The sequence below is a fragment of the Microtus pennsylvanicus genome, chromosome 5 (assembly GCF_037038515.1).
Source record: "Microtus pennsylvanicus isolate mMicPen1 chromosome 5, mMicPen1.hap1, whole genome shotgun sequence".
In the NCBI taxonomy this organism is placed as follows: domain Eukaryota; kingdom Metazoa; phylum Chordata; class Mammalia; order Rodentia; family Cricetidae; genus Microtus; species Microtus pennsylvanicus.
The window spans coordinates 44,660,415-44,732,503 of record NC_134583.1 but is presented as its reverse complement, the minus strand read 5'-3'; the positions used below and the strand labels follow the sequence as shown (position 1 = coordinate 44,732,503).

Genomic DNA, 72,089 nt, shown 5'->3' with positions numbered 1-72,089 from the left:
TGAGGCTCGTTGTGGATACCTGTGTGGCTTCTCCTGACCCCAGTGATTTCACAACTGTCAAGTGTGAACTGATTCAGGAAGGGTAAGGATCATGGAAACTCTCCCTAGTTGGTATTAAATGATCATAGTGTTTCTCTGGGGAACCTGTAGTGTCTGACCTGGAGTACTAACTCAGAAGGGTGTAGGATAGCTCTACCAGACACCCTACCTGTCTCTATCAGACATCCTGCATGTCTCTACCAGACACTGATCAAGATGGAGAGTACAGCAGCCTAGATCTCCTTTGACTCCTGCAAGACCTCATTCAGTACTTTGTTAGCCCACCCCATCTTTTCTAGCCTAATCCTCCCTTCCTTCCTAGATTCCCCTCCCAGGACAAATCTTCAGAACTTTGGCTCACACTGATGAGTCCATGTGTTTTCCCGAGCTAAGCTCTTAGTTAAACCAGCCAGATGTCTTCGAGCTCATTGGTTCAGCAGTGACTTGCCAAGTGAGAACCTTGGCAAGTTGTTTGCCTCTGTGGCTCCTACATATCTTATCAGGTGTTACTGCAAATCTTTCTCTGGGGACATTACACACGTGTCTATTTTCTCCAAATAACACAAAGGACAGCCGCCCTGTTTAATCAATGTCAACAAGATCTAGTAGATTAAGAGTGTTCCTCAGGTCCCTTCTGCCCTTACTGCATTCCTCCCCACTGGATCTATGGTTGAGAGAGGGAGAGTGAAGCGTCCAGTTACTACAGTGGGTTTGTCAGCATCTCACTTTGGTTCCCTTGCTTCCCATATTTAATGCTCTGTTTGCAGGTGCATTATTTTGACGATTATTATGTTGGGATAAAGATTTGTTCCTTACCTCGATTATCTTGGGTAAGGATCTGCTCGTAGAGGGTTGACCCTTTCTTTGGTTGTTACAAAGCACCCATCTTGGCCCTGACAGTTCTGCGCGCTCTGAAGTTTGTTCTGAACAAAGGAGCGGCTGCCATGCTTCTCTCCCTCCATCTCAGTGTTGGTGTCTGTGTACTGACAGCGCTGTCTTGTAAAGAGCACGTGGATGGGGGTTTTGTGGATTCTCCTGTAATCTATCTCTGTCTTCACATTGGTGTAAATATGAACCGTTCATACTTAACATTCTCATGCAAGCAGTTGGATTAGACTCTACCACCATTTGTTATATTTGTCTTATGTTCTTTCCCTGCCCTGTGCCTACCTTCTCTAACTTCTCTGATTCTTTTGAACTATACATTTACATAACAACACTTTATCTCCTCTTAATATACCACTTATGTCACCCTACAGTTTACAATCTACGTTCTTTGGGTAGTGCTGGGAATTGAAATCAGAACATTGTGGGTGATAGGTAACCAAGCCCTCATCCACTGCCCTGCATTACCAGGCCTATGATAAACTTTTTAAATAATCTAAGTGCATTTTTAAATATATCATCCACCTTATAATCTTCCCTCTAGGCAAAATAGGTTACAGCTAAAACCTTGACTTGTTTTTCCTGTATTTAATGGTTCCCTTCTGTTTATGACCAGGTATATGGTTTCCATGAACAATGGTGTTAAAATCATAGGTGGTGGTAGTAGTAGTAGCATAGTAGTATAGTAGTAGTTGTTGCTTCACAAGAGGGAGGGGAGTGGGAAGATCTCCTTTTGGCATTCAGAACTTTAGAAGCCAGCCTGGTTATGTGGGTTGAAGGAAATTTATGTCATGTGTTAGTTAACCTTTTTGGTTTGGGTTTTCCTCCCCATCAGGTGCATCAAAGACAAATCCTACTCTGACATGCATACCTCTGGGAAGAACGTGGCCCAGTTCAAGTTCAACGCCTTCAGCTTCCTCAAAAGCTACGATGTGGTCTACCTGCAGTGTAAGGTTGCTGTCTGCCGAATCGGAGACCACTCTTCCCGATGCTCACAAGGCTGTACAAGGCGGGGGAGGAGAGGCACAGGCTCTGCAGAGGCCAGAGAAGAACCAACTGAGTACTTCCAAACAGTGGGGCCACTAAAGATCCACAGAGCAGGTCATCAGAGCAAGGCCCTGGTGTGATCTCTCCCGCTGTTACAAGAGTGTGTTGGGAAACTGGAAGCAAGGTCTGTTTCTTACCAGGAAGCAATGTTTGGTCACCCAAAAGCCAGACATTGGCAGCACTGTCTACTCTATGCATTCAGATGGGCAGGAGAAGCCAAGGGATTTCTTCTCTGGGGTTTGTCACTTACCAATCCTGAGCACTAACTTCTAAGGCAGTTTGTCTGTTGTAGGCAATAAAGGAAAATAAAGAATGCTGATTCTGTTATTCTTCACTCTCAAGACCTTGATCATTGTCTTTAAATGTATGAAACATTAGAAAAAGCATGGTTGTCTCTCTTTCTCCTGTGGGCAACAAAGATTGTTTTTAAAAATATCTGTTACTATTTGGGTGCTGATAGGTGGGTGGACCTCTTTCTGTTCTTCTGGAAATATATTAATTCATTTCCAAATACTGCCAGCAATCTCATATAAAAATAAAATAAAGTGTTTTCTCGGAGCCACTGTTCATTTTCTTTAAACTCTTTTAGCAGAACCCTGAATGACTTGGCTTTGAGAGCAACCTTCAAAGGGGTTCATTCAATTGTTTTGTTTTGAAGGGAACAGACTTCCTTTCTCCCGATTTTTCTCTGAGTGTTGAACTCTGCTCTTAATGACCTGCCCTGAAGAGCCAGTGACTGAATTTGAAATGTGGCAACTACTGGGTCACAAAAAGCCAGGAGCTAATGAAAAAGTTCATGCTTTTAGCTACTTTGTTCTTTGTTCTGCCAGATAGAAAGCAGTGTGCAGAGGGAAATGCTTACAAAGCTCTGGCCTTGGGAGTCAGAAGATAATGGCTGATATCTACGCAGTATGTTCTGTCACATGCCAGGCACAGTGCCAACTCTACCTCTGTACTAGGAAAGTCATCCAATCCCAATATATCCTGAGGATGCACCCACATCATCCAGAGGAAGAAATGCAGACTTGAAATATTTCAGACATTTGCTAATTTAGTGATGATGAAGACAGGGTGTTAGGCCCCTAAACCACTATCCTACGTCCCAGTGTAACTTCACCAATGCACATGAGAGCCAGTCAATAAACATTACCTGAAATCATATCACTAACAAGAAATGACGGTACTGGGCCAGACAGAGAGACTACAAAAGACACAAGCAGAGTGAGGAATCACCAAACAACGTCTTTTCGTCCTTTCCGACCCCACAGGGAAACCTGCTAATTTGAATTATTTCTTTGGCGAGAAACCAAAACCAGATGTATTCCACCTGCACATCTAAGAGTGACTCCAAGTCACCACCTGAGATTCTGAATATCTAGGTCCATTGTCTGGATAATGGAGTCTAGAATCCAGGTTTCTTTTCTTTTTATACACTATGACCACAGGGAGAGTCACCTATATGATGTGTCTGTCTTGTTAGTTGGTTAGATTTTGTAATTCTTATTTTTAATGTATTAATCAGCTGACCAATTACAGAGAAGATTCCATGTATTCCAGATAGTGTAACTGTTGTGTGGGTACTGGGAACTGAACCTTATCCTCGAGAGAGCAGCTAGTGTTAAACACCTAGCTATATCTAGGTACTATGAAATTTTCAAAAACAAATTTCTGGTTCTGACAATGATTTCATTGTCACTGTTTGTGGTGAAAATGGTTCTCATAGGCTCATATGTTTGAAAGATTTGTTCCCTGCCGGTTGGACTGCTTTGTTGAAGGAGGTGTGTCCCTGGGGGCAGAATTTGAAGTTCGAAAAGCCTAAGAAAGGCCAGGCAGTGGTGGCACACGCCTTTAATCCCAGAACTTGGGAGGCAGACGCAGGAGGATCTCTGTGAATTCAAAGCCAGCCTGGTCTACAAGAGCTAGTTCCAGGACAGGCTCCAGAGCTACAGAAAAACCGTCTTGGAAAACCAAAAAAAAAAAAAAAGACAAAAAAGAAAAAAAGAGGAAAAAAAAGCCCAAGAAAACCCTAATTAACTCCATCTGCTTCTGTGTGGATCAAGATGTGAACTCTCAGCTACTGCACCAGCTCCATGCCTACCTGCCTGCTACCATGCTCCTCACCATACTGGTCATGGACTCTAGCCCCTGGAACTATGAGCCTCAAATAAATTGCTTTCTTTTATACGTTATTTTTGTCAGGGGTGTTTTATCATAGCAATAGAACAGTAACTAAGATACTGTATCTGTGTTTAAGTGTGGTCTATTTGTAGGATGTGGCCCTGGCTTTCTGTTTAAGCTGATGAAGTTTGAAGCTTCCTTGTAAAAGAAACTCGCATAGTAAAGATTCAGATTAAAGGAAATGATAATTAAAATTGTACCTTGACTAGCGGGGGGTGGGGAGGGGGTAGGCTATTTTCCAGGTGAGATTTTAAACAATTTACAGATGCTGGAATCTATGCTCACAAACTAACTCTTAAGTAAATTGACTTTAAAATCAGGTCAAATCCCAGAGCTCATTGCTGACAGCTTGCCTGCTGGTATTGACAGCTCCCTTCCCAATGGCTGGGGTTGGCAAAGCTCTGTCTCTGAGATGTGATGCAAGCCTTGCCACTCACCTGAGCAAACCACGCTGGCATCCTCATGGTGCCCACAGTTGTGGGAGAACCATCCGTGATGTGTGCATTGCCACACCTTGGCTTCATCCCCCATGCACTGCACATCATCCAGCATGATATGGCCCATGCCTCTCTCAAAGTAGCTCTCAGCTGGGGCTGACATGGCCACACCACAGCCAAGCTGCTGACACACCACCTTGGCATCTGTGAGGTCCCAGCTGTCATCACACACTGTGCCCCAGGCGCCATTGTAAGAGATCTCTACTCGGCCCTCACACCTGTGGCTACCATTCACCAGTCTCAAGGCCAGACCTAGGAATGGAAAATAGGTGCTTCTGAGCTGTGCCATTGTCCTCATATGCTAGGGTCATCTGCAGGTTGAAAAACATGTTCTCCATGTTAGACACTAGGAGTGACCCTGTGACCTGATCCCTAAAATTGTATTTCTTTATGAGTATTGAAGAGCTGTTAATGCCTGTTAAATTTTTTGTTGGCACATTACTCCTTCATTAGAAATTGTAAGTGAGAAATTATTTAACACCTGAAGACCAAATTATAACAGAAGATTCAATACGCTCAAGATTTTGAGACATTCTTGCAAGAATTCTATGTAGAGTATATTCTTTCCGTGACATGGCAACATCATTTTCCTTAAAAAGGTACCTGACAGACATCATTTCCACAATCTCCTATATAAACAATCCTGAATCTCACCCCATCTCTGTTTATCTATAAATTCTAGCAAAACTGCATTTTTACAAAGGTTCTTCAGACAGCTATTTGCAAGAACGAGTGTGGCAATTTTTAACTGTTGAGACGACCACTGTTCTCAAAAGCTGCTGGATTAGCAAACACGTTATCAAAGACATCATAAAAATCAGCAGCTTCTAAAACCCAACCTATGAAGACTGAGTTTGAATCTGAAATAATGATGCAATCAAATGTATCCTTATTCCTTTTAGAAAGCTGAAAAGCTCTACCGTCCCCGAAGTGAAAGGCATTGATGTCAACTCTTCTTATTTCGTCTTCTTTCACCCCTTTCTCTCCCAAATACTTAAAGACTCTGCCCATAAATTCTGTCCAGAACCCCTTCTGGTAAGAATCTTGCATTTCCATAGGATTTTTTTTTGGTCTGGAGCACACTGTACAATCCAGGTGTCACTATTGACATCTATGATTGTATCGTCAAAGTCACACACCAACAAAACTTTCATGGTTCCAATGACAGATTTGGGTTACCCTAAGATGGCACTTGCAGTCCAATTAATCTTATTTCAGCACTGAATTTAGGTCATTAAAAATCTTTAATTTGCCACCTGTTTTTTGGGGTTTTTTGTTGTTGTTGTTGTTTGTTTTTGGTTTTTCGAGATCAGCCTGTCTCTACCTCCACAACAGTGGGTTACAAATACTTATTACCATATTCAGCATTTTTTTTGGTTTTTTTTTTTTTTTTGAGACAGGGTTTCTCTGTAGCTTTGGAGCCTGTCCTAAAAGTAGCTCTTGTAGACCCAGTTGGACTCAAACTCACAAAGATCTGCTTGCCTCTGCCTCCTGAGTGCTGTGATTAAAGGCATACACCACCGCCTGGCTTCACTAATGCTTCAACATGTTACGCAGGCACCACCCAGAAGTCAACTCCTTTTTGTGACAACCCTGAAAGGCACCAGCAAAGGAAAATCTTCACAGCAGGCACAACTTTGGGCAGTACACATGGTCATATATTCATGGGTGCAGGGATCGAAGGGTAGAAAAAGGAATGGTTCCACTTACTGTTGCCCCTAGTGGCCCACTAGGAACCTTTTTGCTTCCAGTTCCCATGACCTTAATTTCTTATGGCCTAGAAGTTTTGGTTCCAGGTGGGGGAGCACTCCAACCAGGAAGATGACAACAAACATTCCCTTAGACTGAAACTCAGGGCTTCCCCCTGGCCACTTTGGGCTTCCGATGCCCTTGAACCAAAGGCATAACAGTGTTAGGAATAGTGACTGATGAAGATTACTGTGGAGAAATTGGATTGCTTCTCCACAATGGAGGTAAGAAAAATTATGTCTGAAATGTAAGAAATCCTTTAGGGTATCTCTTGGTGCTACTATGCCCTGCAATTAAAGTCAATGGGAAGCTACAGCCTAATCCAGGCAGGGAAACCGGGGACACAAACCCATCAGGAATGAAAATATGGATTATAATTGACATGAGTGTTTCTGTAATAGTGTTAAGAATGTGTCTATACAAGTATTTGTGTTTTCCTTCCTTAATTTCTTATCAGGTACTGTAACATCAATTAAGAGAATACCAGTGGTTATTATGTTTAAGTTTGAGATACTAAAAGAATGTCCTTCAAGTGGTATTGCCTCTTATTCAAAATGTATCGTGCATTTGCAGTTGTATGAGGAACGGTTATATCACATTTCATGTAATTATGACATGGTTAAATATAGAATGTGTTTGTACTTGTACGTGGGGTAGTTATATCAAGTTGGGTGTAATACTGACCTGGCTATTGTGTTCATTTGGGAATTAAGGATGACGTGAGGAGATACCATTGAGAAGGGGTTAGACCTGTGATGACTATTCTTGGTAGTCAACTTGACTACATCTGGAATTAATTCAAATTTAAGAAGGTGTGAGGGATTTTTTTCTTAAATCATCTGAAGTAGGAAGACTCACTTTTCATCTGGGCCCCACCATCTAATGGTAGCCATAAAAGGGCACGAAGGAAGGAATTTTTCCCTTTGCTCTTCACCCCCACCCCTGCTCCCCGCTGTTTCTGGCAAGTCCATTCCTTCACTGGCATTAGAACCTGCGTTTACTTGTGGGTGGCAGGGGGCCCAGACTGAGCACAGCTGTCATCTCCCTCTGCTTCCTGACTGCTGACATTGTGGCCTTCTTCTGTGTGACACATGCTTCTGCCACCATCTCATCCCAGGGGACTGTGCCCTGAGACTGTGAAGGCAGAAAAACCCTCGCTTCCCTTTTCAGTATCAGGAATTTGGTCTCACACGGAGAAAAGTAACCAGTGTGCATATGAATTTGGCAACTTTGAGACAGCCTTGCCAGCATGATACTCAGAATTCAGACTTAATCAACCCCAAAGTGTTTTATTTTCTGTTAGTAATACTTAGTGATAAGATTTTTATGGTACTTTTTTAACATTTAATAGATGGAATTTAGAAATAATATGTTCTCAATAGTAAAGTTTGGGTTAAGTAAATTATGACACATCCATGTAGAATTCTTAGGTTACTGTTAATATTTGTTGGGGATTGAAACACGGCTCATAGTTAAGCGTGCTTGCTATTCTTCCGGATGACTTAAGTTTGGTTCTCAGAACCCATGCCAAGTAGCTCACAACTGTAACTCCTGCTTTAGGAAATCTGCTACCTTCTTCTGGCCTCTCTGGGCACTTCATAGAGATGGGGTACATATAGACAATCAGGCACATATGTATACCATAAATAAAAGAAAGTTCAAAAAAGAAAGAGCTACAGAGAGCCAGAGCTAGACAGTGTACAGAGAGAACTTGGAACACTTGGCCCTAAATGGGATGTCTCTATGAATTCCCTCCCTTCACATGTGGCCCAGGGAAACCTGCAGAAGAGGGGCAGAAATATTGTAAGAGCCAGAGGAGATGGTGAACACCAAGGGAGCAAGGTCTTCTAAACACCATAGAAATCGACACACTTATGAACTCATAGAGACTGGCACCCTGCACAGGGATGCACAGGTTTGGGGTCTCAGTGCTAGGAGTGGAAGTGGAAACAGGCCCGTATCTCTAACCCAGAAGCTGTCTCCAACTGATAAAAACTTGCAAATGAAAAATTAGTTTACTCTAACGGAGTCTCACTGTGCATACAAACCACTCTTAAGGCCTGACCCCGTGTCCAATAGTAGATGATCAACACAAAACAAACACATTGGTATTTTAGGGTTTTTGACTCATAATCCCTTACCTGCGAATCTTTTCTTGTTTTTCTTACCCTATGGCTCTTACACATTTTGGTTCCCAATTTTCTGTATTTTTTAGAAATTTCTGTGAGTGCCAGTGTGTATTTCTCTATGTCTGAATGTGTTTCTTGTACATTTTCCCTGGCTATTCATTTTGTTTACTTGTTTGTTTTGTTCCATTTGATTTTCTTTGTACTTATTTTATTTTTTTCTTTAGATTCCTGTTTGTTTTCTAATGAAGGAGAGCAAGAAAGAGTATGGACTTCAGAGGGTGGGAATTTGGAGAGGATCTGGAGGAGCTGGGCAATTTGAAGCATAATCAGAATAGATTATATGGAAAAATCTATTTTCAAATTGAAAAGTAAAGTTTTAGCTACACCACAGTTTAAAAAAATGTAAGAAAAAATAAAAAGAATCTCATGTAACAAAATTCAATCAGAATTTACCCCTGAAAATGTCATCTCAGAAGAATCACTTTTCCCTTTGGGCTTAGGAAGTCTTCAACGTAATTTTAAAGTACTTTTAAAAATTTAGGCATTTCGCAAAATGATATCCCATCTTCAAAATTGCATACATGCCCCTTTTTATGGTCTACTGTAATTCTCCTGCTTACATCGCAACATAGTATATAGGCTCAAGCCTCAAAATGACTTAACACGTTAGAAAAAAAGGACCTTCATAACGATCAACACCACCATGTGAAGGTAAAAGATTATTTTTTATTATTGTGCATTATACAAAGAACATAAAAACCATTTACGGAGTAAATAAGAGTATAAACATAACAGAAATTAATTTGAAAATAAACTATTCTACTAAAAAAGAAATACTGATTGTGAAGCTTTGGGGCTCCTCCCCAGCCATGTCAGAGTTCTTTGTAGGTGCCACAAAAATAAGTTGGCAGGGTGCCAGAATCTGTATAGATGCTATCTTCATCATAGCCCTGGAGAATACAAGAAGACTCCGCAGTCATGGGTTTGACCCGGATGATCTTTTCTTGAGTGAACTTAGGAGAATTAATACAGCTTTCGTCGTCTCCCCAATTTGCGAATCTTAAGAAAAGACACACACACAAAATGAGCTTAGAATTGTCGTTTTCAGTGAGCTTCTACAATGATGAGGGCTGTATGTGAAGTCCAGGCCTGAAGCCCATCACACCTGTGACACCAGCCTTGGGGTGAAGCTCTCTGCTCCTTCCCTATCTTTTCCTCTCCTACAGTTGCTATGCATGTGAACCCAGGTTGCCAGTTCAAGCAAGCGAGAGGGACTTGCATCCCAGTATCTGCTACAGGTCCCTGAGATGTGGGAATGGTGAAGAAGGTGCTAGAGTTGGCTGGGCTCAGCTCTGGTCTCCACCATATATGTCCCGAGAAAGGGACACCATTACTGCTGACAGCCTGCCTCTCATACTCAAGGCTTCTCTCCCAATCTTCAAACATCTCTCATCTGACTTCCACCCCTGTCAGCTGTCCTCCATGGAGTCTCTATTCTCTTGACCCACTTCACTTTTCCCACAGCCATTGACAATGAATGAGGGGACATGTGAGCTCCCCAGTGAGTGGGAAGAGGTCATTATGGCCACACTCTGTGTGATTAGGAGACAGCTCGTGCCCAAGGCATCCACTGTGGACTCCCCAGTCTACAGTGCCAGAGAGGGAAAGGGTGCTCAGCCAGGGCTCTGCTAAATACTGAAGGCACACTCCCTGGTGACAGAAAGGAATGCCTGCACACACACACGCACGCACGCACACACACACACAGTCCAGCTGAGAACAGTGGACTCATAAGCTCTCAACTCCAAGCTTGAAGGAAAACCCTCAAGTTTCTGTCCCCATCTGTCCCCATTCTCTCAGACCTAACAGTGGTCCTTGACTTTCCCTACAAGAAGCCACTGTAGAGGGCCCAGTGTCCCATTACAGAAGTGTTCTTCATTCCTACTAGCATGACTTACTTGACTTCCTTGACTGCCTTCAAGAAAATAAAATAGGCAATGATTAACAGCATAATTGTACCAGTCACCATACCGCAAAAAACGGCAATGAGAATCTTCGTATTCACGTCTAACATCTTTCACACCTGAAAGAGAAGATCAGGCAGCAAAGGTGGCTTCACTCCCAAATTCAGCAGCCACTTGGCCACTGCTGCCCCATGTCCCATCCCCAAGTGAAGAAGAAAGAAACCAAACATGAATCCTCATGTGTGTAAGTAGAAGGAACTCTGTCCAGGGAGGTCCACGCTGACCTCAGGTGGGTAAGAGAGTTTATTTGTGGTTGAAAAGGGATTTGAGGGGCTGGAAAGATGGCTCAGAGGTTAAGAGCATTGCCTGCTCTTCCAAAGGTCCTGAGTTCAATTCCCAGCAAATACATGGTAGCTCACAACCATCTGGAATGGAGTCTGGTACCTTCTTCTGTATACATAATAAATAAAAAAGAAAGAATAAAAAAAGAAAAAAAGGGATTTGAGCCAGGCAGTAGTGGCACATGACTTTAATCCCAGCATCCAAGAGGCAGAGGCAGGCAGATCTCTGAAATTAAGGCCAGCCTTGTCTACAGAGCAAGTTCCAGGACAGGCTCGAAGCTACACAGAGAAACCCTGTCTCAAAAAAACAAAAAACAAAACAAAACAACAACAACAACAAAAAGACTTGATTGTAAAATCCAGTATCAGGAAATGAGGATGACAGAGAAAGTAATTGCTTTGCACAGGGAGTGAGAGACCCACAGCGAATGAGAAGCCTGCACTGGAGCTTCCCACACCTTCTAAACCATGCTTACTGAATCAGAAATCACTCCACCAATACATTAGGGAGACCGGTTTTAAGGACTGAGGGAATGACACAAATTTGTTATTGCCCAAATCTGCTGAGAAAAAAAAGTATTTTGAAGACAGTGTTTTTTTTTTGAGGGGTTGGGAGACCCCCACAAAGAAGCAAAGTAGGTTATGCTTTCTCAGGGTTAAAAAGATTCTGAAGGTATAGAGCCAACCCCTTGCTGAGGCTGAAACAGGCTTGCTCAGACCATGAGCCAGCTTTCTCAGGAGTTTCTTGTGCCTCATTCTGTCTTCCAGCAGACTATGTCTCCCTGCTAAACACTTAACCTTACCATCAAGTCCCATTTCCTGGACTTAGTCTAGTATCTGAAACCGAGAGCAGCAAACCCAGAGACAACAGAAAAGAGTCTGACTACAAAGTATACTTACCGAATCAAGCCGTCTAGCACTGAATTAACGACAATTATTTAAAACACGTGCGTGCACACACGCCTCAAAATACAAGAAAACAGTTTCTGAAATAGTATGCTTCAGAAACCTGCAGTTTCTCAAACCTGTGATTTGAGCACAGGATCTAAACAACTCTCTTAGAGCAGTTCAGAGACAGACCAATGTACTCCACCGAGGGAGAGATAAGGTCTGCCAGGGCTGCTAGAAATTACCACCAGCTCCAAGCCAACCTCTGTGACATCAGCTTACAGCCCCCTTCATCACAATGCCAAGTCCTATCCCACCTCTAGGCATATTTTAGCTTCAAGAAATAGAGACTATTTTGTACCATTTAAAGTCTAACAGTTGGGAGTCTGCTAATCAGAACCTGGTCAACTGTATCAATTACTTAAACAGAATGATAGATGAGGTTTTAAACACCCTTGACATTATAAGCTACAGGTGTTTGGCTGTGTTCAGTTGTACAGTGAAATGAGGTGAAGCTGTTCACTAGGATTCAAGCACACACTCAGCGACACCGGCAGTGTCTCACACCTCATGGTTAAATAACTGCAAAACAAGGAAGTTAAAGAGAATACCTACTTGAGTCAGGCTTCTATTGTTTGATTTTTTTTCTTGTAAGTTGTTTTTCAGGCTCCATCTTTTTATAGTTTAAAATATAAAGAAACTTAGGAGAAAGATCTATCCCTCCTACTGAGATTACTCTTGTTTGAGACTTTGTTCAGAAGCCAGAATTCTCACCAGGACCAAAAGTATTTCTCTGATGAGCAAGTTCAGTTTTCAGCTGAATCAAGTTACCTGAGTCCCTTCCTTTTGAGCCTAACGTTACACCTGTCACCTAGGATCATAGATATCCAAGTATGCATCTTGACTGGAAGTTAAAACTATATGTAGTTTAAAAATAATTTTAAAATTATGCTAAAAAATCTAAGACCATGTCTGAGACTCAAGGAAACCTTTTAATTTTCAACCCTGTAAAATTAAACATATATTAACACTTTCAACATACAATGGAAAAAAGAGTATACATCTTTCTCACTTTCAGACTGGGCATCCAGGAGGTCACAACTCTGCAGCTAGCCCGTCCCTATCTCCAGGACATATGGTAATGACCATTTTAGGGTCTCACTGTGGCTGGTGAGCTGTGGTTCTCTATTAAACTGTCTGTGTGGGTGGGCTGGCTCTCTGTCCTGACTTCAGCTCTCTAGCTGACCTCTGTAGAGTTGCTGATTTTCAGTTTGTTCAGCTTCTTGTTGTGAGCATGGGAATGGCTTACATTCTTCACACATGTGGAGGAAACACTGAAGCCCTGGATGCATTTCTTCCCACCCTTCCCCTTTTCGGGATAACTTCAGTAGGTCCATCGGCTGGTCTGTGGATTCTTTTTTCTGCCTGTTCACATTCAAATTGGAGCTGGCTGGTGACGTTTTCATTTTGTTTATTGTAGGTTCCAAATCTGTAATATCTACCCCCATCTTCACAGTAGCTTTCTCTTTATTAAAATTCTTTAGGATAACACTATATTTTCTCTTAGTTCCTTAGACATGGCTTTCTTTGAACATATTTTAAAATGACTGAATTAAATCTTTGTTTAAATAGGGCTAAAATCTGGGTCTTTTCAATTGGCATTTTGGTTGATTGCTCTGTCTTCTGTGTGTTCTACTTTATCATGCTATATTGTCATTTTGAAAACTAGACATTTTAAATGGTGTTTTTGAAAGCTAGTCTTCGGTCTCCCAAGTGTGCTGTTGCTGCTTGTCACTGTATTGTAGCTTCCTGAGTGACTTTTCCCCAACCGATTCTCTAACATCTGTGTCCTTTGTTGTATGTAGACACTGATTTGCCCAGATGCAGTTAATAATTAGGCAAAGGTTTCTTTAAATTCCTGGGAACAAGAACAACAATAAAATCTTCCAGTCTTTGCTGAGTGACTCTGGGTACCCGTGGGCTATGCCTGCAACACTGAGCCAAACAGCTGAGAACTATGTCTTGGGCCTCTCCTCCTTGGGAAGAGCCTCCAATCTCCTCCAGCAGCAGTACCGCAGGGCAAGCTCATACTCTTCTGAGTGTGTTTCTAGTCCTCTCAGGCACACAGCTTTAAATGGTGCACAGTCTTCTAGACTCCAGGAATAAATACGTCAGGGCTGTCCAAAACCATGTAGTTTGGGACTCTAGGTATCAGGTCAAAGGAAACTCCATTTTCCCAAATTTCCAAAAGACAGAATGGACAAATGGCCACCTGTGGTGCCTAGTAGCATATTAAAACCCTTGCTGGCCTCGAGGCTCCCTCAGTATCACAAGAACCTGTTACACATTTCAAAGTCAATGCTAGCATCCCAGCCCTCCTCACCCTCCCCTACCCTGAACTCCCCAGCCTACAGACTTCCCTCCCCACAGCTACTCATTGTCCTTATGACCCTGCTGTTCTGTCTATGCTCACTCTCTTTGTCTGCCTCTCTCTATCTTTCTCCTTTCCCTCCCTTCTTTCTCCCATGTTCTTCCTCTCTTCCTGGTTCTGTTCCTCTTTCAGTTCTGCTCTTCTGCTTCTCTCCTGCCCAGCTCCAGTCTGTTGGCCATGTTCAGTTGACTTTTTCTCCCCCTGCTCTGGACTCTTCCAGATGCTTCTGGCTGTTGTTTCTCTTACCTACAATAAAGCCTTCTCCTTAATCATAGCACACAGTGGTCATATCTTTAGTTTATACACTAGGAATAATTGTCACTCAGCTTTTCCTTTAGTTTTGCTTTGTCAACCAGCTAGAATCATCTGAGAAGAGGGAATGTCAGTGGAGAAAATGCCTCATCACATCGGCCTGTAGGCAAGTCTGTAGGGGCATATTCTCGGTTAATGATTGATGTGGGAAGACCCATCCCACTGTGGACTGTAGCACCAATGGACAAGTGGTTTTGGGTTTTATAAAAGAGCAGGCTGAATGAGCCATGGGAAACAAGTCAGGAAGAAGTGTTCTTTCATGACCTCTGCTTCAGTTTCTTCCTTGAGTTCCTTCCGTGGCTTCCCTTGATGGGTTCTAATCTATAAACTAAGGAAATGCTTTTCTCTCTCAAGTTCCCTTTAATCAATGTTTTATCACAGCAACAGAAAGCAAACTAGCACAGTAGCCAGGGTGTTTGTTGTTGTCAGGTTTAGAGCACCAGGCATGAATTCCCTCTTGTGCAAGAGATCTCAACTCCAATCAGAAAGCAGATGGTTACCTCCCTCCCTCCCCATCACGGTCATGCCACTATTGCTCCAGCAGACACGTCTTGCCTGTCAGGTTAGTACTGTAGTATGCAGAGGTCATTGATGTCTTTCCTACCCCACAGGCCTACAAATCACTTTCTGGCACTTGCAACCTAACCAACAGGAGAAAAGTTTCCCTGTCAGTTTTTTTTAATTTTTTTATTTTATTTATTTATTAAAGATTTCTGTCTCTTCCCCGCCACCGCCTCCCATTTCCCTCCCCCTCCCTCAATTAAGTCCCCCCCCTCCTCAGCCCGAAAAGCACTCAGGGTTCCCTGTCCCGTGGGAAGTCAGTTTTAACTTGGTTTCTCTATGTCCTACAACTAAAGCATGTTCTCTTTAGACGTAGAGTTTTCCATCCAGTTATTTTGGCCCACTAAGAATGTGTGTTTGACTAAATGTTCCATGCATGGCACTGAGGTTTTTCATTGAGTAAGTTATGTTTTCTACGAGCTGGATTATCTGCCTATGCTGAATACTTTTAGACGTCCCTTTCCCCCTAAGTTTTATATATTTAATATTTTGGATTTATTTATTTATCTGTTAATGTTTTTGTCTGTATGTGTTTATGTGCACCGTGTAACTCATTGATGCCCATGGAGGTTAGCTGAGGACTTAGGATCCCCTGGGACTGTAGTTGTAGATGCTTGTGAGCTGCCATATAGGGTCTGGGGGTAGAACTCAGATCCTCTGCAAAAGGAAAAGCAACAAGCAATCCTAACTGCTAAACCAATTAGCCCCTTTAAAATTATATTTTTTTAATTAGCTAAGTAGCAGGTTTCAATAAGGCCTTTTCAGGATCTTTAGTTTTCTTTGTTTTTCTTTTCAAATGAAGTCACTTTAATTAACTGGGAAATAAAAACATCACGTAGCTAATTAAAGGAAATCATTCAAACACTTTCTAGGCCTCAGTCTCTATATAACTCAGTTCTTCTTCTTCTTCTTCTTCTTCTTCTTCTTCTTCTTCTTCTTCTTCTTCTTCTTCTTCTTCTTCTTCTTCTTCCTTCTTGTTTTTTGATTTCTTTATTATTATTTTTTACTACACTCTTTTTTCATTTTACATAGGTAATCCAATTGCCACTCCCTCCCCTGCTCCAGTTTTATCCTCTGCCCTCCACTCCTCAGAATCAGTAGGGCCACCCAGGGGGAGTCAACAAAGTCAGACACTTCACTGGAGGCAAGGCCCTCCACCTATATCTAGACTGAGGAAGGTATCCCTTCAAATAGAATGTACTCAAGATGCCATTTCAAGCACTAGGGATAAATCTTGGTCCTGCTGCCAGTGGCCCCACAGACTACCCAAGCTTTACAAGTGTTCCTGACACTCAGTGGGCCCAGTTTGTTCCTATACTGTTTCCCTCGCTACCAGTCTAGAGTCAGTGAACTCTCACTAGCTCCGGTCAGCTGTTTTTATGGGTATCACCATCATGGTCTTGACCCCTTTGCTCATATTATCCTATCGCTCCTCCCTCTCTGGAACTGGTCTCTTCTACCTTGGCCCAGTGCTTTGCTGTAGATCTCTGTACCTGCATCAATCAGTTACTGTATGATGGTTCTTTGATTAATTAAGGTAGTTATCAATCTGATTTCAGGGGTAGGTCAGTTTAGACATCCTCTCTACTATTTGTTAGAGTCTTAGCTGGATTCCTTGGAATTTTCCTAGTGACATGTCTCTCACTAACCCTTTAATGGCTCCCTCAATCAAGATATCTATACTCTTTCTCTCCCTCTCTGTCCTTCCCCCTTCTTAAGAATCCCCTTCCCTCATGTTCTCCTCCTCCTTCCTCTTCCCCCCACAGAGAAACATCAGCGTTTACAATAGCCACAAATAACATAAAATATCTTGGGGTAAACACTAAGCAAAGAAGTGAAAGACCTGTATGACACGAACTTAAAGTCTTTGAAGAAAGAAACTCAAGAAGGTATCAGAAAATGGAAAAATCTCCTATGTTCTTGGATAGGTAGTATTAAAATAGAAAAATTAAGAGTTACAAATGCTCAGATGTATTTGGGAAATTGGTGCTGAGGTTTACTTGAGCATGGAATGGAATTCAGAACTCTGTGAAAGAAAGCTGTATCTAGAGAGCTGATATCACACAGATTCCCAGACTGGAGAGATGGAAGAGCTGACAGTGGCCGTCCATTCAAGCAGGCCACACTTCTGAAAATAAGTACTTCAAACATGGACTGCAGGAATTACAGTTTCCTGTTTTAAGTAAGAGTTTTATTCTTTGAAAATTTCACATGTCACATATGTGTACAGCATACCTCGATCCTACACACCTCCCTCTAAGTGTCCAGAAAGCTTCCTGACACCTCTTTCCTGCTCTTATCATCTCTTTAAATTTTAATTTCTATAACCTACCAAATCTAATAGGTTCTGACAATGTACACATGAGTGAGGTGCCGTCCACCATGGATGGACAAGTTCATAGTGGCCATATCCCAAAGCAAATGATGCCCGGCTATCCCAACAGCCCCCAGTAGGCTGCATAGGGCTTCAAGAGGCCATTTCTTTAATATGCTGACATTTTAATTGACTTGATCTTTTGTAGGCAATCACAGCTGCTATAAAGCCATAGCCACAGGACAGGAGGACATAGCACTCCTCACCACACACTCTTTGGCTCCCCCTCTTCTGCAGTGTTTCCTGGGCCCTAGTGTTAGAGGTTGATTGATAACACATGCGTCCTCTATGCCTCAGTACCCACAGTCACATATTCTTAGCGCTTTGACCAGTTATGGTGAGCATTAACTATTGCCCACTCCAAAAATGGAGCTTCTCTGACCAAAGCTGAGACCAGCATTGACCTATGGGCTTAAACATAAATATTAAAAGGCAGCTTGACCACATGACCATGTAGGAAAATATGAGTAGTGGGTTCCCATCTAAATCCCATGACCTCCCCAGCCAAGGTTTTTGACTAGGATTACATTACTAGACATGAATTTTCTCCTGTGGAGCAGGCCTCAAATCAATCAGAAAGTAATTTGTTACTCACCCCCCCCATCCCATGCACCAAACACTCATGGCTCTGCTGCCTCTTACATATATACCAGAGCATGCACTGCCTGGCAGGTTAGAGTCGTAGGAACAGAAACCAGCATTGAGTAAGACCTCGGGTCATTTTTCCCCTAGCAGCCTGCACATTACCTTCTGGCTCTTTGAAAATGAGTCATTAGGAGAGTTTTCTGGTCAGTTTGAGATCGATTTCTTTGTCCTGGCAACAAAGTGTAAGGAGTCTTCATCAATAAGGTCTAACCATCTAGTTATGGGGGGCAACAAAGAACATTGACAATACCTTGTTATTTCTTGGGTGTTTCTGGATCCTCCCTAACCAGTAACTCTTAGGAAGTTAACCTATGGTCAGCATTGTTTCCAAAGGTTTATTTTGGTTATCTAATGGTATTTTTACAAATGTTGGCTTTGAGCAATGAGAAGAAGAATCAGAAAGCGGCAGGTAGGCTCTGGGTGGCTGAAAAGTCTGTTTCCCTGGTTCACTTTTCACCTGAGAGTGTCAGAGTTAAGTGTAAAGAACTTCATTATTCCAAATGAGAAATGTTGAAGGCTCAGGTCTTAGAAGGACAGCGGCAACATTCGATACTTGACTCATCCATCCCACCCCATTCCTGCCTCCCATAATTCCCACTATTTACAAAATGGATTTTCAGGCTCTCTGACTGTTGGAGTTCTGGCTTAGAAGTTTTCTTTCCTGTACAAGAGCTCCAAAGCTCACACTCAGGCTAGGGTTGGCTGTGACTCTGATACAAACTGAATTCAGCAGGCCCGGGCACGTGGGAAGGAGGCAACTGCCAGCTCCAGGGTGGGCCTTTGATTTATTGAGAATCTATTTATTTCTGCTTGTCTGCCTTTTCCTATGCCCGTGTTTCTATGCTTGGTTTGTTCTTTTCCTTTTTAATCCAGGGTTTTACAGTTGAATCCTCTTTACATGAACAATTTCCCTCCTGTCCACCTTGGACCAGCTAAGGCCTCTCTGGAAAGAGTCCCTCTGGATTCCATGTAATCTGTGTTTGAGGCCCATTTCCCCTTCACTGAAGGAAGTGTGTGGGGCCTGCTAATGGCTGTATGGGAGGGAGGCCTCACTCACTGCTTGTCTGCTCTTTTCTCTGCCCAGGTATGTGGAAACGTTTTGACTACCAAACAATAATACTGATCGTCATTTGTGCTCTGATCCTGGCAGCCTTGGTTGTATTGATAGGAGTTGTCCTCCGTCTTTACTTCAAAGTAGTCAAGGCACTGGATGCAGCTAGGTAAGAATGCGGAATACCCCTTCTAATGGGACACTGGGCCCTCAGCTGGAGCAGAGTCATTTCTTACTACAGTGGCCACTAGTAGGGGAAAGTCAGGGCCATTTAGGAGGATGGTGGCAGATGGGCACAGAAGCTTGGAGGTTTTCCTTCTAGCTTGGAGCTGAGAGCTTACAAATTCACTGCTCTCGGCCTGGACTCTCTCTGTATGTGTGTGTGTGTAGGTGTGTTTGTGTCTGCGTGTGTGCGTGTGCGTGTACGAACATTGCTTTTTGTCACTTGGCCTCAACGGGTGTGCCTACATTATTTTACAGGGCCCTGGCTGAGCACCCTTTCCCTCTCTGGCACTGTAGACTGGGGAGTCCACAGTGGATGCCTTGGGGAGGACCTGTGTGGCCATAATGACCTCTTCCCACTCACTTGGGAGCTCACATGTCCCCTCATTCATTGTCAATGGCTGTGGGAAAAGTGAAGTGGGTCAAGAGAATAGAGACTCCATGGAGGACAGCTGACAGGGGTGGAAGTCAGATGAGAGATGTTTGAAGATTGGGAGAGAAGCCTTGAGTATGAGAGGCAGGCTGTCAGCAGTAATGGTGTCCCTTTCTCGGGACGTATATGGTGGAGACCAGAGCTGAGCCCAGCCAACTCTAGCACCTTCTTCACCATTCCCACATCAGGGACCTGTAGCAGATACTGGGATGCAAGTCCCTCTCGCTTGCTTGAACTGGCAACCTGGGTTCACATGCATAGCAACTGTAGGAGAGGAAAAGATAGGGAAGGAGCAGAGAGCTTCACCCCAAGGCTGGTGTCACAGGTGTGATGGGCTTCAGCCCTTGACTTCACATAGAACCCTCATGATTTTAGAAGCTCACTGAAAACGACAATTCTAAGCTCATTTTGTCTGTTTCTTTTAAGAATTGTAGAAGAAACAGACGGTCCTGTGAGCTGTGTTTATCCGTGCAAGGTCAGCCATAAGAACATCTTCCCGGCCAAACCCATCCCTATGGAGTCTTGTCGTACCCACCAGTGTTGTGATGACTGCAGTGTCTTTATAGACCTTGGTGCCCTCCCCCCTTGCATTCGTAGCGTAAAAGAAGGACCCTGACGTTGCAGTGGTGAATGAAAAGAAATCTTCATGATCAATATTTCAATTCCCTAGTGGAATATTTTCTTAATCAATCCACTTTCTATAGTGTTTCTGTTGTCGTGTATCACCTAAAATTATATTTATGTACTTTTGTATAAATGTACAATATTGAAAACAATGATTGTCTCAATTATGTTTCTTAGTTATACTTCTAATATCAATACTCATTATGAGATTTGGGCAGGAGGGCATATAATACATTTTAGAAAAAAAACAGGAAAATGAATAGAAAATATAAGTGCCCTGTACTTTTTCAGCCCCAGAAGGAACGGGTAGGTTGATTTAGGGGCATGTCTAATTTTAGTCGCAATAAAGTATGGGAGGTTATTCCTCTTCAGTCCAGCTTGTCAATTTCCCAACGTGGTGTCACTCACTGGGAGATAGTGGGTACATCCTGATGGAACATATCTCGATTTACATGGGCTGGGATTTAATGATGGGGCCATCTTAGTGGCTTCTAAAGAAAAGGAATGTGTAGCCTAATTATGCCCTATAATTCCACCTGGGAGGTGGAAGCAGGGGAATCCTAATGAAATCATTGCTTGGCCAATTACTTAAGTGTATTGCTAGCTAGCTCTTACATGCAAAAATAACCCATCTCCATTGTTTTATATTTTCTCACGAGGCTCATGGCCTACCAGCAAGATTTCAATGTGTCTGTCTCTGGCAGCAGCTCCGTGGCTTCTCCTGAATCTGCCTCCTTTATCCCAGCATTCAATTTAGTATTACCAACTTAGCTCTTTTCTACCCTAACACGGGCCCCAAACAGCTTCTTTATTAAACAATGGTATTCACAGCACACAGAGGGGAATCCCACATCAATTGGGTGTTCAAGGTCACCATCAACTACCCTGAGTTTGAGCTGATCTGAGTTAGAGTAGCCCCTTTTTCAGAAAAGACAGCGAGCGTGTGTGCTAAAAGGAGCAGGCAAACCTGTGACTGTCCCCCACCACTGACCACCCAGATTTCACATCTGTTCAGAACCAGGTGTCCTCTTTAGATCCTTTTCCCACTGGCCAGTGCTGATTCTGCTGATAAAATCAACTACACCATAAACCTGTAACCCAAGCCAGAAGCCCAGGTGCCCTTCATCACGGCACAGGTAAGAGGGTGCACCTTCAGCACTTCTGTTCTGTCTATGAGGCCCCTGCAGCCCCTTCCTAGAACAGATGCCTCACCTGCAATCACCATGAATTTCCTCTCCTTAGCTAGGCCTTTGGGCACCACAGAAAGAGTTCACAGACAGAGCTATTAACTAGTGATGGGCTGCCACCTACTGAGGGGAATTAAGAAGAAGGAACGGAACAGGAAATGGCAAGAGCAGCTGCCTCCTATGGATGGACAACATGTGGGGGATGCAGTAAGGGATGCAGGTGCTCTTCAGATACCATGCTTGCATGCCTGCCCCACTCCAGCCCCACCTCTGTACTAGGTGCTCCAGGGCACTGCCCCACGATTCTCTAGGGGAACCAATCTGTCTCTCATGAGTTTCCAGAACATTGCCTTCATCCCTTACTTGGCTTTGATTCTTTGTTCTAACAGCAAGTTCCTCATGGACAGAAAACACTTGAGCACCTTCTAACCTCAGCCAGTGGGGAGCTGAGTACCTGATATGGGGAGACCTGTTGCAGCTTGTCCTTACCCGACATCTAGTTTTGGTATTAGAAGGGACATGAGGCAGGTGGGACAAGGCAATTGTGGAACTTTCATCTTAAGCAGCAGGTCAGAACACACATAGGGCTTTTACAACTAATGGATTCATCTTGAAACTCAACTTGGCCTTCACTCAGGGAGCTCCATGACCTCCCCCAGCCACCCCTTACTTTACTTTAGAGTGGGACTTGTGTAGGGACCATCTGTGAGAGGAGGTCTTCCTGGCCCTTTCTAACCCTGACTCATGGCCATGACACAAAGCAGGTTTCTACCTACCTGGACCCGAGGTGTTCCTCCCCTCCCAGGTGGCTACAAAGACTTCTCACACACTGATGCCTAGGGACAGGGGAGAGAGGAGATTCCAGTCATGAGAAGAATGAGTGATTTAGGCCACACCCCGTACGGGGTGACTGTGCACAGATATAGCCAACTGTGGACAGTTCTTAGTAATGAGAAGGATGCCAGTGCAGGTATCCCACCCACTGCCCCACATAAACACTACGTCACTGACTCTTAGGTGAGTGCTTGTGTGGATAGGAATCCACAGAGCTGTGTAGGGATCTGGGAGTTCCCAAACTCCTTGTAAACACTACTCCTCAATGCAAGGGTCACTCCTTAGCGAGGCTCACCTTGCTGGGGCACAGTTGAGGACTTTCCCTTCCCAAAATCACAGTTCAGAACCAAATGAGGACTGAAAATCAGGGAATCTGGAGAAACACAGAAGAGTGGAGGGGTATAGGAAGGTTTCACTCTAGGTAACCATGCTTCATTTGACCCTCAACGGGCTTCTGGATGATTCTTAGTATCTTTTGACTTTTCTGTTGCTGTGATATGATACCATGACCAAGACAACTTAGAGAAGAAGGATTTGTTTGGGTTTATGGTTCCAGAGGGTGAGTGGATGACTATTATGGTAGGTAGCATGGCTGCAGGCAGGCAGGCAGACATGGCAATGAAGCAGTAACTGGGAGCTTGCATCTGATCCACAAGCATGAGGCAGAACAAGCTAACTGGGAATGGTGTGGGTGGGATTTTCACACCTCAAATCCCATTCCCACTGGCATACCTCCTTCAATAAGGCCGCCACATCGTCTCATCCTTCTAAACAATTCTACCAATTGGGGTCCAAGAATTCAAATACATTAGCCTTGTGGGGACGCTCTCATTTAAACCACCATTCCTAGAACTGGCCATTCACTGAAAATGTCCATGGGAAGTTAAACATGATTGAGGTTTTCCCTGCCCTACATGTCTGTCTCCATCAACTATTGCCTGGCCTTTCCTCCATCTCCCTTCCCCTCTCTTTCACACATGGATGAGAGAAGTTCCTGCCCCAGGGCCTTTACACATGCACTTTTATCTTAAATCTCTCAAGGTAGATCATAAATGACCGTTTTTATTATTTTGTGTTTTCTTCTGTTTTATTTTCTCAAGATACTTGACTTTGTCCTAATCTGCATCTTTTCCCTCCCGATATTTCCAAATTCTATCTAATCACCCTGTTTTAGCACCGGCAACCCACTTGCCCCTATATAGATTTTTCATTTGCTATCTATTTTCCACACTTAGAATGCAGTTCCACTAGAGTAAAATCTATGTGTCTTCTTCTCAGTTCTGCATTCCCAATTCCTAGAACAGTGAGCCATGAACGTGTTCTCAGTGACTGAGTGGAAAGCAAATGGGTGAAGGAATGGGCAACCTTTTCACATACACACCCTTCTTCCTAGTCTCCTGTTGGACACCAGGACTTCTGACTCTGAGTTACAAGCTCAGTACCTGAGGGACTCTCATCCACCCACTTTATCTGCTTCAGAGGGACAAGGCCAGAAATCCTTGCAGGGAGGCCTGACCTGCACTGTGCTACCCTCCCCATCCTCTGCTCCTCCTCCCCAGCCCTCAAGCCAGTGGTACCACCTCACTCATGATCTGCACAGATGGGGCCAAGGTCCAAGTACAGATCAAGGCCGGGGAAGCTGTGATGGAGCTGCTGAGCCCTGTGTAGATTGGGCTGCTGGCGCACAGCCCTTTGAGGAGTGACCTGGAAGAACGAGTGCAATATGGGAGACTGCTGGCCAGGATGCAGCCCCACAGCTGTGGCGTTCTCACCAGCACCACCGATGGCATGGCCAAACTGACACGTTTCCCGAGGTGCCAGAAAGCTTATGAAACTCAGAAATATAAAAGCCTGCGAGCCCTGAGGCATGCTGCAAAGATGGAGGTCACTGGAAGGCTGTTCATTTGGGCCGCTTTACTTGCCTCCTGTGGTGCACAGCTGACATCCACGGTGGCTGAAGCTAAGAAATGGAACCAGATTCTTCAGCTCAAACATGGAAGACCTGCTTTTACCAGTGGGCCTCTTCCAAAGCCTAGAAAGCTTTCCTATATGCTGCCCTCCGTACAGAGAATAACTCCCCTTGGTGCTCTCTGGAAGAGGGGTGCTTTAGTGGTCAGGTCCTTATTGCCCAAGCTGTGTTCCCTGAAATAGAAAAGGCACACATGATTTCTCTGTGTAACTTCATTTTAGCATCAGGTCTTAAGGCTGTACACCAAAGGGAATAGATATTGGCATAATTTTTAAGAGAGTGTGAATTTCAGTTGCTGAACTTTTGAGGGTAAATTCATACAGAGCCATACTCTGGCAGTTCTAACAGATACTATATACAAGAAAGGGTCTCTCTTAAAAGGGAAAGCGTCTAAAGTTTTCCAATATGATAGCACTTGTGACCAGAACTACACATGGAACATTTCTAAAATCAAAAAGAGAGGAGGAGAGGGAAGCACTGATAAATTCACAGCAGGTTTCAGTGAAGATGCTGATCCTGGGTGGGCGGAGCTGAGCTACCCTTCTCAATTATCTTTGCTTTCTCTTCCCTGACAAATGCAAAACTAATTATGGTTAGGGGAACACCAAAGTTTCATTCATCAGTCACAGGTGAAATAGAACACACGAAGATTTGTTTCTAAGTACATAGGGGTTTTGATCATCAGTCTTATTTGGAAAATGTATCTATTTTGTCTTTGCTGGAGTGTGTGTGTGAGTGTGTGTGTGTGTATTTATGAGGCGGGGACTTACAACAAATCCCAGGTGGCCTCTTGCATGGGAGACTCCTTCCTCAGACTTCTAATGCTGCCGTTACAAATATATGCTGCTTATCCTTGTTTTACCCATTTTCCACTGGGTTCTTTGTCTTTAATGTTTCTTTCTATATTTTTAAACATGTGTGCTCAAGCAAATGCGTCCTCACATGTTATAGTGCACAACTTCTGGCTGTTGGTTTTCTCCTTCTACCATGTGTGTTCTCGGGACTGGATTCCGGTTGTCAGTCTTGTCAACAAGTGCCTTTACCCACTGAGCCATCTCACTGGCCTCATCTTTCTTTTTTCAATAATTTTATTATATAAAACAACTTTAACTTTAAACATTTTGTTCATATTATTCTTCTTCCCCAAGTCCTTTCCGATATTGTCCTTCTCTCTACCCACCCAACTTTAAGTTCTTTCTCAAAAACAAACCGAAGACCCAATTCAAAAACAAAATCTAGAAAACAAAGCACATCAAGACCCAAAGAAGAAACAACAACAAAAACAAATAAATGCACATACACACAAAAAGTGTCGAGTCCATTATATGTTGGTCAACTACTGAACATAAGGTCTGCCCTTGAATGACTGATATAGACAATGTCACTCCATTGGAGAAAACTAATTTTTCCTGTTCCAGCAGGTACAAATGACAGTTCTGTTGTTAACCTTTACACTTGGAGCTAGATTTTCATTCATTCTCTCACTCATTCCTCCATTTATAAAAAAAAAAAACAAAATAAAAAATAATGAGCTAAAACAAAACCTCTCACACTGAAGTTGGACAAGACAAGCCAACAGAAGGAAAAGAGCCTAAGAAAAGGCACAAGAGTCAGAGACCCACTCTTTCACACACTCAAGAATCCCTAAAACCAAGAAACTGGATGAATGGCCTTGTCTTTTAACTGCTGCATTGTAAGAATTGTTTATCTATTCTAGATAGGTCTTCCTTCAGGCCCTAATATATTTTTTATGGACTACATGTAGAATAATTGTAATTTCTCCCCCAGGACACGAAGGGCAAAGCCATTGATTGTGTCTTGGTCTATTGTATTCCTTGTGGGAGGTTGAATCCTTGTGTCTGCTGAGGGGACAGGGACTGCTCCTTTCCTCAGTGCTAAATATGGTATCTATCAGGCAGATTAACATGCACAGCCAGCCTGGCAGGGTCCAATCTTAAAGATACCCACAAAGCCTTCATCCTACAGCTCAATGCTGATGAGAACTGCATTTGAACCATAGAGAGACCTGAAAACCAGAGCATCTTAATCATCTTCTCCCACATTCAGTAAGTGGATGCTTTAGTTTCTCAAGGGGGTGCTGCCTCTAACCATGTTGGGGGAGATGAGGTAACTCAGATGCCTCCAGAAAATGAAGGGGTCCCCATGTTGATGTTAATGATGATGATTATAGTTATGGCTGCTGGTCATCAATGAAGAGTGGCATGCCAAATTCTGAGTCACACAGGTTCTGTGAGGCCAGTGCTAAAGGTCCAGACTCAAGGAGCTTGCTTATGTCAGTCAACTAGAGCACAGAATTATCAAGTTTGGTACTCAGCTAGTCTAGTTCTAGACCTCAAAATCTTAAACTCTAGTCCCAAACTCTCATCTACGTTACAGCTATCACAGAAGCTTCCAAACCCAGTCCAAGACTGCATCATATACAGTGAGATCACCTGACTAATTTTGAAATTTTATTTAAAAACAGCATACATTTCTCCATTTTGTGATGCCCTCACTATGCCATGCTAAGATCCTAGACTCCATGTACTACAAAGTCTTGGAACTTCTTAAGATCTACCCTAGTGATTTCTCAGCAACTCTCTGTAGCAGGTGCAACCCAATTCAGTAGATAAAGAAGTTCAGAGAAACCACTCTCGGGACCAGGGCCACCACATAATAGATGAAGGAAGGGGAGGGAATATCAGCCTCGTGGCTCTTGGGCCCCTATTCTTATACAATGTTAATGGTTCTCACTCTGTAGCTGCCAGAATCACCAAGAGGGCTCATCAAAGTCACATGCTGGACCATGTTGGGGTCCTTACTCCCTAAAATAATATGGGTAGAGACTGAAAATCTGCACAGGAAACAAATTCTCTAGTGACTCTGATGCTGCTGTTCCAGCCACCATCCTTGGAGAACCAGGGCTCTACATGGCAGAAGCAGGAATTGGCTGACCTTCAGTCCAATGCAAAGAAGGCAAACTCACTGCCTTCCTGAACCAGTAGAGCTATGAGAAGCCTCTACCCCTCCCCATATTTGATGTATAAAGAGAACGAGCAGAACTGTGGTAAGAACAAAGATCAGCAGGAAGAAAACAGTGTTCATGGGGGCAAATTCTTGTGAACAAAGCCTGTGGTAGCTGCTTCATGCTAAGAATAGCAAAAACAGATGCTGCCCCAAAGCTGCCTATTCTCCTGCAACTCTCTGGAACTCTGAAACACATCTTGCTCCAATACTGAGGGGACTTAAGAGGTGAGTGAACAGACACTCGGCTGGACACCGTACTCTCTAGGGCCTCCCCAGTGTGATAAAAATCACGGGCCCTTCCCTATCCTGAGTGAGGTAACCCAGAAACCCCAAAAATGAATTTGGTATGCCTCACTCATAGGTGGATACTAGTTATAAGCAAAGGATATTGAGCCTATAGTTCATGATCCTAGAGAAACTGAGTAATAAGGTGAACCCAAAGGAAAATATATAGACCCACCTGGAAATTGGAAACAGACAAGATCACCTGACAAATTTGGGAGCACTGGGGCAGAGCAGGGGTATAGAAAGAAGAGAAGAAGGGGAAGAGGAGGGGAGAAGGGGAGGATTAAAAAGAACTTGAAGGAATGGAGTAGTCAAGATGGAGGAAGGAGAGAGATGAGAGTCAGGAAAAATGATATCTTGATTGAGGGAGCCATTATGGGGTTAGCAAGAAACCTGTCTCTAGAAAAAATCCCAGTAATCCACCAGGATGACCCCAGCTAAGACCCTAAGCAATGGAGGAGAGGGTGTCCAAACTGGCCTTGCCCTGTAGTTAGACTGATGATTATCTTAAATATCACCAGAGAAACTTTGTCCAACAACAGATGGAAACAGAGACAGAATACCTTCTTCTCAGCACCTCATGGAACCTTCTCAAAAATTGACCACATACTCGGAAACAAAACAAACCTCAACAAATACAAAAAAAATGGAATAACCCAATATACCTTATCAGATCACCATGCTTTAAAACTAGAACTCAACAGCAATACTAATTCCAGAAAACCCACAAACCCATGGAAATTAAACAGTGCTTACCTGAATCATCAATGGGTCAAGGAAGAAATAAAGGGAGAAATTGGTCACCAAAAGAACATATGATCCAATAAAAAAATGGAGTACGGACCTAAACAGAGAAGTCTCAACAGAGGAATCTAAAATGGCTGAAAGACACTTAAGGAAATGTTCAACATTCTTAGTCATCAGAGAAATGCAGATCAAAACAACTCTGAGATTCTATCTTACACCTGTAAGAATGGCCAAGATCAAAAACACTGATGACAACTTATGCTGGAGAGGTTGTTGGGAAAAGGGAACACTTCTGCATTGCTGGTGGGAGTGCAAGCTGGTACAACCCTTTGGATGTCAGTATGGTGATTTCTCAGAAAATTGGGAAACAACCTTCCTAAAGACCCAGTAATACCACATTTTGGTATATATCCAAAGGATGCTCAATTGTGCCACAAGGACATATGCTCAACTATGTTCATAGCAGCTTTGTTTGTCATATCCAGAACCTGGAAACAATCAAAATGTCCCTCGACTGAAGAATGGATGAGGAAAATGTGGTACATTTACACAATGGAGTACTACATAGCAGAAAAAATAATGGCAGCTTGAATTTTGCAGGAAAATGGATGGAGTTAGAAAACATTATTTTGAGTGAGGTAACCCAGACACACAAAGCCAATTATCACATGTACTCTCATTCATGGGTGGTTTTTAAACATAAAGCAAAAAAAAAAAAAAAAAAAAACCAGCCTACAAACCACAATCCCTGAGAACTTAGACAACAATGCGGACACTGAGAGAGACTTACATAGATCTAATCTACATGGGAAATAGAAATTAGAAAAATACTAGATCACCTGAGTAAATTGGGAGCATGGGGACCTTGGTGGGAGGTTTGAAGGGGAGAAGCGAGAGGCAGGGAGGGGATCAGAAAAAAATGAATAGCTTAATAAAAATCAATAAAAAAGAAACAGTAATTTAAAATATAAATTACTGAAAATATAGAAGTCTTTAAAATTCACTACCACCTGTATGCAGAAAGTAAACTCTCTTAAAATATCCAACTGCTATGACTTTGAAAAAAAATATGTCCTCCTGTCCGGACAGAGAATCTGACGTCATAAAGATTAACATCAGTTCAAGGAATAGACCTTGATATTAAAAGTATTCAACTGTTGGGACTCCTGTCTTGAGACTATACAAATAAAAATAATTCTCTAAAACATTCAAGAGAAAACAAAAGTACCTAAAATCATACGTTGATACTGGACAAACTGAGCCAAAGTCCAGGTAAGGCATGGATGAACACAGTACTCTGACGCATCCTGAGACAGTGGCTCCCTACATTACCCAGGGTCAAGGGCTTAAGTGATGCTCCTGTCTCAGCTTCCTACAGGGACATAGCAGCAGACATACCTGGATGGAGATGCAGACTACAGTCACTCACTATGTGTGCGTAAACTAGAACACTGCTGGTGTAATAAGTCAAACTGTCACCCACAGGTCCTTCACCACCATAAGCCAACAGATGGCGTGGGACCCACTCCATTTCAGACTCTTGGAGGTCGGAGTTTGGTTTTGTTGCCTTCCAGGCAGCGGTCTAAGTGCTCATTAATCTGTGACTGCAAAACTACACTCTAACAGACGGGGCAGTAGACAAGCCCTCGCTGAGGGCATGAGCTGCCTGAATTCCCAACTGTGCTGGCGGCTGTGGGCCGTGGGCCATGGGCTATTCTGAGGATCACCACCACCACTCTGCGTCTGCTCCTTGATGACCCAAAGCAGTCCTGTCCTCCAACCGGGACCACTTGTTTGGAAACTGGTCTTCAGACCCACTCTCTTCTTGGGGTATGGTTGCGGACTTCCCAGCCGCAGACGCCACAGTTGCTGATGCTGAGGCCAAGGCTTTGGAGGCCTTTCTCAGGGATGCCCTGGAAGGCGGAACCTTTCTCTGAGAACGGGATGAGGCTGAAGGCTTGGAGCAGTCCCCAGTGGTCCCACTCTTAACTGGGGATCTCTTCACATTTCTGAAAGCCCTTTGGTTGGCAACAGAGACTCGGAGGGAGTAGCTGCTCGGGACACTCTGGTGACTGGCAATGGGGACAGGGGAGACCAGCAGAGGGTTTTTACTCAGGAAATCATTCTGCTCACCTTTCACCTCACCGTTGGAATCGAATCTCAGGCCACTTGCTGAATGGTCTTGACTTGAGAGACCTTTGGCTTCATGAACCACGTATGAAGTACTCAACTTTCCAGGTGACGGGCAAGTGCTTGTCTCTCCAAGAACAGACCCTTTGCCACTGAGTGGGATGAGCGCCTGGGCCTCCCCTCTGCACGGCTTGTCTTTGTTCTCCACTGCTGATGCTGGCTGCTTGCCTGCTTTTGTCTTTCCTCTGCCTTTCTTTGAACTGTTCTCTGGCTCCTTGATTTTTCTGTAAGCGCCTCCACAAGTTTTCTGGTGGTCAGCCCCCCAGGAGTCATGGGCATTGGGTGCTCTGTTGGTAACATGCTTCACATAGCCATAGTAGGGCTGTTTGTGCAGCAGGGCCCATTGCAGCGCCACCAGTGACCACGATGCTCACCCACCTCGTCATGGAAAGTGTGATAGACCATTATGTTGGCTCCTGTCACGTGGTTGATGCGATGCATATGTTTACAGAACTCCGGGTCATGTCCTTTCCCCGTCTTTATTATTATTAGTGACAAATAAGTAGGCATGTATCATTTTGTAGAAAAGAGTCTCTACAAGGCCCTTTCTGGGTCTCAGTTTTAGAAGGGGTTCACTGAGACAGATGAAGCACATTCCTCCTCTTCCTTCATAGGTGCAAATCCCAGCACACAGTGTCCTGCGCACACTTCACTTCCACGGCCTCTAGGTGCCTCCACAAGAAGCGGTCCTTAAACTGCAAGAAGAGCGTCTGCAGGTCCGGGGTGGGGTTCACCAGCTCCCATGCTGCCCCGCACCACGAGTCCCACTCCTGCTGCAGCCGCAGTGCTACCACCAGGTCCTCGTCCATCGTGCGCGACTACCACACAGTCCACTCCGGAGCCGCCCATCGTGCTCGCATGGCGCAGGGGTCTCGCGAGAGCTCCGGGACCAGCGGTTGAGCTTGAGCAGCTCGCTTCGAATGCCTTGGCGGAAGTGGCTATGCATCGTCCCGAGAGCACAAGCCTAGGAATGCGGGACTCTTAGGCTATGGACGGCTGCCTCCAGAAGGCCCCCGAACTCCAGCGGTTCACGTCAGGTTTGCTGCGCGCCTGAGCAGCCTCCGACTTCTGCACTGGCTCCTTCGAACATGTGCCTTAAGGCGAGGCCTTTTGTGGCACCTGGATTCTATTCTCTTTGGATCCTTGATCTGCCTAGATGTAGTAGGGAAGGCCTTGGACCTCCACAAAGCTAAGTGCCTTTCCTTCTCTTAGGAGTAGAGGTAGGTGGGGTGGGAGGGTATGTGGAGGGAATGGAAGGAGGAGAGGGAGTGAGAATTTGGATTGGTATTTTTTAAAAAAAAAAAAGTCTAATAAGAAAAAGACAACTAGGGGCTGGAGAGATGGCTCAGAGGTTAGGAGCATTGCCTGCTCTTCCAAAGGTCCTGAGTTCAATTCCCAGAAACCACATGGTGGCTCACAACCATCTGTAATGAGATCTGTGCCCTCTTCTGGCCTGCGGGCATATACACTGACAGAATATTGTATACATAATAAATAAATTTTTTTTTAAAAAAGAAAAAGACAACTATTAATCTCAGATATTTTGCATTGACAAGAAATTTGGCATATTGATATACATGTAAGTTTATTTTGTTATACTGTATTTGTCTTTCTACTCTTATTTGGGCTATTGTGCTTATGCTGCCCATTTCAAAATGCAATGTATAATTAAGAAATGAGGTTAGTAGTTAATCTCTAATAATCAAACTTGTAGTAACATTAGGTAGGTATGTTTTCAAGGTTAGACGGGTATATTTTAGTGAGGTGGATAGTTTCAGACACTTCAAAGACCCTTAGAAGATGGCACTTAAAATGTTTTCTTAATATGGGGCTTTCCATGACAGTGAGACATGTCTTCTCCTGGCAGCGCCAATCTACTTCATAAAATGATAATGGCCATCAAAGAAACTCCATAAGGAGTTTGATTTCAATGTGGCAATGCTAACCATTTGGACAAGAGCAGCTCTTGCCTTGACTGTTGACAGTGTGCGGTACAGACTGGACAAGTGGGACATGGGAAAACGACTGCTAAACTTTCAAGACAAGGCAGGACAGTCCCTCAACATTCCGGCTTCACAGAAGACTCTGACAGATGTTCTTCTGGACACAAGGGAAAGCAACTGACAGAGTTTGCCAATAAAAGACAGGACAGTCCTTCAATTTTCACCAAAAAATATCTGCCAAATATTCCAGGCCTGTAGACCAAAGATGGATGCGCCAGTGTTGCAGAGAAACTTTAGGTGACTGTCCAGGCAGCCATATGTCTCTGTTAGGTAATATTACATCCTTTTGGGGTCTTTGATGGAGTTAAAGACAAAATACAGTTGCTCACGGTTCTAGTCACCTGAAATATCCACGTCTGTCAGGCACCTTGTGGGTGTTGATATGATGAGCTGGTATATGGTGGTCAATTCAGAGAGAAAGAGAAGTGGAATGGTCCGTGTGATGTGATAAGAGGCAGTTCTGAAGAAGCGAAGGCTGAGAGGAATGGGCTGATGGTGGTGGTCTTCTTGTCACCCAGGACCAGGGTAACATCTGTGTCTGGGCTGCTGCCTATAGCCATATATGGGTCTTCAACAGCCAGGATCTATGTTGATGTCTATGACCCATGTTGCCACCAAGGGCACAGGGATGCCCAAGGTGTGGGGTGTTACCTGTGGCCATTGTGGTGTCCATAGGCTGTGCCACCACCAGGCCTATGTTGGTCTAGATGGACTGTGCTGCCACCCAGGGAACATAAATGACATCAGGCCTGGGTTGGTGCCAGGGACCATGTCTGGGTCCGTTGCCCTGTAGCAACCAGGGTCTGTGTTTATGGCCAGGGCTTTGGTGAACACTGAAGGTCATGTAGATGACTGGGATCTGATCAAATACCTGAGTCCATGTTGGTCTCCAAGGGCCATGCTTCCATTGGGGCCGTGATAATCTGGATGGCCTGTGCTGGCACTTGTGGCCATATTGACATCTGATTCTGGGCTGCATTGAGGATCCATGTCCAGGTTTGTGGCCATACTGCAGCCAGGGTCTGAATTGATGTTTGTTGCTCCTGATAACATTGAAGGTAATGCTGATGCCAGGGTCTGGGCCACTACCTGGGGCCATGTTGGTGTCCAAAGACCACACTGCCATGGGGACCATGCTGATATGAATGGTCTGCCCTGCCACCTGGGGTCATAGTGACATCCAAGCCTGGCTGCTGCCTAGGACCATGTCTGGGTTCATGGTCCTACCACAATAGGTAGGGTTCTGTGATATCCATGACCCATGGTGCCACCAAAGGCCACACAGATGCCCGGGATCTAGGCCACATCTTGTGGCCATATTGGTATCCTAACGCTGTGCTGTCAGTGAGGCCTTGGTGTCATCTGAACTAGGGATGCTGCTGAAGGCCATGTCTGGGTCTGCGGCCCTACAACAGCCACGATCTCTGTTGATGTCCATGGTTCCTGACACCACTGATGGCAATGCTGATGCTTGGGGTCTGGGCTGCCACCTGTGGCCATGTTGGTATCCAAGGGCTTTGCTACCATGGATGCCGGGCTAATACGTGTGAACTGCACAGTCACAGGGGCCTGAACCCAAGCTGCTGCAATGGGCCGTGTCTGAGTCGGTGGTCCAGCTCTAGCCAGGGTCTGAAGTCCATGACTCATGATGTCAAAAGGGGTCATAGGAACCAAGCATGTTGAAATCCAAGGGCTGTGTTGAATCAGCCCTGTCCATCACTGGCCCCAGGATAGCTGTCCTTATCTCTCTTTGGACACTATAACAGGGGAGCTGGTGTTTTCCCTGCCCTTGCCCCTGCCCCTGCCCCAATGGGAGGGCTGACCTCAGCACTCATGATGCATGGCCCCACCCTGCACCATAGGCATGGGAGAGCTGGCCACAGTGGCATGGGCTTAGGAAAGTTGGATATGCTCCTCAACTGAGGGGAGTGGTCCCAATGACCCAGATCCACCAGCTCAACTACCATTTTGAACTACATCCTGATGTTGAGTTAGCCCACACTCACAGATGGCCCATCTTTGACCTACTGGTGTGCACAAATCGGCTGGTCCTACAGATAATAACTGCAAAATCGCCATGACTCAGACAACAGCAGGATGTCATGCAACTTTCAAGGTGTCATTGATTTTTACGACTGAGTAGTACTCTATTGTGCAAATGTTACACATTTTCTTTATCCATTCTTCGGTTGAGGGGCACCGAGGTTGTTTCCAAGTTCTGGCTATTATGATTAGCGCTGCTATGAACACAGTTGAGCAAATGTCTTTGTGGTATGAGTGTACATCCTTTGGGTATATGTCCCAAAGTGGTATTGCTGGGTCTTGAGATACATTGACTCCAATGTTCTGAGAAACCACCACACTCATTTCCAAAGTGGCTGTACAAATTTGCACTCCCACCAGCAATGGAGGAGTGTTCCCCTTACTCCACATCCTCTCCAGCATATGCTATCATTGGTGTTTTTGATCTTAACCTTTCTGACTGGTGTAAGATGGTATCTCAGAATTATTTTGATTTGCATTTCCCTGACAACTAAGGATGTTGAGCTATTCCTTAACTGTCCTTCATCCATTTGCGATTCTTCTGTTGAGAACTCTGTTTAGATCTGTAACCCATTTTTAATTGGATTATTTGATCATTTGATGTTATATATTTTGGAGATCAGTCCTCTGTCTGATGTGGGGTTAGTGAAGATCTTTTCCCATCTGTGGCTTGCCATTTTGTCTTAGTGACTGTATCCTTTGCCTTACAGAAGCTTCATCTTATTGTTTCTCTCACTGTCTGTGCTGTGTTAGTAAGTGGTCTCCTGTGCCCATGTGTTCAAGGATACTTCCCACTTTCTATTCAATGAGTTTCAATGTGGCTGGATTTATGTTGAGGTCTTTGATCCATTTGTGGTGTGGGAAGTCCTTCTGTATATGTATTTTCCATGCTTTTATTGATTAATGTAGAAGGTACTTTTGGGCAATGGCTTAACAAAATATAGCCAAGATGGAAGAGATATATATAGAGAGAGTAGGCAGAGTTAGAGAGAAGCTATGTAGATCTGCCAGATTCAGAACTTTATCCGGTAAGCCACAGCCACATGGTGATACACAGACTGATAGAAATGGGTTAGGGTAGAAATAGGAATTATTAGGAATAAGAGCTATCTAAAAATACACTTAAGTGATTGGCCATGCAGTGACTTAAATAATATAGTTTCTGTGTGATTATTTCAAGTCCAAGCGGCCTCTGCCAACACATTTGGACCTAAATTTTGTGTATAGGAATAGATATGGACCTATTTGTGTTCTTCTACATGTTGACATCCAGTTATGCCAGCACCATTTGTTGAAGATGCTTTCTTTTTTCCACTATATGATTTTAGCTTCTTTGTAAAAAAAAAAATCAGGTGGTCATAGGTGTGTGGATTAATATCAGGGTCTTTGATTTGATTCTATTGGTCCACCTGTTTGTTTTTATGCCAATACCAAGGTCTTTTCATTACTGTAACTCTATAATAGAGCTTGATGTCAGGGATGGTGATGCCTCCAGAAGTTCCTTTAGTGTAGAGGATTGTTTTGCCTATTATGGGGTTTTTGTTTTACAATATGAAATTATTTTCTTTTGAGGGAGGAGTGATAATATGGGCAAAGGGGTCAAGACCATGGTAGTGATACCCATAAAAATAGCTGACCTGAGCTAGTGAGACCTCACTGACTCTGAACTGATAGTGAGGGATCCAGTATAGGAATGAACTGGACCCACTGAATATGGGGGGCAGTTGTGAGGCTTGGGTAGTCTGTGGGGCCACTGGTAGTGGGATCAAGATTTATTCCTAGTGCTTGAACTGACATCTTGAAGTACATTCTCTTTGAAGGGATACATTGCTCAGTCTAGATATAGGGGGGAGGGCCTTGGTCTTGCCTCCAATGAAGTGTCAGACGCTGTTAACTCTCCTTGGGACGTCTTACAATTTCAGAGAAGTAGACGAGGAGGGGGAGGTAAAGCAGGAGGAGAGCAGGGAATGGGGATGGGAATAGCTATGTAAAATGAGAAAAGAATGTATTTTAAAAGTCCTACTTTAAAAATCAAAAGAAGAAGAAAATAGAAAAGAAGAAGCCAACTGAGCTATATAGAGATTGGCGCCAAGAAAGTGTTTGAATGACTTCCTTAAATTAGCTACATTGTCTTTTTATTTCCCAGTTAATCAAAGTAACTTTATTAAAAAAGAAAAAAAAAGAAAACTAAAGCTGCATGAAAAAGCCTTATGGAAAACCACTACTTAGCTAATTTAAATATATAATTTTAAATGTGGCTAACTGGTTCAGCAGTAAGGATCACTTCTTGCTTTAGCTTTTGCAAAGCAACTGAGTTCTACTCCCAGACCCTACATGGAAGCTCACAATAACCTATAACTCCAGTCCTTGGGGAACCTAAGTCCTCATCTAACCTTCATGGGCATCATGGAGGTACATGATGCACATAAACACATGCAGATAAAACATTAACATATGAATAAATAGATCTAAAATATTAAATATATAAAACTTGGGGGGAAAGGAGCCTATTGTATTCAGCATAGGTAGATAACCCTGCTTACTAAGTGAAAAATCTCAATGCCATGCTTGGAACATTTAGTCAAATAGACACATTCTTGGTTGGCCACCATAACTGGATGGCAAAACTCTACAGCTAAAGACGCCACATGCTTTGATTCTAGGACATAGAGAAACCAAGTTAAAACTGACAGGGAAACTTTTCCCCTGTTGCTTAGGTTGCAAGTTCAAGAAAGTGTTTTGTAGGTCTATGGGGTAGGAAAGAGATCAATGACCTCTGCATACTACAATACTAACCTGACAGGCAAGACGTGTCTGCTGGAGCAATAGTGGCATGACCGTGATGGGGAGGGAGGGAGGTAACCATCTGCTTTCTGACTGGAGTTGAGATCTCTTGCACAAGAGGGAATTCATGCCTGGTGCTCTAAACCTGACAACAACAAACACCCTGGCTACTGTGCTAGTTTGCTTTCTGTTGCTGTGATAAAACATTGATTAAAGGGAACTTGAGAGAGAAAAGCATTTCCTTAGTTTATAGATTAGAACCCATCAAGGGAAGCCACGGAAGGAACTCAAGGAAGAAACTGAAGCAGAGGCCATGAAAGATCACTTCTTCCTGACTTGTTTCCCATGGCTCATTCAGCCTGCTCTTTTATAAAACCCAAAACCACTTGTCCATTGGTGCTACAGTCCACAGTGGGATGGGTCTTCCCACATCAATCATTAACCGAGAATATGCCCCTACAGACTTGCCTACAGGCCGATGTGATGAGGCATTTTCTCCACTGACATTCCCTCTTCTCAGATGATTCTAGCTGGTTGACAAAGCAAAACTAAAGGAAAAGCTGAGTGACAATTATTCCTAGTGTATAAACTAAAGATATGGCCACTGTGTGCTATGATTAAGGAGAAGGCTTTATTGTAGGTAAGAGAAACAACAGCCAGAAACATCTGGAAGAATCCAGAGCAGGGGGCGAAAAAGTCAACTGAACATGGCCAACAGACTGGAGCTGGGCAGGAGAGAAGCAGAAGAGCAGAACTGAAAGAGGAACAGAACCAGGAAGAGAGGAAGAACATGGGAGAAAGAAGGGAGGGAAAGGAGAAAGATAGAGAGAGGCAGACAAAGAGAGTGAGCATAGACAGAACAGCAGGGTCATAAGGACAATGAGTAGCTGTGGGGAGGGAAGTCTGTAGGCTGGGGAATTCAGGGTAGGGGAGGGTGAGGAGGGCTGGGATGCTAGCATTGACTTTGAAATGTGTAACAGGTTCTTGTGATACTGAGGGAGCCTGGAGGCCAGCAAGGGTTTTAATATGCTACTAGACACCACAGGTGGCCCTTTGTCCATTCTGTCTTTTGGAAATTTGGGAAAATGGAGTTTCCTTTGAACCTGTCACCTAGAGTCCCAAACTACATGGTTTTGGACAGCCCTGATGTATTTATTCCTGGAGTCTAGAAGACTGTGCACCATTTAAAGCTGTGTGCCTGAGAGGACTAGAAACACACTCAGAAGAGTATGAGCTTGCCCTGCGGTACTGCTGCTGGAGGAGATTGGAGGCTCTTCCCAAGGAGGAGAGGCCTGAGACATAGTTCTCAGCTGTTTGACTCAGTGTTGCAGGCATAGCCCACGGGTACCCAGAGTCACTCAGCAAAGACTGGAAGATTTTGTTCTTGTTCTTGTTCCCAGGAATTTAAAGAAACCTTTGCCTAATTATTAACTGCATCTGGGCAAATCAGTGTCTACACACAACAAAGGACACAGATGTTAGAGAATCGGTTGGGGAAAAGTCACACAAGATGTTATGAGACTGTGACAAGCAGCAACAACAGCCTTGGGAGACAGAAGAGTAGCTATCAAAAAACACCATTTAAAATATCTAGTTTTTTCTGGTATCACATCCCACAGGCTCCCAGCACTGGTTCTATTTGTGATATTTCTGAGTTTCTGGAAGTTACTGTAATAGGAAGTATGGCTGCATTCATATGATCATAGTGGATAAGCATTTCATCCTGCATGGTAGTGAACACTGAAAGAAAAAGAAGGACTGGGGACAGTCAGAACTTCACCAACAGGAACCAAGGGTCAGACTGAAAGAACCCAGTGCCCAGCTTGGGGAGACTGGGAGTCACACAGGAACAGTTAAGCAATCCTGAAGAGGCTTCTGCCTGTGCAGTACTCTCTTTCTGGGACTTCGATAGGGGGAACTGCCAATGCTCATGGAAGCGCTGGAGACCCTGGGGTGCTTCAGAAATAAATGGGAGAAGGGAAGAGGCAGCTGGCTTACCTCTGTCCCTGCGCTTTCTAGCTACATGATCTTGGTGGTCACCAACCTACGGCCATGTGACTATTGGGAGCAGAACTCTTGTACCTGCAAAGGCTCTCAGGCCATTCACTAACTGGGTAGCCTAAGGGCTGAGAGCCATACAAAGAGAGCCAAGCTCAGGTTTTCTCTTAGCTTAGCTGCTTCTCTACTGATATTTTAATTATCATCTGCCACCCCACAAACCCTCAGTCAGCACCCTGCTGACCACTCGGGCCATGACCTGGCAGGGCTTCCCGGTTCACAACCCAGCTCTGCCACTTCCACATAGGTTTGAATTAAGTGTCTCTATCATTCTGTTAGCCAATGAGATTCAGAAGTCAAAGACTGGGGTGAAAACCTGCTAGCACACAGACTGAGTAGCAACTAGCTGACCTTGCTTTTTGGCCAGAAACACTGCAAGAGACCAGTCCCTTTCCTCCTTTCAGAACCAAGAGGAAGCTCAAACTCCAGTCCACACCCTTTCTTTCCTGTGTGTCTTCTCTATCCAAGTTGCTGGCTTCTCTATGGCCAATTCCAGTCAACTAGTCACTGACTCTGCTCCCAAATTCAAGGTATAACTTTATTGGGCAGAATTGGGAGTGTCAGAGTGCAATCAAAATATTGCACAACATCAAACTGAGCTCAAAAACCACAGACAACTTGGTCCTTCAAACTAACAAGGACATGGGTCTGACCTTTAACCTCAGGGTATGACTACAGGACTTCTTACACCACTGTACTCAGCTGCTTCTCCATGCTGAAGAGACTCAGACACAGGCTGCCATTGGCAGAGGGGAAAATAAGGAGAGCCAGAGATAGCTGGGGTACAGCACCCAACTGTGTATAGGCGACTGATTAATAAATTGAAACATTATTTAACATTGATTTTATGCTCTGAGCAAAGTGTGAATTACTTCCACACGCACATCTAACTTTTGACTCTGGATTTTCTTTCTGATTATGATTTTATTAATTAGCAGAAAGGATGTTTTCAAGGATTAAAACACTACAAGATAACTTCTACTAAAATATGACAAAATATAAAGCACTAATTCTAAAAGTGGAACTGTTAGACTCACAAAACCGACAAATAGGATTAAGTATTTTGAATGGTATGTAGCATGAATTGAAAGGCTATGGAGGCTGAGTTTTAATATCTCATGACTAGCAGAGTAACCTGAGGATGAAAGTCATCAAATACAGAAAATGCACTTCAACTAGGCAGAACTGAGGAAAGAGCTGGAGCTACATTTTACGAATGTTGTGTGAATATTTAGGTGTGGACTCGGGAACCTCTGAGGCTTCATGCTGTCTCTTCGTATGATGTGTTTATTATCTAAAACCAGTTGGCTCTATGTACCTAACATTGTGGGCAAAGACCTCAGGAATCCAAAGTGTTCTGATTTTTGATTTCTTTGTTCCACCAGTTTCTTCTGCAAAAAGATAGATCAAGAATACAGGAAGGTGCACAGTCTGGGAGGTTGCAGCAGAGCCTGGGAGCATAGTTCATTTTATGCTTAAATTTTATTGTATTTATACTATCTATCTATCTCCCTCTCTCAAGCAAATAGGCAAATAGAAACAAACAACAAAAACCAAAACTAACCAACCAAACAACAACAACAACAAAATAGTACAATAAGCACAGTTCTTAATAAGAGCAGAGTGCATCTTCTCTTCCAGCTCTGGAAGCTCCATCATGATCCCACAAGTAGTGACCAATGAGATTGTCACAGTGATTTCACCAAATGGAGTTTACTTTTTCCAAACAGACAAACCCCAGCCTACCCACCAGTTGCAAGACAACCTGAAGAAATATCTAAAGGCAGAGATGAAAGTGATTGTGGTAAATCAAACTCAGAACGGTCTGGAGTGGATAGAGGGCACAGAAGGAAATACTGTGTCTTAGGACTAAAAATAGATCGGGGGTATGGACAGCCTTCAGCTTTGACAAAGTGATCACAGAGTAGTCTGTAGACCAGTAGAAAACCCTTGGCAAGCTGTTTATATCTCTAAGACTTTCCACAAATTAACAAGTATTTCCCCTTATTGCAAATAGGAGTTATTGAGATTTTGTTGTTTAATTATTTTTTTCATTTTTAGAGAGCACGTGCTAGTATTTTATTTCTGAAAATATTGTAGGTACATTCTTGGTGCTTACTGAGTATAAAATACCTTTCTCCTCTTTATGGAGAAGAGACAGCACAAAAAGACTACTGGTTTTTCTCTATGTGCTCATCCCAGATTTACTAAGGGAACATTTGGGGGTAAAGGGGGGGGGTATGAGAAAGAACGTATTTTGTGCTGTGAGGTAAGATAAGGCTGTCTTATCAGTGTTGATTGTACTAGCACCATCCGCATGGGCCTCTGAGTTACCCAGTTTTAGAACTTAAAGAAACTGCTGGCCTTGCCTTGGACGTACCATCATCTGGATTCCTTTGAAGTACATGTAACAAAAAAATTAAAAATTGCTTGACCAAACTCCAAGAACTGTGAGTCTGTGAGGTGAAGGGGGTCAGGAAGACAAAAGTGTCCTTCTACAGAGGCTAGGGATCCCTAGAATGGAAACCTGGACTGAAGAGGCTGTGCAGCTGGGCAGAGAGCCTGGCTCAGTGTGGTGTTCTGTGGGTGCTGGGTGATGTGGCACCCAGAGGTTTCCATTAGAATGTGCTCAGAGTGGAAGGGCTTGCAGATTACTCTTCTTCCCACAAGAAGGAGCAGGAGACCTTCTAACTAAGGACTCACAACTAGCACCAGCCAGGATATGCTGGGAAATTTCTTGAGTAGCTAGGGGTTACTCTTCCAAATTCATTTAGGACACCAGCATCATCGTGACACCAGGATAATGGTATAATGTCAGCCACAAGTGTGACAAGAAATGGAAAGCATGGGCCAACATCCTAACAATGGCATCTTCAAAACTCCTCACTAAAATTCTGGCAGATTGAAAATTGCACGTTAAAAAGAAACTGCAACATGTTCAAGTGAGAGTCACTGACAGAAGTTCCCATGGTTTATGTATGCAAACCAGACTGGCATAGCTCTATTAATGAAAGAGGGGACAAACCACATAGCTACTTTCCAGTCTCTCTACCTGTACACCAATGCTTCCGGATCTAAAAATTATCTTATTCCAAAATGTCCCTTTCCAATCCACAAAATACGTTTTTACTTCCTCTTAAAATCTTTATTTACTTTTTAATGGGATATATTTCTGCACTTACCTACCTTTCTTGTGTTTTCTAAACAGTACATGGGCAGAGAGACTCCTCTGAGAGCATAAGTGTAACATTGGTCATTTGTTCCTTGAGGCTCTTCCCATGGAAGTTTGACATAAACCCCAGAGAGTGATACTGTGGTCACTTTGTACATAGAAATTGACCTGCCAGCATTTTCCTCTTGTCTGAGCAGTTTATCATCTCTGGAATTCTGTCAGTTATCAGGGAGACAAAGTCAACGAAGTTTTTGGTGAGTACAAGAGCCATAACCCTGACCTGATGAGGATGAAACCCAGAGAGCATCCATCAGGCCCAGCTTTTCACACTGAAGTTACAAACTAAGCTCTGCAGTGATTACTGATCTATTTGTGAGCTGATTCTGGGTTCTCTATATCCCTTATAGAGCACATTCTTCCTATCACAGTGACCAGAATCATGATGTGCCTTATGCCCGAGACCACTGCCAAAGAATGTCATGTAAAACTGTGTTCTTATCCTATTGAGTAGGCAACAGGCTACAATGATTAATCTTGATCATCCACCTGACCTGATAGGGAAGAACCTAGAAGATTACAAAGCATACCTCTGAGGTTGTTCTATTTCCAAAATGTGATAGGGTCATCCCTTAGGATAAAGACTCAGATGGAATAGACAGGAGAAGTTGAAATGTGCTTAGCACGGATGTCCTCTCATTCTGCTTCCAGGACCACCATGCTGTGAGCTGCTCTGCTCTGCCACACCAGCCCACTCTGGTGGGCCGAGACTCTGAAAATGTGAGCCAAATATATTTTTTGCTTAAGTTGTTTATGTGAGGTATTTTGTCATAACAATGAAAAATCTAACACAGAAACTTTTAAATTTTACTCTTCAGTAGTGAAGTTAATGTCCTTGCTTTTAAGAAGTTGTATTTGTTGTGTGTATACGATATAATCTCACCACTTCAAATGCATGAAAAAGCCCAGACAAGATGTTCACATGAGAATCATCTTTCATCTATATCTCTGTAAAGGTAATGCTTTTGTTGGGCTTGAGTAAGCAGGTTGAACCAAGAAGTAGAATATTTGAATCCTGAAAGTCTCAGTAGTTATTTGTTTTGGCTAAGAATTCAGCTATACCTACTTGTAACTTATTCCAAGGGAATACTGAAGTCACTGGGAGAAGAAAGATGGACTATAAGGAAGAAGCTTTTGAGATATGTAAAGATTCACCTAGCCATCAGTCAACTCATTCCTCATGGAGTTGACTCAGGAAGTATATATATATACATATATATTCATTTATAGTCTGAAACTGAATGTTCTCTTTATTCTAGAATGTGATATTCCTGTCTCGTAACTCAAATAATGAATCCAGCATGGAATCAAAGTCACTTTGTAACCCTCCATATGAGCAATAATTAGTTTCTTAAGAATAAAAACAAATTTGGAAATATATAGCAGAGAGTTGATTTTCAAGATAATGCAGACAATCAAACCATCACAGGGCAGCAATGTTTAAGGTTCCTAAAATATAGCTGATTAAAAGTTGAATATCAGTAATGTGTTGAATAGGTGTGTTCAGTGGCACCCTCTTGATTTTCATGGCTTTGGCTTCAGCCAAAGCTCAGACCTGCAAATAGTGGCCACAGAGCCCCAGCTATTTCTTGGAAACTAGCAGACTGTTTCAGGAGATCTGGTGGAGCAAAGGGGCCAATTTTTCTTGCCTCCTTCAATTAACAACAGTAGCTACTATATGATCCTTGTGTTCAGAATCCCAGTGGTGGCGTGGGGCTTTCATCATAAAAAATTTTATTCATTGGTACATAAAAACAAGCGACCTGCAATGAAGTCTCAATAACTGTACATGTTATTTCTTTCAAAATAAACTACTTTTTCTGATTTTATGATCTATTTGTAAGGGTTTTTGTTGTTTTGTCTTTAAGCACAGATCAAGACCCCTGTGATACATAAACAAATTATTTTGATATTTCTTTGTTATCTATCAATCAAAAAAGTCATGGGAAAGGCAACTAGAAATAAATCTCTGGTGTGTGTGTGTGTGTGTGTGTGTGTGTGTGTGTGTGTGTGTGTGTATTTTACTGAATGTGAATGAACATTCAAAGTTGAGTGATTTATTTTTGAGGTGACAGATAACATACTTATTTCTAGGATAACCAAGGCAAATCAGAGACATTTCTTCACTTCTTATAGGAGGCTTGACAGATGTCTGAGAAGTTAAGTGTATTGATTAGTCCTGTAGAAAACCTGACACCATTCCCAACGCCCACATGTCAGCTCAGAAACATATGTAGCTTAAGTTTCAGGTTATTTGACATCCTCTCCTGACATTTGTGGGCACTAGACACGCATGTGGTACACAAACATACATCCATGTAAAATACGCATGCAACATAAAAACTTATTAAAAAAGAAATTTGTAATAAAATATGGAAAGTGGAGAATGAGAATAAAATAAGGATCATATTGTATAAGCCATTAGGGTCTATTTGAGTCCACACTAAGGATTCTTATTCTTGAGAAGAAGATAGTTTTTCTTTGAGGCACGTCCCCCAATCCTTGCCTCCTGCCAGTCATGTGACTCATCTTGTTTCAGGAAAGGAAGGAAGGATGACCACCTAGAAGTCAAAGTTGGTGTTTTCATCATTGCATCGTTACATAGCTCAGTTGTCACTGTTAGCATCAGAATTTCCAAACCTCTTCTGAACAAGGAAAACTCATTACCAACTCTGCAGAAACTAAAAGGTCACATAGTGAACACAGTTGTGCAAACAGTTTATACAAATAAATGAAATGAGAATAGTAGTAAGATAAAAATAATGAAAGCAACCCAAGAATAATTACCATAAAAGAATTTAAAATATAAATGCTCATATAAGAAGTGAAGGATGAGAGCAATAGTCACAAGAAAATCTCAGGCCCAGAGTGCTTCACAGGTGAATTAATTTCGATATTTAAGGATAAACAAACCAATCATTTGCAAATGAATTTTTTAAAGAGAGTATATGGCATTTCCATATTTTTCTGTGGCTTTAGTATTCTGATATCAAAGGCAGAAACATTAGGTGAAATGATAGATATGGAAGAATTCACTTCTAGTGCTTACATCCATTCTGTGGTCCCGCTCTTGTCACAGTGACAATCACAACCTGGGCACAGATCTCACCATGCGGGACCTCCTCTCTGCCTTCTTACAGCCAGCTTATACTGGCATTGGCCGCATTCCTGTGGCATCAGTAGGCTTTGAGCATCACAGTCTATGTTTTTGAATTAGTACTTCTTTTATAGCGCTGCCAATAATCTCTTTAGTGTTGGGTTTAACTAAATTTTCTCATTTATAAATAGTCTCAGGTTTAAGCCAAGCTGTAAAAATTTTTGTACAAATTAAAATTTAAACATTTTCCGTCAAGTATTGTGCTATGCCTTTTCTGTAAAATTAAATTTTACCCTGCTGTCATATTGTCCATCCCTGTGTTCTAACTTATGGATTTAGAGTTTACACATTAGTCAATACCTGATGTCTAGCTACATATATCTATGAAATATCTACTCATTATCTGTAGTTTTCTTTCAAAACTATGTGACTTCAACTCAAGTATACAAATGAATGCAATACTAAAAATCTGAGAAAAATAACATATAAAAATCCCTCCAGTACAAGAAAAAACAGTAACTTCTTTCTTTTTCTCTTTTTTTAATGTCTCTTAGAAATGTGTAGAATATTTTTCTATTTTTGGAGGAGAGAACATATATAACTAAAGTGTTTAACTACATTTTATAGCGTGTGTGTGTTTGCACTCGTGCATGTGTGTGTATGTGTTTACCCAGACCTGTATATGTTCTAAAATGTACTCCACCACAGGACAGGGTGTGTCCCCAGGATACTATGGGTGTTAAATGAGTTCTTAGGACAGAAGTGATGTGGTGTGGTGTGGTGTGGTGTGGTGTGTGTGTGTGTGTGTATGTGTGTGTGTGTGTTTACCCTGACCTGTATATGTTGTTCTAAAATGTACTCCACCACAGGACAGGGTGTGTCCCCAGGATACTATGGGTGTTAAATGAGTTCTTAGGACAGATGTGATGCGGTGTGGTGTGGTGTGTGTGTGTGTGTGTGTGTGTGTGTGTGTGTGTACATGCGCACACACACATGGACCCCATTTGGAATTGTACCAAGGTCCCTAGAAAATGACTGAACAAGTCAAGCTTGACAAGTACTTGAATGTATGAGGGGTGCATTCACTGGAAGTCTCCAACACCTCACTTACTAAGCTGTTATTTTAGATGACGCTAAGAATGCAGTAAAATTAATGCAAACCTTAATATAGACTGACACCTAATGTCAAAAGGGCAGAAGTGGCCATATCTAAGAAAACACAAAGTGCAAAGAGAAATAGGTTCTGGAACAGTTAATATGCTTTAGAGACTGAACAGTGAAGTTATACTGCTGCGTTTGCCATCAGAAAACAAATTGGTTCCGATGGACCTCACAGGTATGGAGAAAAAAGCACTTACCTCATCAGTTGCTACATGCACTACCAGGAGATAAATAATCTGAAAAACACAAAAGAAATCACATTGTACTGCAGCAGCAGCAGCAATTTGACCCACCCACCACGGAATGATACTAACTGTCATCCTCTAAGGCCTGTCCGTCCTCTGCACAGGTCAAACAGGAAAGGCAAACATGTGGTTAAAACCATCACCTTACATCGTTCACATTATCGGTGTGCTCTCTCTGTAACTATTCCAAGGATATGATTACTGACATCAACTCATGATTTTCCCAAGGAGACACACATATAATAGCTTCTACAGGACTTATAACTACAGTATACCTCACTCCATGGGTCAAGGAATCAATGTGGAGATTCTACGGACCCCTCAGTCTATTTATTCCAGTTGTGCATAGCAATTGGGGAAATAACCACCAGGTCCATGCACAGACACACTCACGAGTCTGGTTATAAACCTATGAACAAAGCCAGGTTTTGAGGGTGGACCTATGGATAATCGGCATTGTCTTCCTTGGATCTCCTTCAGGAACATTTACTGTTGCTACTTCTGCAAACGATGGTTGTCTAATGCTTTAACACAGGGGTAGAGGGCACAGTAGGACTCCAGTCAGGCTGGGAATGCATCTGCCACTAACAGTGAAAAGGCAGTTCCTCAGGCAGAATAGATCCATCATAATCTGAGAGTTTAGTGTCCTAAGTGAGTCTCATCATTTCATCAGGACCCTCTCACGAATTTCTGCACCTATTTATGGGATAGCACTCTTTCTCAGTCATTTCCTTCACTATGATTGCAGACACCCTTCAAGACAGAGACACAGCCAACTATATAATAAGGGCTTGTTAGGTCACTATAGGGCAAATCAATGATGAGGAGAACCAAAGTTACCTGCAACCATGGTTCAGTCAGTAAGTGCTGTGGGATAATGCTTTTGGACACTATAAGGATTTGTCACTCATTTTGCTTTAGTAAAATGCTGATTGGCCAGAAGCCAGGCAGGAAGTATGGGCGGGACAACCAGACTAAGAGAATTCTGGAAAGAGAAAAGGCAGAGAAACAGTCATCAATCAGATGCAGAGGAAGCAAGATGAGAATGCCTCACTGAAAAATTGAATCCAAGAACACATCAGAACCATCATCCACCATGATCAAGTTGGCTTCATCCCAGAGATGCAGGGATAGTTCACCATACAAAAATCTGTCAATATAATCCACCATATAAACAAACTGAAAAATAAAAGCCACATGATCATCTCATTAGATGCCGAAAAAGCTTTTGACAAAATACAACATCCCTTTATGATAAAGGTTTTGGAGAGAGCAGGAATACAAGGAACATACCTAAACATAATAAAGTCAGTATACAGCAAGCCAACAGCTAACATCAAACTAAATGGAGAGAAACTCCCAACTATTCCACTGAAATCAGAAACAAGATAAGGTTGTCCACTCTCTCCATATCTGTTCAATATAGTTCTTGAGGTCTTAGCTAGAGCAATAAGACAACAAAGGGAGACCAAGGGGATACAGATTGGAAAAGAAGAAGTCAATTTCTCACTGTTTGCCGATGATATGATATTTTAGATAAGCGATCCCAAAAATTTTACCAAGGATCTTCTACAACTCATAAACACTTTCAGTAATGTAACAGGATACAAGATTAACTCAAAAAAAAATCAGAAGCCCTCCTGTACACATATGATAAAAGGGATGGGGAAGAAATCAGAAAATCAACATCCTTCACAATAGCTACAAATAGCATAAAATATGTCGGAGTAACTCTAACCAAACAAGTGGAACACTTGTATGACAAGAACTTTAAATCTTAGAAGAAAGAAATTGAAGAAGACACCAGAAAGTGGAAATATCTCCCATGATCTTGGGTAGGCAGAATTAACATAGTAAAAATTGCAATCTTACCAAAAGCAATCTACAGATTCAACATAATTCCCAGCAAAATACTTAACAGACCTCGAAAGAACCATACTCAACTTCATATGGAAAAGCAAAAAAACCCAGGATAGCCAAAACAATCCTGTACAATAAAAGAACTTCTGGAGGCATCACAATCCCTGACTTCAAACTCTGCTACAGGGCTACAGTACTGAAAACAGCCTGGTACTGGCATGAGAACAGACCAGAAGGACCAATGGAACGAAATAGAAGACCCGGATATCAATCCACACATCTTCGAACACCTGATTTTCGTATGTTGAACCAGCCCTGAATCTCTGGAATGAAGCCTACTTGATCATAATGGATAATTTGTTGGATGTGTTCTTGGATTCAGTTTGCCAGTATTTTATTGAGAATTTTTGCGTCGATGTTCATGAGTGAGATTGGTCTGTAATGCTCTTTCTTGTTTGGGTCTTTGTGTGATTTTGGTATCAGGGTAACTGTAGCTTCATAAAAGGAATTGGGCTATGACTCTTCTGTTTCTATTTTGTGGAACACATTAAGGAGTATAGGTATTAGCTCTTCTTGGAAGTTCTGGTAGAATTCTGCATTGAAACCATCTGGTCCTGGGCTTTTTTTGGTTGGGAGGTTTTTGATAACAGCTTCTAATTCCTCGCAACTTATAGGTCTATTTAAATTGTTCACCTGGTCTTGATTCAATTTTGGTATATGGTACTTATCTTAAAAAAATGTCCATTTTGTTCATATTTTCCAATTTTGTGGCATGCAGGCTTTTGTAGTAAGATCTAATGATTCTCTGAATTTCCTCTGTGTCTGTGGTTATGTCCCCCTTTTCATTTCTGATCTTATTAATTTGTGTGTTCTCTTTCTGCCATTTGATTAGTTTGGATAGGGGTTTGTCAATCTTGTATATTTTCTCCAAGAACCAGCTTTTTGTTTCATTGATTCTTTGGATTGTTTTCTGTGTTTCTATTTTGTTGATTTTAGCCCTCAGTTTGATTAGTTCCAGTCTTCTACTCCTCCTGGGTGAGTCTGCTTCTTTTTTTTCTAGAGCTTTCAGGTGTGCTTCTATAATGTAAAGGACACTGTCATTAAGACAAAAAGGGAACCTACTAAATGGGAGATCTTCACCAACCTTGTATCAGACAAAGGTCTGATCTCCAAAATATATAAAGAACTCAAGAAACTAGACATTAAAACTCTAATTAACCCAATTAAAAATGGGGTACTGGGGCTGGAGAGATGGCTCAGAGGTTAAGACCATTGTCTGCTCTTCCAAAGGTCCTGAGTTCAATTCCTGGCAACCACATGGTGGCTCACAACCATCTGTAATGAGGTATGGTGCCCTCTTCTGGCCTGCAGGCATACACACAGACAGAATATTGTATACATAATAAATAAATAAATATTTTTTAAAAAAATGGGGTACTGAACTGAACAGAAAATTCTCAACAGAAGAAGTTCAAATGGCCAAAAGACACTTAAGGTCATGCTCAACCTCCTTAGTGATCAGGGAAATGCAAATCAAAACAGCTTTGAGATACCATCTTACACCTGTCAGAATGACTAAAATCAAAAACACCAATGATAGCCTATGCTGGAGAGGACGTGGAGTAAGGAGAACACTCATCCATTGTTGGTGGGAATGCAAACTTGTACAACCACTTTGGAAATCAGTGTGGTGGTTTCTCAGGAAGCTGGGAGTCAACTGACCTCAGGATCCAGCATTACCACTCTTGGGAATATACCCAACAGATGCCCAATCATACTACAAAAGCATTTGTTCAACTATGTTAATAGCAGCACTATTTGTTTTTTTTTAATTTATTTATTTATTAAGGATTTCTGCTTCCTCCCCGCAACCGCCTCCCATTTCCCTCCCCCTCCCCCGATCAAGTCACCCTCCCTCATCTGCTCAAAGAGCAGTCAGGGTTCCCTGACCTGTGGGAAGCCCAAGGACCGCCCACCTCTATCCAGGTCTCCTAAGGTGAGCATCCAAACTGCCTAGGCTCCCCCAAAGCCAGTACGTGCAGTAGGATCAAAAACCCACTGTGATTGTTCTTAAGTTCTCAGTATTCCTCATTGTCCTCTATGTTCAGCTAGTCCTAATTTATCCCATGCTTTTTCAGACCCAGGCCAGCTGGCCTTGGTGAGTTCCCGATAGAACATCCCCATTGTCTCAGTGTGTGGGTGCACTCCTCATGGCCCTGTGTTCCTTGCTCGAGCAGCACTATTTGTAATAACCAGAACCTGGAAACAACCTAGGTGCCCCTAAACAGAAGAATGGATAAAGGTGTGACACATACACACTTTAGAGTTCTACTCAGTGGTAAAAAACAATGACACCTTGTATTTTGTATGCAAATGGATGGAAATAGAAAACACTTTACTGAGTGAGATAACCCAGACCCCAAAAGATGCATATGGTATGTACTCACTCATTAGTGGATTCTAGCCATAAACAAAGGACATTGAGCCTATAATTCGTGATCCTAGAGAAGCTAAATAAGAAGATGAACCCAAAGAAAAGTGTATATTTATCCTCCTGGATATTGGAAGTAGACAAGATCACTGGGAAAAAGTTGGGAGCACGGGGGGGGGGGGAGATGGGGAGAGAGAAGGGAGAAGGGGAGGATTGGGGAGAGCTTGGGGAATGGGATGGTTGAGATAAAGGAAGGGTGGATATGAAAGCAGGGAAGAAGATATCTTAATTAAGGGAGCCATTGTAGGGTTGTCAAGAGACTTGGCTCTAGAGAGGTTCCCAGGTGTCCAAAGAGATGTCTCCAGCTAGGTCCTTGAGCAGCAGAGGAGAGGGTGCCTGAACTGGCCTTATCCCATACCCACACTGATGAATATCTTGCATACCACCATAGAAACTTCATCCTGCGATGGATGGAGATAGAGACAGAGACCCACATTGGAGCACTAGACTGAGCTCCAAAGGTCCAGATGAAGAGTAGAAGGAGGGAGAAAATGAGCAAGGAAGTCAGAACCGTGAGGGGTGCATCCAACCATGGAGATGGTGTGACTGATCTAATTAGAGCTCACCAAGGTGAGCCAGACTGGGACTGAACGAGACTCTCTGAATGTAGCTGACAATGAGGGCGGACTGAGAAGCCAATGATAATGGCACTGGGTTTTGATTCTACTGCATGTACTGGCTTTCTGAGAGCCTAGTCTGTTTGGATGCTCACTTTCCTAGACCTGGATAGAGGGGGAGGGCCGTGGATTTCCCACAAGGGAGGGCAACCTGACTTATCTTAGGACTTGAGAGGGAGGGGGAGTGAGAGAAAAATGGAAGGAGGGAAGGAGGTGGAAATGTTTAATAAATAAATAAATTTTAAAAAAATTAAGGAAGGAAAACACAAATACTTGTACAAACACATTCTTAACAATATTACAGAAACACTCATGTCAATTATAATCCAGCTATATAGAGAGATCCTGTCTCAAAACCAAACAAACCAAAACAAAAATGTGTTAGCTTTAGGTGTTTGGTTTTTACTTCCCTGGGATAGATGTACAATGGCAGATTTTTAAATATAATACCAAATTTGTGTGTAAAGTATGTCCATTGGGTGTAGGATGTATCCGTGCATGTGTGTTTACAATGTGACTTTATAACAGAAGCACAGACACCTACTTGCTATAGTTCAGAAATTACATGTCATGTTACATGCTGTGTAATATTTATTATGGTAGATAAGCACCAGTGAGAGTTCCATATGTATTGATTGTTCCCACTCTGGGAGGGCTCTGTCTAGGACTGGGCTTAGAGTGCTGAAAGAAGCAGATAAGCCTTCTGCCTCTGTGAGTTTACATCCAAATGGAAAGACAAACACTTCTGAAAGAAACCATGAACTCAGTGGAAATTTTCAGGTTGTGCTAAGTTGGCATGTGCTGTGAAGTCAGAGTAATCAACACCTGTAGGACTAGGCTAGGGTCAAGACAGAAGAAGACAGCAGGCGGGATGCTGGGCACAGTTCTCTCATCACCTGGTTAACAAAAATGTGGGCATTTTGGGACATTGGTGAGATGAGTCCTTCTACTAGGGGCCTGTAGAATGACATTATTTCCCCCATCAGGGTCTTCCTGAGCGTTTTCCTGTGAGTCTCTGATGGACACTGGATACCACCCAAAGCAGGGCTTGAGTTTAAGGGTCAGGGACATCAAAGAAATATTCAGAGTAAAGGAAAAGGAGGTCAGAGAGGTTGGAGGAGAGGTTTCTAGATGGAGGCCCCCAAAATAGACGATGAGACCAGAATCTGATAGACCGGGACAGTCAATGGGAAGTGGGGGTGGGAGGGGCAGATTCAAGGGACTCTTAAAGGTGATGTGAGGAGGTTGGAGGGAGGAGCTGGCAGAACTGACTGATCTGGGGAGACTAACGCTGCCTTTGTCCCCTCAGGCTAGAAGACATTTATGGATGTCCTTATGACTTTGTCGAAGTGTTTGATGGAAAGCATGTTGCCTCACTGTCCATGGGCAAAGTCTGTGCTGGGGCAGAACTCACTTTCCTCTCCTCTTCGAATTCCATGACAGTGGTGTTTAAAAGTGACGCCATGGTCACCAACACAGGGTTCTATGCTCTGTACAACACTGTTCACCAAGACGAAAGGCAGAACAGTGGGTATCCTGACATGCACCTTGCAAGATGCCCATCGGGCTGTGACTTTTCCCATTTGAAGAGAAGACACTTTTAAAATGTGACCTGAATTCTATCACACCTGACGTGTCCACCTCTGCTGATGAGTGGCACGCACACTGCCAGTCATAGCCCTTACCCCTGCTCTGCCACCCACAGTCCCTGCCTTCCACCTAAAGCATCTAGAAACATAAGGCTGAGAACGCCTGTCTCATACTGTCTGTGGTCCTGATGGAGAATCCCACTGAGACCTTCCCCTCCCAAAGGAAAGAAAATAATAATATGAAAGATTACTCTGGAACTATCACAAAGTCAGCTGACTTTCTTCTGACTGGATTCAGCACACAGTATCCAAAGCTCTCTTGGGCCTCTCAGATCCCACAGCAGGAGCAGGAACATTGTAGAACTCTCTATGCTTAATGTACGTTTTCCTCCAACTGGGATCTTTGGGAGCTTATGAGACTCTCAAATACTGGACTGGGGGATGTCTCAGTGGATAGAGATCCTGAGTTCAGATCCCCAGAACCCACAAAGCTGGGTGCAGTAGCACATATCTGTAATCCCAGTGAAATGGGAGGCAGAGACAGTTGGATTCTCGGAAACTCGCAAGCCTGCTAAACTGGTGTAAACAGGATTCAGTCAGAGATGGAGAGGCCTGTCTCAAGCTAGCAAAGGTCAACAACCAAAGGTGTCCACTGACCTCCACGTATGTGCCTACACTCACATAAACAATCACACACACGAGAAGGGGGAGGGGAGAAAGGGATTTAAACAATAGGCATCAATAACTCTTCAGTACTCTTAAAGGTCACATGGTGATTCCTAGGGTCTAACAAAGAGAACCTACAGATGGCCCTATCATATGAGGACAAAGTCACATCTTAGAAGCACTTATTTTTCCATTCCTAGGTCTGGCCTTGAGACTGGTGAATGGTAGCCAGAGGTGTGAGGGCCGAGTAGAAATCTCTTACAATGGCGCCTGGGGCACAGTGTGTGATGACAGCTGGGACCTGACAGATACCAAGGTGGTGTGCCAGCAGCTTGGCTGTGGTGTGGCCATGTCAGCCCCAGCTGAGAGCTACTTTGAGAGAGGCATGGGCCATATCATGCTGGATGATGTGCAGTGCATGGGGGATGAAGCCAAGGTGTGGCAATGCACACATCACGGATGGTTCTCCCACAACTGTGGGCACCATGAGGATGCCAGCGTGGTTTGCTCAGGTGAGTGGCAAGGCTTGCATCACATCTCAGAGACAGAGCTTTGCCAACCCCAGCCATTGGGAAGGAGGATGTCAATACCAGCAGGCAAGCTGTCAGCAATGAAATCTGGGATTTGAGCCGATTTTAAAGTCAATTTGCTTAAGAATTAGTTTTTGATCATAGATTCCAGCATCTGTAAATTGTTCAAAATCTCACCTGGAAAATAGCAATTATATGAATGGTTAGTATTAGCAGACATCTTATACCTGGCCTGGCAGGCCTGGGTGCTGGGAGCAATCCAGTATCCACCAAGGGTTTTGTGAATGACAGACTGTCCTACAACCAGTGCATCTGAATTTTCAGTTCACATCCACAGCCAATGGAGAGACAAGCGCATCTGTACTCAGCTGATCAGGCCCTCTACGTCATATCCAACCCCACATGCAGCACCACATTCTCTAAGTATTTCCTGGCTGGGGTCCTTGGTTAAAAATGGAACTCATCTCTGTGACAGAGGCTCTGTTAGCCCAGTTATTGGCCAAAATCAAACAAACACCATGCTGTACCTGAACCACAGGGGCCTTGTGTGCTCCCTCACTCCAGCTCTCTGATTTCCTCACTAGCCTGGATGAGTCTTAATTCTAGTTTCCCAGTGGCCCAGAGCAGAACATGTCTGACCCTAAACAAAGTGCCTGATTTTTATGGGGAGTTATGTGACCACCCTATTCAATCTGTCTCTCATCCTGACATTTGTCTTTGAATAGCTATTGATGACACACCAAGCAGAGGACCAGCAGGTACTGCCAGTCAATATATGTACTCAGTTGCCATGGCCCTCATGGGTGATAATCCCAGCCACCATTCAAGTTCTGAAGCTAGATGGGGATGGCCAATTAGATACTCTGTTTCTAATCAACACCTATGACAGTTGACAATATGGTGATGCTGAACTGCTGCAGATGGTGGGAAGATGAGAGAGAGTAAGGGAAGGGCTCAGATCCACCAGAGATGAAATACCTTGGGTACTGGTTCAGTAGAGAGAGGACCAACCAGCTTCTGGCATTGGTGATCATGTCTTGAGATTCTAGATAGAGCAAGGAACCAGCAGTTCCCGGTTGTCTGCAGAGGCCCCTGTCCATATTCTTGAGGTTCAAATTGCAAGCTCCTAAGAGTCAGGAGCTCACTGGGCACATAATCTTCCATGTTTTAAGAAAAATAATTAAATATGAATACAAATTGTTGATCACGACATTTTTACTGTGCATTTTTATAGACTCCTCCAGTGACGTCATGTCAGGTACTGCAGCTTTTCTTGTATGGGCTTCTCTTCCACTGGAACTCGTCCTGTCTCTGGCTGACACCCTCTCATATTTAATACATAAGAAGCTGCTATATAGGAGTCTACAGCTAATCACACACCAAATCCGAGTGTTTGACACTAACTGCACAATTCACCTTGGTCTTGATTTCAGCTCCAATTTGTATATAATTATTAAAAGATAAGCTTTGGTGCATTGGAACTTGAAAGAGTTTGTCCTGAGCAAATAATTATTTTAAATTGAGAAGATGCAAATTGGGGTTATTTGGGGCTTCACCAAGAGGCCAGGCTTTGATAGGACAAGGTTGGAGGCAAGGCCAATGTTTCCTTGGTGAATGTGTGCCAATGTCTTCCTTTGGATCACTAGAGTGGGAAGTTCCCAGTTAGAGGTGAGTTGGCAGTTTCTAATTAGTTATGACAGTCTATACTGAGTGACTTTGTTTTGTTTATGTAGGAACTGAGATGTCAGAGCAGTTTAATAGCATCCCAATTATTTCTTTTCATCAAATCAATTCGTGATCCTCAACCGTCCTAAACTGTGACCCTTTAATATAGCTCCTCATGTTGTGGCAATTCACAGCCATAAAATTATTTTGTTGCTACTTCAAAACTGTAATTTTGCTGCTGTTGTGAATTATAATATGAATATCTGATATGCTGGATACCTGATAATGCAATCCACAGGATGAGAATCAGTGATATAATGTGAGTTGTTTGTTCTACAGCTTAGCATAGTGGGTTTGCACATATAAACCTATCTGGGGACCTGTGTGCATAAAAGGCCTGTTTAATTGCTATCATTTTCCCATCACAGAGGGAATGGTCTTCATTTGTCAGAAGGTTGATGCTGACTGAGGCTGGGGATGTAGCTCAGTTGGAAGAGAGCTTGTCTAGCACACAGGAAGCCCTGGGTTCAGTCTCTAGCATTGTACAAAACAAGTCAAGAGGATACATGCCTGTTCCAGCACTCAGGAGTGGAGGCTAGATGGTCTCGGGAGGTTAGGGTCACCCCCTAGCTATACAGTCATCCTCAACCACTTTAGGCCTGTCTCAAAAAAAGAGTATTTTCTGGCTGGAGGCATAGCTCCTCATTTAAGAGTACTTGCTGTTCTTGCAAAGGTCCTCAGTTCTCTTCTCAACACCATATCAGGCAGCTTAGAAATTCTTATAGCCCTAGTTCCAAGAGACCCAGTGCCTTCAATTCTCCACAGACATGTACACACACACCCACGTATGATGGAGGAAGGTCATTGGTTAATTATAATAAACTGCTTGGCCTCATAAGTTAAAACATAGGTGGGTGGAGTAAACAGAACAGAATGCTGGGAGGAAGAGGAAGTGAGCTCAGACTCGACAGCTCTGCTCTCTGGAGCAGAGGCCATGCTCCCCTCTCCCGGGCAGACACAGGCGATGAATGAAGCCGCCAGGTCAGACATGCTGAATCTTTCCCGGTAAGACCAGTGCTACACAGTTTATTAGAGATGGTTTGATCGGGATGTCAGAATTAGCCAGTAAGGGCTAGAGCTAATGGGCCAAGCAGTATTTGAATGAATACAGTCTGTGTGTTGTTATTTCGAGTAAAGCTAGCTGGTGGCGGGAACTGGGTGGCGGAATGCAGCTCCGCAGCTCTTAAAACACACGTATGTGTGCTTGCACACGCATGCGCACATGTGCGCGTGCACACACACACACACATATACAAACACCTCAATAAAAAAAAAGACATCACCACAAAAAAGGAAATCAGTCCTAGCCTAAGTCTCCCTTACATCTCTTTGTTGGTCCAGCTGTTTTTCTTTCGACTCTACAGCTCATACCCACTTCACATTTGAGATCCAGTCTCAGTGCTGGGGTTATAGGTGTGTACCCCTACACTCAGCTTGTTTTCTTTACTTCTGCTTTCTTGTGTCTCCTCTTTACCTCGCTAAAAACAAAACAAAAAGCACCATGTCTTTTCAAGGGATTTTCTCACTTTTTTACAAATGAATATTTCCAGTGTTGTGTTTTGCTCACAAATAGTTCAGGCTCCTACTCCAGTCCTTGGTATCCTAAAAAATATCCCACCAATGTGCTGTGTGCCTGGGACATTCAAGTGGATAGCAGCGCTCACATCAGACTCACCTTTGAAGTGGTCAAGTGAGTGAATATTTTCTGCCTAGACAGTTATCATTACCTGGCTTTGTACACATCAGTTTTACTGCCTCTTTGCCGGACACAACAATGCAGTTGCACACATGAACTCCTAACAGATGAAACTTCATGTGCAAGACCAATAATATCAAGTCAGCCACAGTCCCAACATGCATGAATGAGGGACTCACAAAGTCCCACCCCTTTCTGAGAAGCTGTTGGCAATTAGTGGTTACTGGGAGAGTGAGTGCCATTTTCTTTGGTGATACAGGCACTGAGAGATTACCCAAGCTCCTGTAGAAGGTCCCATACTTATGTGAACACAGAAAGCACAAAATGGATTCAGTGGGTAGCAAATTTAAAATAAAAACAGATGTGGTGGCATATGCCTTTTATCCTGGCATTTAAGAGGCAAAAGAAGGCAGATCTCTGTGAGTTCAAGACCAACCATGGCTACATTGGGAGATCTGTCTCAAAACAAAAAAAGAGGTAAAAATAAATAAAATGTAAAGGAAGAGAGCCTGTGATGTTGGGAGAACAGTGGGGAGGGAGCTAGTGGAGGAACTGAAGGGAAGGAAATGGGCCAGTCTGGATGCACACAATACATGCATGTATAAATATTCTATAAAACATAAAAAGCTATAATTCTCCCAAATGAGCTGTACCTTGAAGTGCCTAGGAATGTTGATCAAAAGCCTGCAGCTTTCATACAGAGACAGTGGATTGGGATTAATCTACTTGCCCATCAGCAGATTTGCTAGACAGATTTTTGCTACAGCCACATGTCACTGTCACAGACTAAGTGACTATTGCTACAGAATGAGATGCAAGAAAACAGTGGACAATTGTCAAATCTGCCACAATTCTTGTGTAAGCTTCCTGTGGAAGGAAAAAGAACCGCTTCTGGGAAGCAGGATAGAGCGGAGGCATCAGTGGGGATGGGAGATTCTCCTTCCTCCCATCATTGTCACTTAAGTTTGATGCCATGAGTTTATAGCACACATTGAAAAGATATTTTTGAATTAAAATGTGAACAAATCAAAAAAATAAATTTACTGGTATTTTTATAATTTTTGTCTCAAATTGCTTTGTTTAGACATTTTTTTGGGTTATTGGCCTTTTGCTTGTATATATTGAGTTACATTTTTGTGGGTCTGTGTGTGAGTGTGTTGTTTGTTCCTGGCTTGTTTTTCTTTGAAGAGAGAAGGAAAAAGTGTGGAGCTGGGTGAGTGGAGAGGAACTCGGGGTGGGAGTGGAGAATGTGACCAGAACAACTTGTGTGAAAATATTTTTCTTCAATACAAAATTAAAAGTATATATTTAGAAGTATACAGGTACATTTACCCACATCGGTAGAGCCAGGCGCTCTTCCGAACTGTGGGAGGAGGTATGGGTTTGCAGTAGCTTTGCCTGACCCTTGCTGCAGCCCTCAAGAAGGTCATGAAGCTGGTACCTGGCTCTTATGGGAAGGAAAGGACTCCACTAAAGAGTAGCATCAAGGCTCCAGGTACACTACCTATGATTCTCTCATCCTCTCAGGATCATCAAGGCTCTCTCAGCTACTCCAACTCCATCAGAGGCAGAACTCAAGGCCACCCTGGCCGAGTCATCGTGAGGCACAAGGTGCCCCAGGTGAAGTTCACCTGCAAAGTGGATGGCCAGTCTGCAGTGGAAATTGTGCATGCGAGTGACACTCAGAAGGACCATGTCAGCTACGATGTGTCGATTTCATTCCTCCAGTCGCCTGCATCCCAGAATATGGGGGTTGGAGCTCCTCCTTATACCCATCAGAGGGAAGAGGTCTTCCTGCAGGCCACCCTCCACAGCCACAATCCCAATCTGAGGCTCGTTGTGGATACCTGTGTGGCTTCTCCTGACCCCAGTGATTTCACAACTGTCAAGTGTGAACTGATTCAGGAAGGGTAAGGATCATGGAAACTCTCCCTAGTTGGTGTTAAATGATCATAGTGTTTCTCTGGGGAACCTGTAGTGTCTGACCTGGAGTACTAACTCAGAAGGGTGTAGGATAGCTCTACCAGACACCCTACCTGTCTCTATCAGACATCCTGCATGTCTCTACCAGGGTTACTTTATTGAAATTCAGGGAATAAGGAGACAGGTATAATGCTGATTGTCTTCCAATGTGACCTTCCCTAGACCAACATCATTAGGGTCTTCTCAGGCACATCTGAAGGCAGGGAATGATTTCTCATGTCAGCCCTGGTACTTTTCAAGAATCAGGCTCTGGAAAAAAAAAGGAGGAAAAGCATTTTCCCACCAACATGTCTAAACATAGGCACTCTGCTTCCTGCACCTCATCTCATTTCCTCTTGTCTACATTAGACAGGATTCATACTTGGTGAAAATGAGCTTCCACAAAAGACCATGTCCCAAAAAAACCTGCAGATAATAGGAGAAAAACGGTGACCAATAAGAGATCTAGAGTTGACTTGTAGAACTCCATGGGACCCACCTTTAGTAAACTGATCCTTGTGGCTGTGTAAAGAGGCCAGTGGGTGTACTTTAAGCAGTGCACCAGCCATGTTATATACAAAAAGCACATCAAGGACTCAGCTTTGTGCTCTCTGAAGATGGCATCTATGGACTTTTTTGGGATAATCCTTGTGAAGATTATGCTACAAGTAGGTGATACTGACTGCCCTTGCTCCTGCTCCATCCAACAGACAGGTAGTGAAGGAGAGAGGTGACAGATGTGGGGACAGCTAGCTTCTGTTCTTTCAGGTAAAAGACTAAAGGCAGCAACATGTGTTTGGTAACAGAAGCAACCAATGTCCCCATCAGTCGAAAGGCAAACATCAGTATGAACATAAGTAACCATCACATCTGTTCATAGTGAGGTTTGCCTTTGTAGAGACCATCAGCTGAGTCTGGAGTCAATGATTCTCATGGGTTGTCGCTGCCGGGGTCCACTTACCTGGCTACAGTACACAATTTCTCCTTTTCCCAGGTACTAGATTCAGGAAAGTATATGACAAATGATACTTGCCTTAGTAATCACCCATTGATGCAGAACCGGTAAGCAAGAAGTTCAGTGGTTCTTGGCTATTTTTCTTTTCAAGACTGGGTGCCACATCCTTCTTATGTCTCAACCCAGAACAGATGAAGTATCTTGCAAGATGCAGAGTGACTTCCATACAGGTATAAGAAGATGATCACCCCTTCTGCAAAAATAGTTCATCCATAACAGCTAGCAGACAGAGGGAAAGAGGGGAAAGATGTGCCACTTGCCCAAAGTTGTCTCAAGACCACTCTGAATCCATGTCTCTGATGTCTCTCACTTTTCCTTTGCTCCTCTGCATCATTAAACCATTGAACACATTCCTTGGAATTAAAAAAAGGGTGGCTTTGGCAGACTCGTTCTTATTTGTATGTGGACCAATATCGAGGATAAACCAGATCACAGAAACATCTCTTGTACAATGGGATAAAACTTAGCAATCTCAGTGCTACTTCAGCCATGAGACCCACAGATGAGCCCTGGCATTCTGTTCCTTCTGAGTGGCCACTCTTCATTACAGAGAGCAGTGATCTGCATGGAGTGTGTCAATGACAACATCAGTGAAACTTTCACAGGAGGATCTTTGCTGAATGCTTCAAATCTACAGGCCCATGGGTCAATGTAGGTCTGACCCCTGATAAACAAAATATAATTCCAAGATTACAGACTAAGTCATGTGTCTTGGACAATCAAGCACCAGAATAATCAAACAATATCCACCATGCAATCTCGAACAGCATGTGAGTATTCCATTCACAGTGGTACCCTTTTTTGTCCTGCTTGCTGTGACTTTCCTGTTAGAAGACAAATTACATTCTTATAAGCAATCCACATTAAGGACCCCTTCATTAACAGCTGGACTGAGTCAGTATGTGGTGGGATTGTCTCCCGTGAAAAGAGACAAATAGATACAGGCAGCATGCCAACAAAGCAGCAAGGATGTGTGGGGAGGGAGGAGGAGACTCACCTTTGTCCAGTGTGAGAAAATATCTCACTTGGACCTGACCTTGAAGGGAAAGACAGAAGGATGAGTTTTGATGTGGTATGTCCTTGAATACTGCTCCTTTAGGACTTCTAAGTCATGGGCATCTTTGGGGTGAATTTTGGCACAAGACTCAACACTGAGAAGAATGCTATGGAAGGCCAGCCATTGGAATATCTCCTATTAACTATGGTTTCATGTGGAGAAGCCTGTCATACATGATGGCTTACCATCTCCTAGTCTTGATTTTTCTACTGCATTCTTAAACACACTGCCACCTTAAGTATTTTGAAATATTTAGTTCGGAGTCTTGACTCATATATACTTTTGGACCGTCCATTGTCAGGCTGTTTATCTATTCTCACACTCATTCCTAGCCTTTGGAGTTTTCTTCCCTCAAAAACTTTGATCTTCTATAATAGTTTTTCCCTCTAGTCAACACTACATCTGTCTGCCTCTACTGCCTCTGCCACTTATCCTTTTCTGTATAATTTCAGCTGAAGCGTTGCACTTTAATGGTGGTGGTGGTGGTACTGTGGAGTGTACTGTTTGAAATTAGATTTGCTAATTTACATAGCTCTAGCCATCATGTCATCATTGCAAATAAACATCAGAAAATATATAGATTAATAAGCACAGAAGTGTATCTTGGGCACCCCTTTTATCTGTGTGTGTGCACCTGCAATGCTCTCTACCTTCCAGTGGTGTCACTTCCTTCTGAGAAACATGGCTTTGTCATGAGGGTGGCAGGCAGCAGCATAGAACTCTCACACATTCCCAATTCTTTTCTTAACCCTCTTCCAGCCTTTGGACAAATTTCTGGCAGAGACTGAATTTACAACTTTAGGAGAGACAACTTTTATTTTATTCTTGTATATTGCTTGAAGGGAAGATCTCTGAGTTCCATGTGTGCCAGTTGTGGCCACATCCTGAGATGCCTCACTACACTTTTTTTTTAAGGATGTACTCAGAGTATGAGCTAACCTTCGGGGTGCTCATATCCTGAGGTGCCTCGCAGGACAAATACTCTATAGAAGAAATGCACTCAGAGACTGGGCATCTTGAGGACCACTCCTTGCAAACCATGCTACCTACTGCCAGACTTCTGCTCAGGAGAGGAGTAACCTCAGGAGTACACGTGGATACTGAGAGTGGGGAGGTTTCCTCCTTCAGCAGGAGGCACACGGTGGCAGGCATGCTCAGGCTTCTGCTCCCCTGCTTGCTTGAACACTTCTCATTATGCCTCTGATGATCAGCCAGCAGGACGAAGGTGGGAATGGCAGGCTCACTCATTCTCCTCTTAGGAGGAAGGGAACCTGCTGATGACACAGCAACACAGGCCTGCAAGGACTTAGTGGCAGATTTCATGAGTTCCTGGGGTGACTCGTGGTTTAAAATTAGGTATGTGGCCATGATATTATTGATTATTTTCTCACATAGACAGTGAAAATGAGATGCGCAAGCAAAATGTTTTGAGAGAGTGTGTAAGAAATGTAGTACCAGATATCCTGTATTTCCTCCTTCATGTCTGGATAGGTCTTTGCTTTGAATGGGATCCTGACTGTCACCATTGCATATAAAACCACCGCCATGCTCCAGATGTCAACTGCCCTTGCATCATTCTCTGTGTCAGCGAATTGGAGCACAATATTCAATCGTGCCGCAGAATCCCTTGAACATCTCTCTGAGGTGACTTGAGGATTTTTTATTATTGAGAAAAGGAGAAAAGAAACCAAGTTTCCACCTCCTCCCAGCCTCCCATTTCCCTCCCCCTCCTCCCACCCTGCTCCCCTGCCCCCACTCCTTTCCCCCTCCCTCTCCAGTCCAAAGAGCAGACAGGGTTTTCTGCCCTGTGGTAAGTCCTAGGTCCTCCCCCCTCTGTCCATATCTAGGAAGGTGAACATCCAAACTGGCTAGGCTCCCACAAAGCCAGAACATGAAGTAGGATCAAAACCCCATGCCATTGTCCTTTGCGTCTCATCAGCCCTCATTGTTCACCATGTTCAGAGAGTCCATTTATATCCCATGCTCCCTCAGTCACAGTCCAGCTGGCCTTGGTGAGCTCCCAATAGATCAGCCCCACTGTCTCAGTGGGTGGGTGCACCCCTCGTGGTCCTGACTTCTTTGCTCATGTTCTCCCTCCTTCTGCTCCTCATTGGGACCTTTGGAGCTCAGTCCAGTGCTCCTGTGTGGGTCTCTGTCTCTATCTCCATCCATCACGAGATGAAAGTTCTATGATAATATGCAAGATATTCGTCAGTATTGCTCTAGGATAGGGTCATTTCAGGTTCCCTATCCTCAGCTGCCCAAGGAACTAAATGGGGACCTCGGCTTGGGCACCTGGGAGCCCCTCTAGGGTCAGGTCTCTTGCCAACCCTAAAGTGGCTCCCTTAATTAAGAATTGTGGTTCCGTGCTCCCCTGTCCAACCTTCCTTTATCCCAATCCTCCTGTTTCCACAAGGCCCCACCTATTTCCCTTCTAACTTTTCTCTCCCCATCTCCCCTTACCCCCATCCCACCCCACCCCCAAGATCCCAATTTTCTCCCCAGCAATTTTGTCTACTTCCCTTAGCCAAGAGGATAACTATATGTTTTTCCTTGGGTTCACCTTCTTACTTAGCTTCTTTATTCGCCTATTGTAGACTCTGTGACCCTTATTTATGGCTAGAAACCAATTATGAGTGAGTACATCCCATGTTCATCTTTTTGGGTCTGGGATACCTCACTCAGGATAGTGTTTTCTATTTCCATCCATTTGCATGCAAAATTCGAGAAGACATTGGTTTTTACCGCTGAGTAGTACTCTAATGTGTATATATTCCATACTTTCTTCATCCATTCTTCCATTGAAGGGCATCTAGGTTGTTTCCAGGTTCTGGCTATTACAAATAATACTGCTATGAACATAGTTGAACAAGCATTACCATCCCTGACTTCAAAATCTATTACAGAGCTACAGTAATGAAAACAGTGTGGTACTGGCATAAAAACAGAGAAGTCCACCAATGGAATCGTACAGAAGTCCCAGATTTTAACCCACAAACCTATGAACACCTCATTTTTGATAAAGGAGCTATAAGTATACAATGGAAGAAAGAAAGCATCTTCAACAAATGGTGCTGGCACAACTGGATGTAAACCTGTAAAAGAATGAAAATAGACCCAGATCTATCACCGTGCACAAAACTCAAGTCCAAATGGATTAAAGACCTCACTATCAGCCCGAACACACTGAAAATGATAGAAAAGAAAGTGGGAAATACCCTACAACAGATGGGCACAGGATATCGCTTCCTATGTATAACCCCAGAAGCACGGACATTAAGGGCAACATTGAATAAATGGGACCTACTAAAACTGAGAAGCTTCTGTAAAGCAAAGGACACTGTCGCTATGACACAAAGGCAACCTACTGACTGGGAGAAGATCTTCACCAACCCCGCAACAGACAAAGGTCTGATCTCCAAAATATATAGAGAACTCAAGAAACTAGACTTTAAAATGCTAATTAACCCAATTAAAAAATGGGTCACTGAACTGAACAGAGAATTCTCAACAGAAGAAGTTCAAATGGCCAAAAGACACTTAAGGTCGTGCTCAACTTCCTTAGCAATCAGGGAAATGCAAATCAAAACAACTTTGAGATATCATCTTACACCCGGCAGAATGGCTAAAGTCAAAAACACCAAGGATAGCCTTTGCTGGAGTGGCTGTGGAGGAAGGGGTACCCTCATACATTGCTGGTGGGAATGCCATCTTGTGCAACCACTTTGGAAAGCAGTGTGGCGGTTTCTCAGGAAATTCGGGATCAACCTACCCCTGGACCCAGCAACACCACTCTTGGGAATATACCCAAGAGATGCCCTATCATGTGACTTGATGTTTTATCTAGTATCTGAGACCAGTTTTGACAAAAATGCCACTTACCAGGTAGGGTACATGGGGATTAGGAAAATAGAGAAGAGGACAAAGTCACAAATAAAATAATAAAACAGAAATCAAAGGATAGTTTTGAGAGGGAGTTTCAGTGAATACTGAAATTACTCAAGTTTAATTTTCCATATGCTTTGTACCTTAATACAAAAGGGGAAAGAAGGCAATAAAAGACTTCTTTAACATGATACAAAGGAAAATTAGCACAGTTAATTGCTTTAACACATTTAGCCATCAAGCTATTAATCCTTTTATTAGCATTCTGTTGTTTAGGCAGTGAACCCACCCTAGAGGAAAACCATACTAGATGGGAAGACAGGTTAGGATATTCTTCAAGGAGTTGGAAAAGAGAAAAATGGTTAAAAATATATTGTATAAAAGACTTTCAATGGTAAAATGTCAAAAAAGACTGGTATGAATGTATTCATGTATGAAATCTACCTCATTTTTAAAAAGAATTAACACTAATGTTAGTCCAACTACTGAATAAGATAATGGGGAAGAGACACTTTCCAAGATGTTATACAAAACCTCAAGGAGCTTATGACCTGACATGTTGACTTGAGCTATCTTCCCTTCATCCCAAATATTTGAAAAAAAAAAGCACTGACTTTCACCCACAAGTTTTCCATATGTGTGTTTTGTGACACCAACAGATAAATACACACACAACAAAATAAATGAATTCAGCATATATTTATAATCCTAAATATAAAATAAACAGAAGTTATAAGCCAACTGTTTATGGACATAGACAGCACCATCTTTATTGAAAGTACCTGAACCTTACCAACATGTTCAAAAACACATAAAGAAGGCCATGTTCATGCTCAAGATCAGTTATTTACTGAGGAAGAGAAGGGTATTTCTAACATAAGAGTTGACAAATAAAACATATGAAAAGAATACAGGTTAAACAAGCCATAGCTCTATAATGAAATTTAATAATTTTCCAGAAAACAGCTACAAATACAGTGTTCTTATTATTTATGACTTGCCAGTCTCAAAATGTAAATTTTGAGGGAACATTCAGACAGGACACTGAGGACATGAAATAGGAGGCAACAGTCTTCCTGGGATGTTCCACAGTATTCTGGCCAAGGGCTTAGCTATCATAACCAGCACAGAATCTTTAGACAAGAGTGATGAACAGAGTCCCAGGTGGATATGTATGTAAGCTTGGACTCCTGATTCCTCAAGTAGTAGGAAGATATGCAGGTTGCCTAGTCCCAACTCCAAAGTAGTTTTGAAAACAAAGAGAGAATTTGGGGTTCATTGAAGGCAAAATAGTCTAGGAAGAGAGCAACCAATCAGGCTATACCTGGTGTTGCTTGAATAGATCAGAAACACCTCCCCCAAATTTACAGCTTCACACACTGTCTGTGCCACTGGTGTCCTTGTAGTTAAAGCACTGTCTCCAACATCACAGGACAGACACTATCTCTTAATAAACTGCCTTCACTGTGTATCCTGATCTATGGCCTGATTCTTGACATAAACAGAACTGAGTCAATCAGGTTGGGTATCCAATTGGGAAGCCCTCATTGGTAAGGTTGAAGTCATGTGATTTGTGTCTATTCCCTAATTCTTTGGCTCTTACCTAGACTGCAAGTGGGATCCTGTGAGAAGAGGGTTAATGCAGAAGTCTTTGCTTGTTTGTGCCTTTTCTGCAGAGACATGTCACATAGGCCGTATCAAACCATACTTCTTCCCTTCCAGTGTCTCCTTTCAGTTGTGATAAAAGACTTGATTTCTGAAGGTTGGATTTGTGTTTTATCTGTTTCTAGTCTGTCCTGAATGAATGGGTTTTCAGGCAATATCTCTACACTGTTGACTTGGGAATCACCCATAAATGGGCCATCAACAGTCCCTCAGATTTACCATCTTTCAAGAAATAATATTCTGAAACAAAAATAAAGGCTATCTTAAAAATCCAGCATCATTGCCCCGAAGATTGCAGAGATGGCCCCTCTCTTTCTGAATGTCAATATTGGGTCTACATAAAAACTTTTACTTTGTAAACTTGAAAGGTATATCGTCAACTAGTCATGGCTTATTATAACTACACTGGTCATCAATAGCCTAAAATTAAAACAAAACAAAATTAAACCCATCAAACCACTATTTCCCTCACTGACATTCCTCATTCCTTGCACTATTTTTGTGATGGGTCACGTTAATCTAAAAATATTTTTCTATCATTTGTAGTAAGTTCCAAAATTTATCCCATTAGTGTATTTTCTTGAACTTTGAAAAACATTGTCAGTCACTTGGAAAAGAGTCCTCAAATTTCTGGATGCAATTTTCTATTTCCTCAGTATTCCTACCCAACCTGCAACCAGTTCTTTTATGACCTGTTAGACTTCATGTGTTTTTGAGAAGGACACACATAGAGACTTCATCTAAATCTCTCCTGCCACTTCCTTTTCCCCTTGTGCCTCAGCTTATCCCATGGATCCCTGCCCCAAATATGAATTCTTAAATGAGTTCCATGCATGTATGTGTATGGTTTTGTGCACACCTAGAAATATATTTATTTCTAAACTGCTGAGTCCATTTAGCTTTGTCCTATGGACTACTGGACTGAATGACTTATCTGGGAGCTGGTCCTGGAAGAAAACTGGTTGTTCCTCTCTCTCAGTAGTGATTGACACCTGGCCTTGTTGGCAAAAAGAAAACTTCACTTCTTGATCTATAAAAAATAACATCAAATTCCTCCCACAGGCCTGTGTTCACCAAGTGCCTTATTTCTTGTTTTTGATATCCCATTCTCCAAAATCTCTCATGTCTATGTTCTTGAAGATATTTTCTCTAATTAGATTCCCTAATAATATCCTGATTTTTAAATTCTATTTGTCTAGAAACTGATTTATTTTTGCCATGACATCTCATATTTAAATTTCTATTCATGTAATTAGTGTTCTAGTACATACCTTTATCCTAGCACTCAGGAGGTGGCAGCAATGAGATCCTAAGATTGAGGGTACTCTTGGGATACTGACCTACTATGTTTTCTATTGCTGATATTCATCATGACAAAAACAATGTGGGGAAGAAGGAGTTTATTTGTTCTGATTTGTTTATATGTTCTGATCAATGTCTGTCACTTAGGGAAGTTTGGGCACGAACTCAAGCAGGAGCTGAGGCAGAAAACATAGACAAATATGGCTACTGTCCTGCTCAGTTTTCTTAATTACTTCAGACCAATTTGAAGGGGTGAATTCACCCACAGTGGGTTGGAGTTCCCCACATGATTCAAGAAGAAAATGAGTCACCAACTGCAAAGTCGCAAGCCTACTTTCAGATGCTCAGCATATTAATGTATTTTGTTAGTGAGCCATGTTCCTAGGAAAATGCATGGATTAGGAATAGATTATATTGGGTGAGTGAGCCCAGATCCAGAAAGACAAATGCTGAAAGTTCTTTACATAGACTGTTCTTAGCTTTCATTCTTCAGATGCGAGTATAAAACATGGAAGAAGAGGCAGGGGAGAAGCTACCTGGGGTGGACGGATAAATTAACCTATATGTGTAAGTGAGATTTTGATATAGTGGTGGGGATATTTAGTAGGAGCTGAAATTGAACTATGTATGTATTTGTAGGGCTTTGCATGTGTGGGAGGATGTATGTGTGCGAGGATATAGTTGCTCGCACTGCCATGTTTGTGTAAGAGGCTGTGGTTACAGGAGAGGGAACGAAAGGAAGAACAGCTTTTTGATTTCTTGATTCCTTTCTTTATTCCTTAATACCAGTGTTTCAGTCTATGTAAAAATGTATACTTTGTAAACCCAAAAGTTACATAATTAACTAGTCACTGCTTATTATACCAACACTGGTTATAAATAGCCTAAAATTAAAGTAATGCTAAACATAACTTTATTGAACCACTATTTTCCTCACTTCTTCCATTCATTTTGTTATGGGACATTTTAACTCAACATTTCTATTTCTCAGTTCTAGCAACTTTAAAAATTTTACAATTTGTATGTTTTCTAGTACATGGAGGATATATAGTAAATCTCTTGGTGGGTGAACTTGTCTTCAAACGTGGATGTATTTTATACATTTCTTCAGTATTAGTGCTCAAACTGAAACTAGTTTTTTTAAGACTGTTGGTTTTCATGTGTTTTTTTTTAAGAATGTCACTCATAAAGCATGTATGTAATCCTCTCCTTTCAACTTGCTTCATTTTTGTGCTAAGAAAAAATATTTAGGAATATATACATATTAGAGTATTACTCAGCAGTAAAAAACAAGGACTTCTTGAATTTTGCATACAAATGGATGGAAATAGAAAACACTATCCTGAGTGAGGTAAGCCAGACCCAAAAAGAGGAACATGGGATGTACTCACTCATATTTGGTTTCTAGCCATAAATAAAGGACATTGAGCTAATAATGCATGTTCCTAGAGAAGCTAAATAAGAAGGTGAACCCAAAGACAACACATAGGCAGCCTCATGAATATTAACCTTCATCAGGCGATGAAAGGAGACAGAGACAGAGGAGCACGGGACAGAAATCTCAAGGTCCAAATCAGGAGCAGAAGGAGACGGAGCACGAGCAAGGAACTCAGGACCACGAGGGGTGCACCCACACACTGAGACAATGTGGATGTTCTATCGGGAACTCACCAAGGCCAGCTGGCCTGGGTCTGAAAAAGCATGGGATAAATCCGGACTAGCTGAACATAGAGGACAATGAGGAATACTGAGAACTCAAGAACAATCGCAGTGGGTTTTTGATCCTACTGCACGTACTGGCTTTGGGGGAGCCTAGGCAGTTTGGATGCTCACCTTAGGAGACCTGGATAGAGGTGGACGGTCCTTGGGCTTCCCACAGGTCAGGGAACCCTGATTGCTCTTTGAGCAGATGAGGGAGGGTGACTTGATCGGGGGAGGGGGAGGGAAATGGGAGGCGGTTGCGGGGAGGAGGCAGAAATCCTTAATAAATAAATAAATTAAAAAAAATAAATAAATAAAAATAAAAAAAAGAAAGAAAAAATATTTATTGCCGGGCAGTGCTGGTGCACGCCTTTAATTCCAGCACTTGGGAGGCAGAGGCAGGCGGATCTCTGTGAGTTCGAGACCAGCCTGGTCTACATAGCTAATTCCAGGACAGGCTCCAAAGCCACAGAGAAACCCTGTCTCGAAAAACCAAAAAAAAAAAAAAAAAAAAAAAAAAGGAAAGAAAAAAAAAGAAAAAATATTTAGATGTGTGTATGTGTTTATTTGCATGTGTTTATGTGTGTACCTGTGCTTATGTGTCTTTGTCTGTGTGTGTGTGTGTGTGTGAAGGGGGCAGAGGGACAGGGAGAGGGAGAGAATTCATATATGTGGGCCTTTAATGTAGGACAGAAATAAAACAGGCCCCCAACCTAGCACTGTATGTATTTTCAGGGCTATATACTATAGATTTGGTTGTGTAGTCAAAGCAACTTATGAGGAAGAGACATTTAGTCATAGGTGACTTTCATTGTAAGGGGGAAATACATTGAAAGTCTTGCCACCTACCAATTTATGTTTATGTAAGTTTGTCTGTAAGGGGTTACAGGCAGAACATGATACATACTAGGGCATTTATGTGCATGTGTCTGTGTGTGCATGCATGCAGGTAAGTGTGTGTATGTTTATAGGCGCTTCAGTTGTTATGGAGGAAGCACTTCACATGACCTATCACCACCCATGTATGTGTGTCAGTGGGTATAGAAGAGGAGATTCTGAGCAGTACCTGGCACCAAACTATGCATGTGGTGGTTGTGGC

The 72,089-nt window shown here is 42.9% G+C and overlaps 1 protein-coding gene and 2 pseudogenes across 1 annotated transcript in view; 1 reads left to right on the top strand and 2 right to left on the bottom strand.

The window, feature by feature from the left end:
• The window catches only part of LOC142850650 (CUB and zona pellucida-like domain-containing protein 1), a 2,721-nt gene extending 400 nt beyond the window's left edge, over positions 1-2,321 (top strand). The window contains exons 1-2 of the mRNA XM_075974584.1: positions 1-82; positions 1,760-2,321. The exon at positions 1-82 is cut by the window's left edge and continues 400 nt beyond it. Of these exons, the coding sequence (XP_075830699.1) occupies positions 1-82; positions 1,760-2,051 (374 nt within the window). The 3' untranslated portion in view covers positions 2,052-2,321. The remainder of the gene's footprint in view (positions 83-1,759) is intronic.
• A 2,763-nt stretch (positions 2,322-5,084) lies between these two features.
• LOC142850826 (pyridoxal phosphate phosphatase PHOSPHO2-like) lies at positions 5,085-5,878 on the bottom strand (annotated as a pseudogene).
• Positions 5,879-29,951: 24,073 nt separating this feature from the next.
• LOC142850825 (DNA-dependent metalloprotease SPRTN-like) lies at positions 29,952-31,418 on the bottom strand (annotated as a pseudogene).
• Between the last annotated feature and the right edge of the window lie 40,671 nt (positions 31,419-72,089).